This window comes from Chlorocebus sabaeus, chromosome 13 (assembly GCF_047675955.1).
Source record: "Chlorocebus sabaeus isolate Y175 chromosome 13, mChlSab1.0.hap1, whole genome shotgun sequence".
NCBI classification, from domain to species: domain Eukaryota; kingdom Metazoa; phylum Chordata; class Mammalia; order Primates; family Cercopithecidae; genus Chlorocebus; species Chlorocebus sabaeus.
The window spans coordinates 93,782,129-93,854,217 of record NC_132916.1 but is presented as its reverse complement, the minus strand read 5'-3'; positions in this window follow the sequence as shown (position 1 = coordinate 93,854,217).

Genomic DNA, 72,089 nt, shown 5'->3' with positions numbered 1-72,089 from the left:
TGCACCCTCCACACCTGCTGGCCTGGGTGCTAAGCTCCTCACTGCTCCGGGCCGGCAGAGTCAGCCGGCCGCTCAAAGTGCAGGGCCCACTAAGCCCATGCCGCCGGAACTTGCGTTGGCTCATGAGTGCCACACACAGTCCCAGTTGCCGCCTGCGCCTCTCCCTCCACACCTCCCCGCAAGCAGAGGGAGCCGGCTCTGGCCTCGCCCAGCGCAGAGAGGTGTTCCCACAGTGCCGTGCAGGCTGAAGGACTCCTCAAGCGCTGCCAGAGTGGACACCAAGGCTAAGCAGGCACCGAGAGAGAGGGCTGCTAGCATGTTGTCACCTCTCAATCCTCCCTCTAAACAGGACACCCCAACTGCAGTTGGAAATTTGGCCGATGACCACTCTAGCTACTTCCTGCTGGTTCGGTGTGATGAAGGGGCCCTGCAGTTGTAGTGTCCTCCAGAGGGGAGCTCTATAAGCCAGTGAAAGTGCTAGCAGGTTGGTCCAGGGGTCCTCGGTAGAAGTTGTTAGTCGAGCTCATTTGGGGTTCCATTTGTAAGACCATCTGTAGCTTGATGGCCTCGATTCTAGAGGAAATAAATTTGATGAGAAGTTTAAAGATACAGGGCCCAAAGGCGAGTAACAGCAAGATGGCTGCTATGGGACCTAGAAAGGGGAGAAGCCATGTTGCCCCACTCCAGAGGATGGTATAAGAGTTTGAAAGACATTGTCTGATTTCAGAAGCCTTTTCCTGTAAACACCAGGTGGCATCTGACTGGTTAGTGTAAAAACAATACTCTTCCTGACTGGTTAGTGTAAAAACAACACTCTTCCCCTAAGAAGGTGCAGCATCCTCCTTTCTCAAGAGTGAGGAGGTCCAGGCCTTGGCGGTTTTGGAGAGTCACTGCTGCTAAAGAGTCTATCTGGGATTGTAGAGTAAGACTAGATTCTTTTGTTTCTTGCAGACCATCTGAGAAATCCTTTGAGAGTGTGTGGCAGTAGGATAATGAAGTAGGTACACTGGCTATTCTGGTTCCTGTGGCAGTAGCAATTCCTAACCCAATAAGTAGGGGTATTAGTTGTATGGCTCTGCACTGATGGACTTGAGCTTTGAGGAGTACTGATAAGGTCTGATTTCCTGGGGCAATGTTAATGTTGGGACTTAGAAAGACTAAGGTGCAGGTGCCTGTCCAGTTATTGGGGAGGCAGATATATGTCAACATTCCACATAAGAAGAATATATTTTGGCTAGGTAGACAGAAATTTACCCTGGCTTTTAAAGGAATAGGGTACACCGTATTTTCTTTACTACTTCTATCTCTCTCTTTGACTCCTTTGTCTCTTCCTCTCTTTCCTTCTCTTTGACTTTCTGTCTTTGTCTCTCTCTCTCTCTGTTCCTCTCTCTCCTTCTTTCTTTTTCTGTCTCTTCCTCTCTGTCTCCTTTTTGTTTCTTTGTTTCTTCCTTTCTGCTAGTCTTTCCCGGCTACCAATCACTTATGCTGCTGTTCTCCCCTCTCCTTCCCCTTTTTGATGGCTTCAGCAGTGTAAGACTGCCACCTCCTTGGGTTTTTGCACTGTGTGCAATAACTCCATGGTTCCTTGTGATATTTAATGGGAGTTCCCCCAGAGGTTAGGAACTCCCTTTCTTTCCATATTGCAGCATGGGCATGTAGGATTAGATAAGCATAGTTGCTATCTGTATACACATTTATTCTTTTTCCCTTTTCCAGTTCTAAGGCTTAGGTAAGTGTCACTAGTTCTGCTAATGGGCACTGGTCCCTGGGGTAAGAGGCTTATTTTCAAGTTGGTTACATCACTAACTATGGCATAACCTGCCCTTTGTATCCCATTCTCCACAAGTGAACTTCCATTGGTATATAGGTTAAGGTCAGGATTCGCTAAGGGGACTTCTAAGAGATCATCTCAGGCAGCATAAGTCTGGACGATACTTTGTTGGTGGTGATACTAATTGGTTCCCCATCCTCTGGGAGAAAAGTGGCAGGGTTTAGGGCCATGCACATGCATATTTGAAGCACCGGACCCTCAAGGAGTAATGCCTGGTATCTAAGTAGGCAGTTGTATGATAGCCATAAACTTCCTTTAGCACCTAGTATGCCATTTACATCATGAGTAGTCCAGACAGTGAGATCCTTTCCTTGTATTATCTTGATAACCTCTGACACTAAGACGGCCACCACTGCAACTACCTTAAACAGTGAGGCCAGCCTCTTGCTACTACACCAGTTTCCTTATTTAGGTATGCCACTGGCCGTGCTGTTGTCCCACGAGTCTGAGTAAGTACTCCAAGAGCTATCCCTGCTCTCTCTGTGATGTATAAAGAGAAGTTTTGTCCTGTTGGTAGGCTTAAAGCTGGAGCTTGTACTAGGGTCTGCTTTAAGGTTTTGAGGGCTGTTTCTGCCTCTGGTTCCCATTCTACTAGATGAGTATTTGCCCTCTGGGTTTCTTTTATTAGAGTATAGAGGGATCTGGCTATCTCACTGTATCTGGGGATCCATAGTAGGCAAAAGCTGGTAATTCCAAGGAACTCCTGTAACTGTTTTAATGTCTTAGGGTGAAGATAAGCCAGTACAGGCTGTATCTGTTCCATGCTGAGGGCCCTGGTCCCTCTGGCTAAGATTAGCCCTAGATATTTGTCCTGCTGTAGGCAAAGCTGGGCCTTCGACCTAGACACCTTGTACCCTTGATTAGCCAGAAAGTTCAAGAGATCTAGAGTAGCCTTCTGGCACAAGGCTTCTGAACTGGTAGCCAAAAGTAAATCATCCACATACTGAAGGACCAGAGTGCCTGGACTTGAGAAGTGGCCTAGATCTTGGGCCAGTGCCTGACCAAACAGGTGAGGACTATCCCTAAACCCTTGGGGCAAGACCGTCCATGTAAGTTGGGACGTGTGGTCTGTGGGATCCTCAAAGGGAGAGAAACTGGGAATCAGAGTGCAGGGGAATACAGAAGAAGGCATCCTTGAGGTGCAGAACTGTGAACCATTCTGCTTTCTCTGGTATTTGAGAGAGCAGAGTATAGGGATTGGGTACAACTGGATATAGACGAATTACGGCCTCATTGATGAGTCTAAGATCTTGCAATAGTTTCCACTGACCATTCGGTTTTTGTACTCCTAGAATTGGGGTGTTGCAGGGACTGCTGCATTTCCTTACTAAGCCTTGAGCTTTTAAATGTTTAACAATATCCTGTAATCCTTTATGAGCTTCAGGCCTTAAGGGATATTCCCTTTGATAAGGAAGAGTGGTGGGATCTTTTAGCCTGATTTGGGCTAGGTGGGCCCTTCCAAATTGCCCTTCCAATGCCCAGACTTCAGGGTTGATTCCCTCCTCAAGTAGGGAACAACAAATGGGTAACTTGTTCCCCATATTCAGGTAGATAATAGTTCCCACTTTGGCTAATATATCCCTGTCTAATAAGGGTGTGGGACTTTCAGGCATAACAAGAAAGTCATGTGAAAAGAACAAAGTCTCCCAATTACAACTGAGGAGGTGTGAGAAATACCTGGTTTCAGGCTGTCCCAGGATTCCTCGGATGGTAACGGACCTTGAGGACAGTTGTCCAGGACAGGAGATTAACACTGAGAAGGCCACACCAGTGTCCAGGAGGAAGTCAATTTCCTGACCCTCAACGGTTAAACATACCCGGGGCTCAGTGAGGGTGCTGACATGAGCTGGCTCTTGTCCTGGGCACCCTCAGTCCTGTTGTTGGATCATCTGGTTGGGGGCTTCTGACGCAGAGAACCTTCATCCTCTGGGGCAGTGCACCTTCCACTGATTGCCTCAGCATGGTGGATGTGGACAAGGGGGTAGCTTGTTTCTCATCGGACAATCTTTTTTAATGTGCCCTTGCAAACCACACTGGTAACAAGCCCTACAAGATGATTGGTCTGCTCCATTTTCTGTCCTCTCTGAACCACCAAGGTTTGTTTGTCTGAGGGCTATGACTAAGGCTGCGACCTTTTTCTGATCTTGCTTTTCCTTTTGGGCCTCTTCCTCTTGGTCCCTATTATAGAACACCGAGGTTGCCAGGTTTAATAATGCCTCCAAATTTTGTTCAGGGTCCCGGGCTTGCTTTTGGAGCTTTCTTCTGATACCTGCAGTTGATTGGGTAATAAATTTATCTTTTAGAATCAATTGACCCTCAAGTGATTCAGGTGACAGGGGAGTATATTCTTTTTAAGGCCTCCCATAGCCACTCAAGGAAGGCAGAAGAATTTTCTTCCTTTCTCTGAGTTATGGTGGACATCATTGAATAATTCATTTGCTTTTTTCTCATTCTTCTTAGTCCTTCTAGAACACAGGTCAACAGATGTTTACAACTCCAGTCCCCATGATCGGAGTCAAGGTCCCAGTGGCGATCCATACTGGGGATGGCTTGCTGACTGGTAGAGACTTTATCCTTTTCTTCAGCTGTCATTCTATCATTTACTTGACTAAGATACCAAGTGTCTTCAAACTCTCAGGCTGCAGCTAAAGCCACATTCTTTTCATTAAAGGCCAGGGTTTGATCTAACAATAGCATGACATCTCTCCAGCAAGGTTGAAGGTTTGCCCTAGACCCTGTAGGACATCTGTGTATCTATCAGGATCATCTGAAAACTTCCCAAGGTCTGCCTCGATCTGCTTTAAATCAGAGAGGGAGAAGGGGACATGTACCTGGGTTGGGCCAAATTCCCCTCCCCCTACAGCTTGAAGGGTACATAACAGATAGCCTTGGAGGTTTTGTGGTCCTTTGGAGATTTCCTTGCTTATTTCCTTCTAGGCAGGGGAGATTAGAGGAGGATTAACATTGATAGGAAGGGGAGCTACAGGGAGGCTAGGATATGGGGGTAAGCCCAGAGGTCCTCCTGTGGGATGTAAATTGCAAGCTTTGCATAGTTGTGTATTCTCCCTCAATGAAAAGAAAGCTTGGACATAAGGTATTTCACTCTATTTGCCTTCCCTACAGAAAAGGTCAAGCTGCAGGATAGTATTGTAATTTGTACTTCCTTCAGGTGGACATTTTTCCCCATCAGAGAGAGAATATTTGGGCCAAGCCATAGTGCAGAAAAAAATGAGCCACCTCTTTTTCAGGGTTTGTGGGTCAAATTGTTCCCAATGGCTTAGGATGCATTTCAAGGGTGAGCCTGTTGATGCCTAAGTGTTTCCCATCTGAAAGACAAAATCGCCCATGGTTTTGATTTGTTTTGTTTCTCCCCCTGCCCAAGAACCCACAATGGTCCCTGGACCCTGCTGATCGAAGTAGTTGAGCTCACCAATGCAGCAGCAGAAACACTAGTTTTCCTCTCAGTCCACAAGGAGGACTGAGGAAGGTGGGATTTAGTGGCCCTTACCGATGGATTCTCGAAAACCTGTTAGAGTCCTAGGCATCCTCCTGTTAGTACTGGGATTTTATCCATGTCTTACAAAGATATTATTCCCCAAAAATGAAGTGGAGGGCTATACCCTGAGGGAGGGAAGGGATCTCCAGAGTTGGAAGAGTGACACCTTTTGTCATCACTTATATGAATAGGAAGGATACAATTTCTGAGGCTCCCCATATCCTAGCTTCAGGAATAGCTTTTGTTAGGTCTACTAGTCTGAAGAGGGATCCTAAAATTCCAGATAGTACCCTCTATTTTGGGGCTTTGGGCAAAAATTATGTCTTTCCGATTGGTGAGCCTGGGTGCCTAAAGAAGATAACAGAGTCCTGGAGTTTATACTAGAAATCATTCTTATAGGAGAAACTAGAAAAGCACCAGAGACAAGGAGTGATGTTTAGAAGCGGGACTAGCCTCAGAGAAGAGAGATGAGAGAAAGTTTGTCTGGCAGGCATTAGGACCCAGGGGGCAAGGGTCAGGATAAATAGGATAGATGGGCAAGTCTTGCTTGGGTGACATGCCTTTAAGAGTTATGCTCATGGCCACATGGTCAACCAACGTGTTGTCAGGACCCCGGAGCTGAATGGCTTTCCCTCTGTTGACCCTCTGCTCAGTCCAGAAGTACAGGAAAAGCAGAAACTGGTTCCAGGCAAACCAATGCTCCCAACTCCGAAGAGCTGGGGGTTGTTAGAGAGCCCTTTCCCAGAAAGCCTGACATCCATGTCTTTATTCTGGTGGCCGTGCTAGTCACTTTTAACTGGCTGACAGGTGCCCAGTATTTAGCCCCCAAATTCTAAGGAAAAATAGGACAGAATAGCAAGTGAAAGGGGTCCGATGGTAATCACCACTTGATGATAGGCGATAGTCTCACTGCTTGGCGACAGGCGATAATCCCTTCGTGGTCACCAACATGTGTTCGGAACTGGTGGGTTCTTGGTTTCACTGATTTCAAGAATGAAGCCACAGACCCTCATGGTGAGTGTTACAGTTCTTAAAGATGGTGTGTCTGGAGTTTGTTCCTTCTGATGTTAGAACGTGTTAGGAGTTTCTTCCTTCTGGTGGGTTTGTGGTCTTGCTGGCTTCAGGAGTGAAGCTGCAGACCTTCACGGTGAGTGATACAGTTCTTAAAAGCAGTGCATCTAGAGTTGTTTGTTCCTCCTGGTGGGTTCGTGGTCTCACTGGATTCAGGAGTGAAGCTGCAGACCTTCGCGATGAGTGTTACAGCTCATAAAGGTAGTGCGGACCCAAAGAGTGAGCAGCAATAAGATTTATTGCAAAGAGTGAAAGAACAAAGCTTCCACAGCATGGAAGGGGACCCGAGCAGGTTGTCACTGCTGGCTCGGGCAGCCTGCTTTTATTCCCTTATCTGACCCCACCGACATCCTGCTGATTGGTCCATTTTACAGAGAGCTGATTAGTCCATTTTACAGACAGCTGATCTGTCCATTTTACAGAGAGTTGATTGGTCTGTTTTGACAGGGTGCTGATTGGTGTGTTTACAATCCTCTAGCTAGACATAAAAATTCTCCAAGTCCCCACTAGATTAGCTAGACACAGAGCACTGATTAGTGCATTTACAAACCTTGAGCTAGACACAGGGTGCTGATTGGTGTGTTTACAAACCCTGAGTTGGACACAGACTGCTGATTGGTGTATTTATAATCCTTTAGCTAGACATAAAGGTTCTCTACGTCTCCACCAGATTAGCTAGATAGAGTGCTGACTGGTGCATCCACGAACCCCAAGCTAGACACAGAGTGCTGATTGGTGCATATACAATCCTCTGGCTAGACATAAAAGTTCTCCAAGTCCCCACCCGACTCAGGAGCCCAGCTGGCTTCGCCTAGTCAATCTCACACTAGGATCGTGGGTGGAGCTGCCCATCAGTCCCATGCCATACACCTGCACTCCTCAGCCCTTGGGCAGTTGATGGGACTGGGCACCCTGTAGCAGTGGGCGGTGCCCGTCCAGGAGGCTTGGGCCACGTGGGAGCCCACCGCTGGAGGGCTCAGGCATGGTGGGCTGCAGGTCCCAGGCCCTGCCCCTTGGGGAGGCGACTGAGGCCCAGCGAGAATTCGAGCATGGCACAGGTGGGCTGGCAATGTTGGGGCACCAGGCGCGGACCCTCCACAGCTGCTGGCCTGGGTGCTAAGCCCTTCACTGCCCTGGGCCACCTGCACCAGCCAGCTGCTCTGAGTGTGGGGCCCGCTGAGCCCATGCCCACTGGAACTGGTGCTGGCCCGTAAGCCCCGCACGCAGCCCCGGTTCCCACTGCGCCTCTCCCTCCATACCTCCCCGCCAGCAGAGGGAGACAGCTCCAGTCTTGACCAGCCCAGAGAAGGGCTCCCACAGGGCAATGTTGGGCTGAAGAGCTCCTCAAGTGCCGCCAGAGTGGATGCTGAGGTGGAGGAGATGCCAAGAGTAAGGGCTGCTAGCACATTGTCACCTCTCACAATGAATGGCACAGTCTCGGCTCACTGCAACCTCCACCTCCTGGTGTGTCCAGAATTGGTGGGTTCTTGGTCTCACTGACTTCAAGAATGAAGCCGCGAACCCTCGCAGTGTTACAGTTCTTAAAGATGGTGGGTCCGGAGTTTGTTCCTTCAGACGTTCAGCTGTGTCTGGAGCTTCTTCCTTCTGGTGGGGTTCGTGGTCTGCAGACCTTCATGGTGTTATGGCTCTTAAAGGCAGTGCATCTGGAGTTGTTCTTCCCGGTGGGTTCGTAGTCCTGTTGGCTTCAGGAGTGAAGCTGCAGACCTTTGCAGTGAGTGTTACAGTTCATAAAGGCAGCGTGGACCCAAAAAGTGAGCAGTAGCAAGATTTACTGCAAAGAGCAAAAGAACAAAGCTTCCACGGCGTGGAAAGGGACCTGAGTGGGTTGCCACTGCTGGTTGGGGCAGCCTGCTTTTATTCCCTTATCTGACCCCACCCACATCCTGCTGATTGGTCTATTTTACAGAGAGCTGATTGGTCCATTTTGACAGAGTGCTGATTGGTGTGTTTACAATCCTTAAGCTAGATAGAGTCACAGAGTGCTAGTTAGCTAAATACAGAGTTAACTAGATACAGAGTACCAATTGGTGTATTTACAAACCCTGAGCTAGACACAGAGTGCTGACTGGTGCATTTACACAGTGTATTTACAAATCCTTGAGCTAGACACAGAGTCACAGTGCTAGTCCTCCAAGTCTCCACTAGGTTAGCTAGATACAGAGTACCAATTGGTGTATTCACAAACCCTGAGCTAGACACAGAGTGCTGATTGGTGTATTTACAAACCCTGAGCTAGACACAGAGTGCTGATTGGTGTATTTACAATCCTTGAGCTAGACACAGAGTGCTAGAGGGAAAAGTTCTCCAAGTCCCCACTAGGTTAGCTAGATATAGAGTGCTGATTGGTGCACATACAATCCTTCCTCTAGATATAGAAGTTCTCCAAGTCCCCATCTGGTTCAGGAGCCCAGCTGGCTTCACCCAGTGGATCCTGCACCTGGGCTGCAGGCAGAGCTGCCCGCCAGTCCCAATCAGCGCCTGCACTCCTCACCCCTTGGGCTGTCCATGGGACCAGGTGCCAGGGAACAGGGGGAGGCGCCCGTTGGGGAGGCTCAGGCCACACGGGAGCCCTCTGCAGGGTGGGGAGCTCAGACATGGCGGGCTGCAGGTACCAAGCCCTGCCCGGTAGGGAAGCAGCTAAGGCCCAGTGAAAATTTGAGTGTGGCGCCGGCGGGCTGTCACTGCTGGGGCACCGGGAGCAACCTCCGCAGCTGCTGGCCCGGGTGTTAAGCCCCTGACTGCCCTGGGCCGGTGGCGTCAGCTGGCCGCTCCCTGTGCTGGACCTGCCAAGCCCACGCCCACCAGAACTCGCGCTGGCCCGCGAGCCCCCGCGCAGCTTGCCTTACCACCTGCACCTCTCCGCAAGCAGAGGGAGGCAGCTCCGGTCTCAGCCAGCCCAGAGAGGGGGTCCTATGGTGCCCTGGTGGGCTGAAGAGCTCCTCAAGGCCGCCAGAGTGGAAGCCCAGGCGAAGAGGCGCTGAGAGTGAGGGCTGCTAGCACATTGTCACCTCCCACTGGGTTCAAGCGATTCTCCTGCCTCAGCCTCCTGAGTAGCTGGGATTACAGGCATGCACCACCATACCCCGCTAATTTTTGTATTTTTAGTAGAGGGGTTTCTCCATATTGGCCAAGCTGGTCTCGAACTCTCGACCTCAAGTGATCTGCCCGCCTCAGCCTCCCAAAGTGTTGGGATTACAGTCATGAGCCACTGCGCTTGGCCGGTTTGACTTTTTATTAAGTAATCTTCTTTTGTTTATTTGGATCCTATTTTACACTGATTTTTTTCTCTTATTTTCTTCACCACCAAGTCCTTTCAATTCTCCACAAATGGAACTCTTCCAAGATTTCCATCTTAGATCCTCTGCATTTTGAGCCACTTCCTTTTGAATTCCTCTAGTCAGCATTCTGACATACAAGTTGATTTTTTTTAATTCATTGTTTTATCACCACTAAACACCCCGTCTTCCTTTTACCATGAAGTCTCCACTTGATTTCCATTTCAGTGTGTGCTCCAGAGTTGTCTTTGCTGGTTAATTTCCCCTCTTGTATGTAAATGAAATTTTTGGTATCTTTTATCCCTAGTTATGTGATGGGCATGGGTTGGTAGAGTTTTACTTGCTCTCCTCATCTGTATAGTTTTGGGAAGATGTTTAGTTTTTGGATTTAGGTAGCTGTCATTTTTCTTCAGTTGTAATGTTTCACAGGGGTCTTTTCTAGAACTCCCTTTTCACATTTCACAAACTCTGAGTGACCTCAACCACTTCTATTCCTTAAATTAAAGCTTATAGACTGATGACTAACAAAGTTTATTTTGTTGCTGGGCTCCACAGCTTTTGCTAATAACAAACAAGATATCTCGATAGGACATAGAACATTTGCCCCCACTTCACATAAACAAAACTAAATTATGTTTTACTCTTCACTCTATCTCATACCTGCTCCTCCTCCTGTGTTCCTCATCTTAGTAAATGGTGTTATCACCCTCCCCAACATGGTTTGTTATGGTTGCCTAAGACAGAAAGCTTTCTATCACTCTGGCCCCAGTCACTTTCTAAGTACTACGTATTCTAACACCAAAGTATCTCAAAACTGTCTTCCACCCTTCTCCAAATTCAACAGTTTATGGCAGCATCACCTCTTAACTGGATTACTACAACAGCCTCCAAATGAAATTCTTGCTTTCAGTTTTGCCTCTTTCACTCCACAATCCACATAATTTTGGTAAACGTTTCATTTAATTATGTCATTCCCCTTCCAAATGTTACAGTGCCTTCTTGATACAGTCTTAACTCTGTTAGAATGATCTAAATGACCATACATAACCTAACGACTGCTTACCTCTTTAGACTTCTCTTTCACCAATCTCTGCCCTCACCTCTTCCCTTCCACTGTGAAACACACAGAAACAGAGAGTAGTCTCCAAAAATGGCCACAACAATATTTTTAGTTCCATATTCTGTTCCAAAAGCATGCCATTCCCCCTCAAGAGGTGAAATCTAGTTTCCTTCCCCTTGAACATGATCCAGCCTTAGTGATTCACTTCTAATGAATGAAATGTCATGATAGTGATGCTGTATAGCTTCCAAATAAAATCAGTACACCTTCGACCTGGTGCACCTCCTCTCTTTCTCTCTCTCTGCATGTATATGTTATGCCTGGTGCATGATAGGTATTCCATAAATTATAGTTACTGTCATTCTCATATTTCAAATTAAGAAACTGAAACAAATTAGAAAGTTCAATAACTTTCCCAAGGTCACACGGCTAGCAAGAGGCAACGCTGAAATTTCATCTCAAGTCTGTTGGTCTGCTGAACCCATGTGCCAGTATGGCCTGATTCTCCACTTATCCTTGTCTTATTTTATTCTTTGGCATTTATCCATTATATTCCCTGCTCTAGCAATTCATACTTTCAGATACTTTCAGAAAGCTTAATTGAAATTTAAGGATATAACTGAGTAAAAGAAAATCACTTAATAAGAGATTATAAATGAAATATTATGTTCTTATAACGTACCTTTTGGGAAAGCAGTAAACAATATTTTCATGTTATAATATTTAAACACTGATGTGATATAACCAAAATTCTATTATGTTAAACGGGGAGCTAGGGCTAAGGTGAGTGAGAGGTGTTTCAGAAGGATAAGGCTTCATTTACTATGGAGGGAAGTCAACAGATAATGTCTAAAACTGATAAGCCAAAACAACTACATAGCCATATTATATAGGGAAAAAAACTAAGCATAGTTGAAATGCCTGTGGACAACATGACTTGGAGGCTAGAAAAGAGGTGGAGTAAAAGACTAATATTTCCATTACAAACTTTTAAGAAATATTTGAGTTCATAAAAATGAATGTGTATTTGATTAAAAATAATTAAAATAGATTATTTACCCATCTGGAATTTATATTGTGAGTGGGGTGAGATAGAGATCTAAACATCATGGTTTTCCAACTCCCTGTCCAGTTATTATCTAGGCCAATTTTAATTACAGTACTTTCTTTCTTCTCACATATTTGTAATTTGAAGGAACATCAATAAATTTGAAAATGTGGTGTCATACACACACTGAGTTCTTTCTCTTTTTTAAGGTCAATGTCATGCTCTTATATAATTTATGACTGAATTTCTTAAAGTCACACATGAAATGATCAGAGACGTCACAAACATCAGGTGAAATATGAGAACTGGATCTTTAGAGGATTTAGGTGATAAACATGCTGAGAACATTTGCTTCACATGAATGTTGCCTGTGCCCCCAGCTGCCCTCTACTTAATGTGAATTAAAAGTCTGACACACAAATGGCCAATGAGTACATGCAAAAGTATTTTATTAGGTTGGTGCAAAAGTAATTTTGTTGGTAATGGAACAAATAATAGAAACAAAAACATAATTCTATTTCTATTAGTTTGATGCAAAAGTACTTTCAATGGCAAAAACCTCAGTCACTTTTGCACCAACCTAATACATCATTAGTCATTGGAGGAAAATGCAAATTAAACCCACAATGAGCTACTAGTATACATCCACCAAAATGAATAAAATTTTAAAATACCTATAGAGCTAAATGTTGCTGAGGATTTGGAGAAACTGCAATTCTCATAAGCCAATAGTGAGAAATTTTCCGCCACACTGGAAAATGTGGGAGAAGTTTCTAATGAAGTTAAATGAACATCTGCTCCTGTAACCAGTAATTCCACTTCTATGTATTTAGCAAAAATAAATGAAAATATACATTGGCAAAAAGATTTGTAGCCTATTGTTTAAGTCATTTCATTCACAATAACCAAAAAGTGGAAATAGCCCAGGTGTCTGTTAAAACAACAAGTAAACTGTGATACATTCGTACAATAAAATACTACCCTGCAATAAAAAGAACAAACTACTCATAAAATCGACACAGATAAGTCTCGAAAACAGTTTGATAATTGAAATAGCTGTTATGTGCTAAACTGTGTTGCCAAAAATTCACATGTTGAAGTCCTAACCCCCAACACTTCAGAATATGTCCATATTTGGTGGGAGGGCCTTTAGAGAGGTTATTAGGAAAAATAAGTTCTCATGCATAGGCCCTAATCCAATATGCTGGTGTCGTTAGAAGAAGAGATTAGGACATGGACAAAATATAAACAGAGGGGTGACCATATGAGGTCACAGTGAGAAGGCAGCCATCTGCAAACCAAGAAGAGAGGCCTCAGGAGACACTAAACCTGCTGACACTTTGATCTCAAACTTCCAGCCTTCAGAAAAGTCAGAAAATAAATTTCTGTTGTTTAAATCACTCAACCTATGGTATTTTGTTATGGCAGCACTAGAAAACTAATACAGAAGCCTTACACAAAAGAATACATACTGAATTATTCCAATTATACGAAGTTCTATAACAGGCAAACTATTCTATGGTGAAAAAATCACAAAAGTGGTTACCTCTGAGGGGTGGGTAGGGGATAAATTGGGAAGGGGCATTCCAGAACATTTTGGGGTGGTAGTAAAAAAAATTTGGGTTTCACAAATATATACATTGATCAAAACTAATGAATGTCTACTTAAGATTTGTGTTTCACATTGTACATAAATGCCATATCAAAAGAGAAAAACTAAAAAAATTAATGGGCCCCACTTCTGACATTAGATGCTGTATGGTTCCCATTTCTTGTCTTTTCACTACAATTGTAAACTCAAGCACCAGCTGTGCTATTGATATTTTGCATTTTTCATTTGGATGTCTGCTAATACTCAGCAAGGTGAAATTCGCTGGCTGAAATGCCTGGGTTGTGCTCATTAACCAAGAGAGGTGAGTTGAAGAATGAAGCTGAATTGAGAGGAGACATTAACTTTTTATTCTCAGAAGGAAAAAACAAAGTCCAATTGTAACACCACCCAAAAGCATTTGATCTTCAGTTGAAATAAATTTAGTAGACTGAAAATCTCAGCAGATAAATCTATAATATTCAGGGCCCTGAGTTGAACAATTATTAAACTGAGAGGGGCTAATATTCATAATTATGTGAGGAACAAGGAACTAGAAATTTCCAAGAGACCAGATGATAGCAGCAGGACCTGTTCATGTAAGTAGTCTGGCTTCCTACAGTTACAACATGAGAAAGCCTCTGACTCTGGTTCAATGTTCAGGCACATTTTGGGAAAAGGGGAAGAAAAACTCAAAAGTTCTGTCTATGTCCTCCTTCCTGTAAGTTATCTAGCTTGTATTCTAGATGCTAATATTCTAGTTTTTCAGAAATTCTACCCTTTGTGCCTTTCAAGGGATTCAGCATTCATTTCTCAAATTGCCTTAGGACATCTGCTACATAATCTCCTTGGCATTTAGACTCTTTTTGGCCCATGTATCAAGTTTCATTTGTTTCTGAGTGAGTTCAGTCTTTTTTACATCACTAAGATTTCTTATTTCACCTGAAGGAAATGGGTGGGAAGCTATGGCTCAGGATGACCCACGGAGCTATGGCTCCACAAGTCTGATCATAGAAGAGGAAAACAAACAGCAGTTCTGAATCTATGAGATTTGGGATGAGGCACAATATAGTATCTTTAGGTTTATTACTAGAGTCCTTCTCACAATACTCAACTTTTTGAATAAGCCTAAAAAAATTTACCAAGCTTTCAAAATATTTGAAGAAAAAATTGTCTAGCTTTCAACTTGACAGCACTTCTGAAGAAATCTCTTACTGCATGAACTCCTCACTTTTCTCCTCTTTATTCTTTTGTGAATAAAAAGATGTTGCTTCGAATGAGCTAGAAGCTCAGCATGGTCCTTAGAATGAAGGGTGCTAGAAACCTTTGAGCTCAATCTCCCAATCTCCATCTGGAAGAGTCCAACACTGACTGTGAAAACCAACACTTAGTTATAATTCAAAGACTTCATGAGGTCTCCTAAAAATGCAAATCCTTATTCTTCTAGGTCCTATATTTCTATATAGGATATTACAGAGAGGTGTATTCTGAATCTCTTTTACATCCTTCTAAGACTAATATTACATTTTTTTAAATCCTTAAATAAATGAATAAAATTCTTATAAACCTTAGAAAACTGACCAATGTAGATCTAAGTCAGGAAGCCGATGTGCATTATATTATTATTGCTCCCTGAAATTTTTGATCACTATAATATCCTGTCCATTTTTACTTTGCTCACACGCTGGAGTGGAAATTTGTCTCCATTTATGAACTTCAATGTGACAACATTTTAAGGACAGCATGTTCCTCCATATATTTTTTTTAGTCAAGATTGATTCTAGCTGGTCTTTACATTTCTGGTTGGTCATTCTTCACAGATACTTTTTTTTCCTTCAACTTTTAAGTTTGGGGTACATGTACAGGATGTGCAAGTTTGATACATAGGTAAAAGTGTGCTATAGTGGTTTGCTGCACAGATCATCCCATCACCTAGGTATTAAGCCCAGTGTCCATTAGCTATTCTTCCTAATGCTCTCCCTCCCGCAACCCTACCTCTGACAGGCCCCAGTGTGTGTTGTCTCCACTTCCATATGTTCATGTGTTCTCATCATTCAGCTCCCACTTATAAGTGAGAACATACAGTATTTGGTTTTGTGTTCCTGTGTTAGCTTACTGAAGATCATGGCTTCTAAGTCCATCCATGTCCCTGTAAAGGGCATGATCTTGTTCCTTTGTATGGCTGCATAGTATTCCATGGCATATATGCACTATGTTTTCTTTACCCAGTCTATCATTGACGGTTATTTAGGTTGATTCCATATCTTTGCTATTGTGAATAATGCTGCAATGAACATACATGTGCATATATCTTTAAAATAGAATGACTTATATTCTTTTGGGGATATACCCAGTAAAGAGACTTTCATCAAACACCAAGACTTTCATCTCCCCAAGGATAGATCATAGTCAACGCCTCAGCTAACTTCTTTGTAAATCCTCCTATTCCTTAGATTCCACTTAGTTCCCTCAATAAATATGAACTCTAAAGCCCCTTAACTCCCTTATAAAACAACTGTACTATTATGTGTTATGTCAACCCATGCCAACTGAGCCTGGCAACTGCATCAGGAATAATGACACAATCAATAACCCAACAACTGTGGAACTTTATAATCCAAATCCCCCACAAACTAAATGGATATTATTTGACCCAAATTGTGTTTTAATCAAATCTTTCTGTGACTAAATATTGTTTCTCAGAATACAGCAATATGGAAAGTGATGTGGTTTGGCTGTGCCTCCACCCAGATCTCATCTTGAATTCCCATGTGTTGTGGGAGAGACCTGATGGAGGGTAGTTGAATCATGGGGGCAGGTCTTTCTTGTGCTGTTCTTGTGGTGGTGAATGAGTCTCATGGGATTTGATGATTGTATAAGGGGGAGTTCGCCTGCACAAGATATCTTATCTTGTCTGCCACCATGTGAGACATGCCTTTCACCTTCCACCATGATTGTGAAACCTCCCCAGCCACATGGAACTATAAGTCCATTAAATGTCTTTCTTTTGTAAATTGCCCAGTCTCAGGTATGCCTTTATCAGCAGCATGAAAATGAACTAATACAAAAAGTAAATGAAAATATTGAAATCTCTGAAGTATTCATGAAAACAATGTTGCCATGTCCAAAACTCTCAGGTCCCTTTAAAATCCAAGCTAACAGAAAAAATAATAATAATTTAATTATACACCAAAGTTCAGCCAACATCGCAAAGGGAGTCTTCAAACTATTAAATTGATATAAGAAGATCATATTTCTTTAGTACCTTTCCAGTTTCCAGAAGACAGTAATATGATGAGTCTTAATTTCTATATATTGATGGACAAGATACACTTTTGTGTGTGAAATCAATGTAATAAATAACCAAACATCATATCCTCCAAATATTCATTAAGCAATAGCACAATGCTGGTAGGTAATTTTATCTTGGACTGTTCATCCAAGTTTAAATCTAAATTTATTAGATTATTCTGCACATACTCTTTCCAGCTCTTTCTCTGCAAAGTGGATAAAAAAATGGAGCATTGTTTCTTAAGCTAATTCATCTTCATAACTTCACCATATTAAGTGCAATCTCTGTGATAAATTGAAATGTAATTTCACATACATTTTTAAGGGGTTTGTATTATTAAATATGTAAACTCAGTTCATTGCAATATCTTCACCTGGAAATGCTAAAATGTGAAATTATTTCCTAAAACTTAATATGAACTTCATTGACACTGCTGGAAATGTGTTGTCACATACTTATTAGAGCAAGCAATATTATAGACGTAAACCTACTAGGATGGAATGACAATTTCTACTACTATAACTTAAGATTAATAATGATGAAAAGAATTGACAGTTTTTTATTCAAAATCATCTGTGGGAAAAACAAATTCTTTTAAATATATATATAAGATAGAAGATAGGCTGAAACCAATCTTGACCATATCTGTTCTGGGAGAATAAAGTTGGCTATCGTATGTATTGATTTGACAATACCTGTAGAAAAAAACACAGTCTCCTTTTTTCCCTTGAGCAAACTCCCTCAAAGCTATCAAATTCATTTTAACTTAAATCACACAATGACTCATAAAGTTCTTATCTGTTTCAAAAAGATAACTCTGAAAAGAAGGCTCAATAACAAGTGACAACAATCAGTAAAAATATTTTGGTGAGACAGAGTCTTGCTCTGTCGCCCAGGCTGGAGTGCAGTGGTGAAATCTCGGCTCACTGCAAGCTCTGCCTCCTGGGTTCACACCATTCTCCTGCCTCAGCCTCCTGAGTAGCTGGGACTACAGGTGCCCGCCACCATGCCCAGCTAATTTTTTTTTTTCGTGTTTTTAGTAGAGACAGTGTTTCACTGTGTTAGCCAGGATGGTCTCGATCTCCTGACCTCGTGATCCACCCGCCTCAGCCTCCTAAAGTGCTGGAATTACAGGTGTGAGCCACTGCGCCTGGCCTGGTAAGATTTTCTTTAAAAGACGTGATAAAAGCATAAATATCCATTGAAAACTAGACAACATTTGGGATATCTCACCTGAGTGTCAGTGTAACAAACATGCCAAGCACCAAGAAAGTCCAAAGAGAAAAGTTTCCACATACTCAGTTGTTATTTGCTGGATTATAAACCTATATGGTTTATGTATAAATAAATATATAACAATAGAAATCCCCCATTATTTCAAGTACTCCAAAGAGTACTATGAGAATTATGATAATCTGGTGATCTTGAGCACTAAAAAAAAATATGTTGGGTAATTCAAGTAAACAAAAGTATTAAGGAGATCACTAGCATTTTGATTGCTTCACAGTATAGAGTGAGTCCTTCATATTTGTAGATTCCAATAAACCTCAGAGTTGAGAGAGAAAAATCTACAACTATAATATGTGATCAATTTTATAAAAATAAGAATATCCCCAAGAAAAGATCTTTTGTTATAGATTTATTTAGTATCTGACCAATATGTGTAACTATTCCAACCCAGTTTAAACAACTAATCCTAAAAGAAATTGTTAAGTATATCTTCCCGTCTGACAAAAAAAAGCAAACTCCTTTATCTTCTCAAATTTAAGAATAGTCAATCTGTGAACTTTACTTTGGAATCCAATACTATAACTTTATTTTCATCACCTAATATACATTAAAACATATAAAGTAGAAAACATACATAACATAAAATCTAAGATTGATAGTTAACCTGTTGCCTTCATACATGAGAAATTTTTACTAAGTACAAAGACAATGGAGCTCATTTCAGAAATAAGCGTTCATCTACCCACGTTTTACTTCATTAAACAGAAGGAACTTGCCAACCAGGAAGGAGGGGAAAAAAAGGACACCAAAACACACCATTACCTATTCCCCAACTCAGAAGAGCATATTCTCCATCAACCTGAGCAATGAGGAGGACTTGCTTATCAATATTCTGCCAAATTTCTGAATCAACCAAACTAAAATTCCCATCCATCTTCATTCAATCTCTACAAAACTACTGAAAAATCATGATGTGCACCAGAGAACTATACTGCAAAACAGAAGTTTCCATCTCATGCCTGCAGAGCCTCATTCAATAACCGAATCTGGCTTAGGCATTTTGCATAGCATGTTGTCCTATAGCTAGAGATCTGAAAATCTACAGCTCCCAAGTGGACAGTAAGTAGCGCACACAGTCTATTTTGTCCAGAGAGAGAGAGATTGAGAGAGAGAAGATCTCGAAGCTCAAATAGAGGCAATGTCATCCTCCCAATTCCTAAAATAATAAATAACCTTTGGAAACTGGTATGATAAAATCGAGAACAAAATTTTAGAAAATGTCTTGGATTCCTCAATAAAATAAAAGAAGACATGGTCTATATGATAAAGTAACAAAGTAATAAGGAGTGAACAAACTGATATTTAAATGTAACAGAGTGAGATTTAAAAAATAACAGGTTTGAGCATGAAAACGAAGATGCAGTAAATAAAAAGTAGAGGTAGAAAAAAAACAGTATTTACAGTTTAAATCCAGTATTGATAAGGAAAACAGTTGAGAAGCTATTTCAGAGTGCAGAGGATAAGAGTAGATATTAACAGATTGAATCACTATAAAAGGAAAAAAATATGTCCATCATAAGAAATCTAGACATTCACAAGAAATATACAAGAATAAGAAGAAAAAAGAAGTTTAAAACAAAGCAGTAACCAAAAGTACAATGAAAAAGAGTCTTCCCAAACTAAGACAAAATATTGTGTGAATATGCATTCATTTATTACATACATGTACAAATAACTACTTGGGTTCTATTATACAAAATACACTGAGGATAAATTTTTTAAAGGGGTATCTTTACCCTGTGAGTAATTAGGAAACATAGACAGATAATCACATGACTAAACATAAAATTACAACCAGGACAAGAGAGTCGGTGGTGATATGAGAGAATGTGATGGGGATGTGAGCTAATCAGGAGGTCAGAAAAGTTTTCCCTGAGGAAATTATGTTTCATATAAGGTTTGAGAGACAGTGGAAATTAACCAGGTAGAGAGAATAGCATATGCAAAGACCTTTAGTCAAAGTGAGCATAGCATGGTTGAGGAATGGTAGGCTGAGGAATATGGCTGAGGAACAGAAGACTCGTGAAACTGGTGAAACAAGGTTAGAATCAAGAGGAACATGGATGAGATGACAACTGGGGAAACAGGCAAGGGCTAGATTATCCAGGGCACTGTAGGTCAGAGACTTCAATCATTTTTTTTTAACGCCATGACCTAAAGTAAGAAATACTTTCTATATCATAGCCCAGTACACAAACCCATATGTACATATACAGAAATCAATTTGCTAGATCATGAGAGCATTTTAAAAAAAATGAAAGAACAGAATAAAATAGTACATACCAGAGTGTTTTTCTTATCGTAAAAGTAGGTCGCAGTTCATGAAATCTTTTGTTTAGGTTTATTTATATTTTATATGTATATTCCATCTGTATAATGATTTATTTAATGCTGTCATGATCTCACAAATTGATTTTATGACACATCAATAGATCCCCACTTGCAGTTTTAAAAATTCTATAGTAAATCTGTGTTAGAAATTTCACTCTTCATCTAAAACCCATCAAAGTTACTTAAGCAGATATGTGATGTGAACAGAATTGAATTTGGAGACAAAACAATCTTTCTGACTACAATGCACAGATTTGTAAAGAAGCAAGTCTAAGGTTTTTATAGTGAGACTCCCGGTAAGAGATACCAGTGGTTTGATCTTGGATGGGAACAGGAGGTTAAGAAAGTGAACATCAATTCCAGAGTTAATGGAGGTAAAGAATCAACAGGATACTCTGATAAGATAAATATGGACACAATTTTCAAAGATAACTCTTATATTGAAAGGGGCATAGTATAAATTATTAAAAAGAAACCTAAGAGTGACGAAATACTGGACTTACAAAAATAAACAAACCATCTAACAAGCAATCCTCCAGAAAACACATGTTACTAACAGAGAAATCAAAACTGGGCTGGCTTCAGACTCTTCTTTTGCAATGTGAAATGCCAAGAGGTAACGAAAAAAGCAACCACAGAATTTTGAAGGAAAAAAGATGGTGAACTAAAATGTTATGCTAAACCAACTTGTCATTCACGCACGAAGGAAATAGAAAGTTATTATGAAGTGTAGGCATATTGAGAAAAACATATCCACAATCTTGAAAAAAATTACTTGACACTGTTCTACCAAGGGATAAATCCAAATTTAAAATCTAAGAATGAGGAGGTCATGATTTAAAAAAAGATTAACAATTGATAATGAAACTGAAACCAATTAATAATAGAATTGAGTTTAAGTGATTATTAATAAGATAAAATTTAATACAAAGTAGGAAAAAAACTGGCCGGGCGCGGTGGCTCATGCCTGTAATCCCAGCACTTTGGGAGGTCGAGACGGGCAGATTACGAGGTCAGGAGATCGAGACCATCCTGGCTAACACAGTGAAACCCCATCTCTAACAAAAATACAAAAAAATTAGCCAGTCGTGGTGGCAGGCGCCTGTAGTCCCAGCTACTTGGGAGGCTGAGGCAGAAGAATGGCGTGAACCTAGGAGGTGGAGCTTGCAGTGAGCCGAGATCGCGCCACTGCACCTTCAGCCTGGGCGACACAGTGAGACTCCGTCTCAAAAAAAAAAAAAAAAAAAAAGATAGATGATTAAAAGCATGCTAAATATCTCACATAAAACAGGGAAATAAACATTCAAAAGATCCAGCTGCACTAGATTTTGGATTTTGGTTATTAAAAAAATACCTTTGAAGAATATTTTTGAATAAATATAAATGTAGCCACAAGCTGAATGTGAAACACAATGTAAATCTTCAAAATCACTGTACTTTAAAATTTACAATATAAAAATAGTTTAGAAACAGTTTTTTTAGAGACCCCCAAAAAAAGGAGTGTGTAAAAAAGCAAATAAGGGAACAAGAAAACAAAACAGCCAAAACAAAACTCTTACAAGACACATTGAACATATCACTTATAAAGTTTAAGACCTCATTTTGAAGACAAGAAACACTTAGACAATGAAAAACTTCTTACAAAGCTAATATAGAATGAAAAGTATTAAAAATTACTTTTTAAAAATGATTTAGGGCCAGTTTAACAGTAACCTCTTCCTTGTATCAAATGATAAAGATCAAGTAATTCTCATTTCATACTATTACTCTACTGTAATAAATAATGAAAAGCCATTCACTAAATATTCTGAAACCAACACAATTCTTCTGACACAGTTTAATGTAAACACTTTTTAAAGTTTTAAGATTTGTCACTTGAGAAATACTTATGTAAAAGATAATGAGAATAAAAACAAAAATATAAACTTCAGATATGTGGCCAAATTTACTCACAAAAAAAAGTCTTCAAGGTTTTATTTGAACTCAAAATGTCAGAAAATCAAGACAAAACCTAAGGAAAATTGGAAGAAAAAAAATAGAGAAGTTATTAAATATAATCAAGTATTCAATTACTAAAATAATTGAATAAATTTGAACATAATAGAAATGGATTGTAAAATTTTCATAGGTTTTTTTTTTTTTTTTTTTTTTTCCTGAGTCGGAGTCTGGCTCTGTCGCCCAGGCTGGAGTGCAGTAGCTGGATCTCAGCTCACTGCAAGCTCCGCCTCCCGGGTTCCCACCATTCTCCTGCCTCAGCCTCGTGAGTAGCTGGGACTACAGGAGCCACCACCACGCCCAGCTAGTTTTTTGTATATTTTTTTGTGGAGACGGGGTTTCACCGTGTTAGCCAGGATGGTCTCGATCTCCTGACCTCGTGATCCGCCCGTCTCGGCCTCCCGAAGTGCTGGGATTACAGGCTTGAGCCACCGCGCCCGGCCTTCATAGTTATTTTTTAAAAGATTTACACTTTGATAAACTTAGCAGAAGAGAAAAAACACAAACATTAATAATGAGAAAGCATATGTAATCAAGAAACATGGGATTATTTAAAAGTATGAAAGACTATCATATGCAAATATTCCATACAAAATGTTATAGATTTTTAAAATATAAAATTATAAATATTGTGTGTAATGGACAGTTTGTGAGAAAATATAAATAATCAAGATGGACTCAAAAGAAGTGAAATAATAGGCCCATAGCTATGGACATTATTTTTTTAATTTGAAGAATTGCCTTCAAGGAAGGCTATACAATCCGGCAGTTTTATAAACTCAGCTGTCAAGGAACAGATATTTCTCATGATCTATAAACCATTTTAAAATACTAAAACATTTGGAGTGCTATTTTTAATATATTTAGTGAAGCAAAGCCATTCCCAATATCAAAAGTTGACAAATTAAAATGACAAAGTTATAAAGGGAAAGCTATACACAAGTTTGGTTAGAAACACTAGGATTGGGCAGGAGTCCTAAGAAACAGAGTATAACAGAACATTAGCAAATACCATTTCAGATCAGAGGGAAAGGGCGATTTGTTAAAAATGGTGTTGAGATTCAGGTTCATTTGGAAATAAAATGATTTAGATGTATTCAATATACCAAGTTAAATAATCCAAATGAATAAAACTTAAGTGTAAGATGTGAAAGTATAAAAGAATTAGAAGAAAATTTAGAAACACATTCATACCATTTTGGAGTGGGAAAGACATTTCAAAGTATAGCAAAGCAGAAAACATAAAGGGAAAAGTCTTCCTGGTAAGACTTGGGACTTTATCCTTTCAGTCATATTTTTTTCTCTTCACTACTTAAAATTACATTCTTCTGACTGGCACTATTGTATTTTTCTTATTAAAAATCATAACTTGCCTAAGTCTAGGTTTTAGTAGGCATAATTATTGTCTAGCTAAATTTCAGCTTTTCAAAGCTGAAAAAATGAACCAGAGGAGGAAGATTTTATGGAAAAAAAGCAGAAACAAAATTACAATGGAAAAGATTGACTAAATAAAAATGAAAGTTTGTAATACCAAAAGATTAAAAGGCAAATCATAAACTATGAAAGTATTTGCAACAAATATCACAGCGATAATATCCTTAATAAAATAAAATATCAATTTCCCAACTGAGAGTTGAATGAATTAGAAATTATTTGCATAAAGAATTATTAACCATTAAAATAGTTTTCATGAGGAAATGGTCATGATTTTTTATTAAATGGAAGACTAATACAAAATCATATATCCACATAGATATATAGACATATCTCAATTCCAAATGTTTATATACACTAAATGTTCTCTTTCATATATACATCTGTATACCATATATAAATTTATATTCATATGTTTAGACATGCATTTATTCATTGTGGCAACAAAGCAAATATTAATAGTAATGTTGAAATTATAAATGTATTTGTTTTTATCTTTATAGATTTATCTACTTGAATTACTTTCATAATATAAAAGTATATAAAGAGTTTTTTTAAAAAAGCAGTTCACTATCTGGCAACTACCCTCTCCCATGCCCCAGTGGAAGTATCTTCCCTGGGGTTCAATTTAATGTTACACCTTCAACCTTTATAGAGGGCAACATAAAAGGTACTTTGCTGAACATTTTACCTGGATATTGCGTGATTTTGTTCTTAAAACACTGACTGCTGTGTTCCTCCAAATCACCTATATAAGAAACTGCATGACAGATTCCTCCTAGAGTTTGGTTCCTGGGAAAGGTTTGACTCCAGAGAAATGTGATTATTTTAACCAACAATAAAATTATATCCAAACTACTTCAGCTTTGCCTGAGCTACTGGGAATCACAGAGAGGAGGCAAATTCAATAAATGTCCTGTTATAAAAAAGGTTTTATTTTGATAGTCTAAAAACATGTCCTCTCTCTGTCCCTTACAGATGATTGCTGCTCTACTCTTCTTTCTAATCCTAATTGTAACTTTTACATTAATATAGTTTTGTATGGCACATCAAACTCCTTTAGGAAAAGGTGAATGTAAATTGTAAATAAATAAAACATGACTTGGTCATTCTAAGAGGAGTAACAGAAAATGTCTCATCTGCATTAAGTCATGTTGATGCATTACAGCATCATCTTAACTCTACGCACCTGAAAAATTTCCACATCTAAGCTCTAAAAACCTTTAAAAATGTGGTAAATTGGAGAATAGCATAAAGCCATGAAATTCTTATAGTCTTTGTTTTTGTAGCGAGCTTATTAGTGATGGCCTTTTGGTTTAAACACTGCCTTTAAAGCCTTCGATCCTGGATGCCACCAGGTAATTCATGCTTAAGGAGTCCGAAAAGAAGTATGTACAGTAAAATCATCATGTCCACAATTAACACTTCCACATTACATCCAATAAATATTGTAAAGCACTTGCCATGTGCTGAGACTTTGCTGGGCAGTGGGAATAAATGGAGACTACCAAAAGCACTGGACCTGCCATGAAAGAGCACAGTCTAGTCCTCCTCTTCTCTCTGGTCTGGCACAGGGCATGATCTTTGTTGATTTTGTTCTTCCACGTCTTACTCTCTGAACCATGATGATGACTAAATTCTGAATCTAATAGGAATCAGATTTCAGATAATTCCCTAAAGCAGTCTGCCAACATTGCACTAAGAGCAATTAAAGGAATCAGGAAAGTAGAATGCTGCTTTCATTTCATTAGCAGGGTAATACTAATCTAATCTTTGGACAAGTGCAAAACAACATTGGATAATTATTTTTCAGTTGAAAGATTTCACACTAACATTTTTTAAACTCCCCCCAGTTGAATAGTTTATATCCAATACTTTCATTCCTCCCTATGCTCCCATCTCTTGAAGTAATCTGGTTTGGCTCCTCCTCCTTCACTGAACCTTCCCAAGAACCACAAATCAACCTTCCCAAGAACCACAAATCAGCATTGTTGCTATCCTCGAAGGCCCTTTTTCTGTTTCTGTTTCGCCCTCTTTCTCCTTGTATTCCTTGTAGCTTTTTACGTGTTTCATCTTGAAGTAATGCTATCAGCCTCTGGGATGAGGCAGCATTTCCTGATGCTCTTCCTTCTCCTTGTTGGTCTCTTGGATGGCTGCTTTTGTCAATTTTTCCCCACCTCCCCAAACACAGGCTTTTCACAAGATTGGAACCTTTGCCCCCTCTCTCAAATACTCATACTACTTCTTCTGGAAAACTCACTGACTATTAACACTTCAATTATCATTTCTGTATGGATGCCACCCAAACCTTTTGCCATGAAAGATGCAGGCTCACATCTCCAAAGACAAAGTGGATGGTTCACATAGACGCCCCACCACTGCTTTTAACTCAATATATTTAAAATAAAATTTCTCATCTCACCTAAACACACACTCATTCAATGACTGTTTTGGTTCATAGGCCTCTCAAGCACCCGGACCTCATACCTCTGAGTCATCTCTGAAAACTGTTACTCAAACCATCAGGTTTAACTCAAATACTCATTTGAATTAGTTAACTTGTTTTTTTGTTTTTTTGTTTTTTTTTTTTGAGTGCTGAATCTTGATTTTCTCACCTGTAAAATGGTGTTAAAGTAGAGGTCAGATGAGAAGGTGAGATCATAGGTGTGACTGTAATCAATAACTTCGACTGCCACAGGCATACTGGATGCTATGTGCATATTAAATTGTTTCTCTCACTCAGGCCAGTACATGACATATAATACACACTTAAGAAATATTTGCTTATCAAAAGAATGAATGAACAACGGATTGAATTAAGGTGACCTTTCCTTCTTTTGAATTCCTATTGTATTCACTGCCTGTTGTATCATCCATTTGGCTCAGATTATATACTACTCAAAAAATTTTTGTTAGCATTTTAACTATATGACCTGACTTCTTGGACAGGCATTCAGATTCTTCAGATTAAACACCTAACTTACCCTTCCTTGTGTTTCTCACAGAGCCCAGCAAAGTCCTTAGACATAGCACTACTATTTGACTTTATATCTCGTTTATAAGTCTTAAATGTATATCAGCTAATTTTTTCCATTAAAGGAAATTGGTACACATTATTTTGCAAGCACATATTCTTGAGGCTTTTTACATTTGTGACTCATATCTTGGTTCAGAAGCTAACACCAAACAGTGATTTTAGTGGCATGATGAAAGAGGGTTTAGTCAGACCTCCTCACTTTCCAGATTTGCTTCAGTTCAGCCATAAAATTCCTTCCCAGCTGTATACCAATAGCCAGGGACATTTTCACCCTGATATAAAATGTAATCAAGCTGCTTCTAGCTATGTTTAAGTAACCTATACTGTGGAATTACAACTACACATCACACCAGAAATAAGAGAATTTTTAAAAATGTCTTACTTCACGATGGCATTTCTACACGCAAGCAAACAACTTTCCTTTCTTCTTCCTTTCTTAAAAAAAAAAAAAAAAAAACTTGCTCCTCAAATGGGAAAAAAAATACAGTACCCACGCACTGGCCAGCAGAGTAATTATGATGAAAGGGGAAATATGTACGTGTCAAACAGCACACCACAGCTTGGGTTATCTGGTCTCTATGAAGAGAACTTTTCAGTTAGATGTGAGTGGGTGAAATTGCTGTGTCACCCACAAAAGTATTTTCATTACCAATTTCCCGGCAGACTTTTACTCATAGCTCTATCTTTATTACTCTGAATATTGGCATATTAAATATCCTAAGATCTAATAAAATAGAAATGAATGAATGGTGGGCACTTCCCAGTCATATAGGAGCCCAATGGGGTTTTGCATCTCAAAAGTTACAAGTAACTCCCATGGGCCAGACACATCAGAGACAGATTACTGTAATGGGTCAAAAGCCTCAGTACATTTACCAGCCTGAGTGACCCTTTAATTTCTGTTTCTGAAATAAACTTCTCCTAGGTGTGGTTTTGATAGTTTGCGCTTCCTCAAACTCTCCTAATACAGAACTTTTAATACAGAGTGCTAAGGTGGGGCAACCAAGAAAAGTATGGATTCCTATATAATAGCCCTTTATTAGTTTTCTAGGTCAGTTTTAACAAAGCACCACAAACCGCGTGGCTCAAACAACAGAAATTTTTTGTTTCAGAGTTCTGAAAACCTGAAACTTGAGATTAGTGTGTCAGCAGGATGTTCACTCCAAAGGCATCTACCCTAGAAGGATGGTTCCAGGTCTGTCTCGTAGCTTCTGGGAATTCCTTGGATTTGGGGAGCATAACTCCAATTTACACATGACATTCTTTCTGTGTGCATGTATCTCCATGTCCAAACTTCTCTTTGTAAAAAAGATGGAATCTTCATCATAACTGATCATCTACAAATACCCTGCATCCAAATAAGGTCAAATTTACAGGTACTGGGAGTTAGGACTTTAATAGTTTTAGAGGGGACAGAATTCAAACTGTAAGAATCCCCATTCAGTCAGTGTGGTTAATCCCAACACATGAGGGACAGCAACAAAAGTCAACCTTAGCAACACAGATAAACAAGCAACATTGGTATTTGAAGCCACAGAAATGATAATGCCTTCCACCCTTCTGAATCATAATTCACATTTAAGTTAGATCAAATTTTGGGTTTTTACCTAAAAAGTAAGCAAAACTGTCTAAAATGAAGAAATGATGACTCCTAAATAATCATACAAACTAACTTTTCCCGTATGAATCACCATGAGAATAAAAACTGGAGCATTATCAGCGATACATGAAGGTAACTGGACATCTTATAGCAATAGTAACAATGAAGGCTGGGCATGGTGGCTCACACCTGTAATCCCAGCACTTTGAGAGGTCGAGGTGAGTGGATTCCCTGAGGTCAGGAGTTCGAGACTAGCCTGGCTAACATAGTGAAACTCTGTTTCTACTAAAAACACAAAAAATTAGCCAGGTGTGGAAGCATGCACCTGTAATCTCAGCTACTCAGGAAGGCTGAGGCAGGAGAATCGCTTGAAGGAGGGGAAGGTTGCAGTGAGCCAAGACTGTGCCATTGCACTCCAATTTGGGCAACAAGAGCGAAACTCTGTCTCAAAAAATTATAATAATTAATTAAATAAAATAACAACAGTGAAAACAGGGAGGGATGTCAGCAAGATGATGGATTAGGAGATTCTAGATGTCACGCCCTGCCAAAACACCAATTGTGGTAGCCACCCATGGATGAGTATATCTTTGTGGAAATCACAGAGTCTAACTGATATTTCAGCGCTCCAGTGGAACACAAAACCCAAGAGTGGATGCACTGAAAAGACTAGAACATATATCCTGCTAATCAGCTTTCACATTCCACAAAGAGGTTTGCCCACAGAATGACTCACTTGAGGACCATCATAATCAGCTGACACATGCCTCCAGGACCCCACATGCCCTCCCCATGGACAGTACTCTGTGCATAGCCCACATAAAATGCCATTGATAGCACACATATCTCAACAGAAGGTATGGATCTTAGCAGAGAGCTCAACCCTGCTGATTTGGGAGAAAGCACATAACTTTAAACATTTCCCTAGGAAAAATAAACGGGAGCATCATAGCACCAGACCTGGTGTTGCAGAATCCAGAGATAGCACACAATCCCTAAAATTTCTCCTCTTATAGAGAAAAAGAAGAGTAAACTTGATGCATCCAGGAAAAGTCTGAGAGACTCCCAGAATCTCTATCTGGGCTTGCCAGTGAAGGTCTTTCTGTCTTGAAGCCAGTCAGTAAAGAGTAGAGAAGACGATTACTTCTTCAAATGCAACGAGAGTAAAGTCTACAAGGAGCACAAAGATTCAAGGAAATATAGCAGCACCAAAGTAACAAAATAAAGCTCTAGTGGACGAACCCCAAAGAAAGAGAGATTTATAAATTCCATAATAAGTAAATCAAAATAGCCATCCTAAAGCTCAGTGAACTACTAGAGAATGCAGAACACTAGACAAAATCAGGAAAACAATACATCAAAAGAAAATCAGAAGTTCAATAGAGAGATAGAAACCACAAAAAAAAGAGCCAAACAGAAATTCTGGAGCCAAAGAATACAATGTCTCAAGTGAAAAAAAGAATAGAGAGCTTAATAGAAGAATCAGTCAAGTAGAAGAAAGAATCAGCAAACACTAAGACAGATCATTTGAAATTACCCAGTCAGAGGAACAAAAATAATAACAATAATAATTAAAAGAGTGAAGAAAGCATATAGGACTTATGGGACACGGTCAAGCAGACCAATAAGCATATCATAGAAATCTCAGAAGGACTAGAGAAAAAGAAAAAGGCTAGAAGGTTGTTTAAAGAAATGATGATGACTGGTGGTGCACACCTGTAATCCCAGCACTTTGAAAGACCAAGCAGGGTGGATCACCTGAGGTCAGGAGTTCAAGACCAGCCTGACCAACATGGTGAAACCCTGTCTCTATTAAATACAAAAACTTAGCCAGGCATGGTGGTGCATGTCTGTAATCCCAGCTACTTGGGAGGCTGAGGCAGGAGAATCACTTGAACCTGGGAGGCAGAGGTTGCAATGAGCCGAGATCACACCATTGCACTCTAGGCTGGGCAACAACAATGAAACTTCGTCTCAAAGGAAAAAAAAAAAAAAAAGAAAGAAAGAAAGAAATGACACAAAACTTCCCAGATCTGGAGCAGGAAATGGACATATGGATACATGAAACCCAAAGAACTCCAAATAGGTTGAGCATAAAGACATCTTCATTGAGTCACATCTTAATCAAATTGTCAAAAATCAAAGTAAGAGAATTTTGAAATCAGCAACAGAAAAGCAGCTCATCACTTACAAAGGAAGCCACACAATACTATCAGTAAATTTCTCAGGAGAAACCTTGCAGGCAGGAGAGAATAGAATGATATATTCAAAGTGTTAAAGGAAAACAATAGCCAACCAAGAATATTGCATCCAGCAAGCTGTTATTCACTGGTCAAAGTAAATATAGAGTAAATTCATAGTACTACAATACTGTAATGAATAAAAATAAATCATTTTTAGTCTAGTATTAAGGTTAAAAAGACAGAAATTTTAAAAGTTATAGCTTTAATAACTTGTTAATGATCACATATTATAAAAAAGATGTCAGTTGTGAAATCAGTAACATAAAATGGGGTGAATAAAAGTTTAGAGTTTTCATATGTAATTAAAATTAAGTTGTTATAAGTTTAAAATACTGTTATAACTATAAGATGTTTTATGCAAGCCTCATGATCATCACAAAGAAAAAACCTGTAGTAGATGCACAAAAGATAAAGGAATAAAAGCATACCACTACAAAAAAATCTAGCTAGAACCTCCTGATTCAAATAACAAAGAAAGACAGCAAGAGAGAAAGGAAAAAAGGAGCTACAACACGGTAAGAAAACTATTAGCTGCCAGAAAAGTGGCTCTTAATAAAAGAAAACAATTAGCAAAATGACAATAGTTAAGTCCTTACCTATCAATGACCACTTTAAATCAGTTTAAATTTATTACATTTTCCAACCAAAAAACAAAGACTAGCTGAATGGATTTAAAATAAAACAAAAACAACATCCATCTAGATGTTGCCTATAAGAGACATACTTTAGTTTTAAGGATATATGTAGGCTTTCAGTGAAAATATGTAAAAAGATATTTCATGTAAATGCTAACCAAAAGAGAGCAAGAGTCGCTATATTTATGCCAGACAAAGATACTTTAAATGAAAAACTGTCACAAGAAACAAAGAATGTCATATAATTATAAAAGGATCAATTAGTCAAGAAGATATAACAATTATAAACACAGTGGATCCTCTGTATGCACAGCTTTCACATCCACCAATTCCACAAATTAAAAATAGTTAGGCTTACAATGGTTACATCTGTACCAAACATGTAAGAACTTTTTTCTTGTAATTATACCCTAAACAATACAGCATAACAACTTTTTAGGTCACATATATATGTATTCGATATTACAAGTAATCTAGAGATGATTTAAAGTATAAAGGAGTATATGTATAGGTTATATGCAAATACTATGCCATTTTATATGAGACTTGAACATCTGTAGATGGGGTGATGGAATCAATTTCCAAGGATACCAAGGAATGACTGTATATATGCATTCAACATTAGAGCACTTAAATATATGAAACAAACACTAACAGAACTAAAGGGAGAAATATATAGCTTTACAATAATAGTAGGGAAATTCAATACCTCACTTTTAACTGTGGATAGATCACCCATGTAGAAAACCGGTACAGAAACAGTGAACTTGAACAACACTATAGAAAAATAGACGTAACAGACATAAACAGATCATTCTATCCAATAGCATTACAATACATATTCTTCTCAAAGTCACAACGAATATTCTCCAGGACAGATCACATGTTAAGCCACAAAGCAAATCTTAACAAATTTCAGTAAATTGAACTTACATCAAGTATATTTTCTAACAACAATAGAATGAAACTAAAAATCAATAACAGGAGGAAAATTGGAAATCTTATAAATATGCAAAATTAACAAATACACTCCTAAAGAATGAATGAGTGTAAGAAGAAATCAAAAGGGAAATCAAAAAATATCTTGAGACAAACAAAATTGGAAATACAATGTACAAAAACTTACAGAGTGCTGAGAAAAAAAAGCTCAAAGAATAAAGTTTATAAAGGTGCTATAAAGGTCTACATCAAGAAAAAATAAAAATTGCAAATAAACAACCTAACTGTACCTCAAATTAACTGGATTTTTTTTTTTTTTTTTTTTTTTTTTGAGACAGAGTCTTGCTCTGTTGCCCAGGCTGGAGTGCAGTGGCACAATCTCGGCTCACTGCAAGCTCTGCCACCTGGGTTTCAGTGATTCTCCTGCCTCAGCCTCCCGAGTAGCTGGGACTTCAGGCACCACCATCACGCTTAGCAGATTTTTTGTATTTTTAGTAGAGACTGGGTTTCATCGTGTTAGCTAGGATGGTCTCGATCTTCAGATCTTGTGATCCACCCACCTCAGCCTCCCAAAGTGCTGGGATTACAGGCATGAGCCATGGTGTCCAGCCAAAAGAACTGGATTTTAAAGAAACAAATGAAGCACAAAATTAGCAGAAGAGAGGAAATAATGTTAGGAGTGAAATAAATGAAATAGAAACTAGACAAACAATTGGAAACTTCAACAAAAATAAGAGTTTTTTTTGTTTTTAAGATAAATGAAATTGACAAAACTTTAGGTAGAATAAGAAAAAAAGAGAGGAAATCCAAGCAGAAATATAAATTAAAGGGAAAGCATTTTAACTTATACCACATAAAAATAAAGAACCATAGAAGTCTACTGTTAAAAAATTATATTCCAACAAACTGGATATAAATACACTGAATCAACAGCACATAAAAATAATTATATGAAATAATCAAGTAGGATTTATCTCTGGGATACAAAGATAGTTCAACAGACACAATAAACCTGAAGACTAACAGAATGAAAGAAAAAATATGTTTATGTCAATAGATTCAGAAAAACAGCATTTTGTAAAATTCGATACCATTTTATGATTTTAAAAAACCTCTCAAGAAATTAGGTAGGAAGGAATGCACCTCAACATCATAATAAAGACCACATACGACAAATCCACAGCTAACATCATACTTAGTGGAAAACTAAAAGCTTTTTCTCTAAGATCAGGAAAAAGAAGTGTATGCCCACTCTTACCACTTCTATTCAACATAATCCTGGAAGTCCCAACCAGAGCAAATAGGAAAGAAAAAGCAATAAAAACCATCCAAATTAGAAAGGAGGAAGTTGAATTGTCTCTGCTCATGACATAATCTTACATATAGAAAATCCTAATGTTGCCATCCCTCCCACACACACACACACAAACTGTTAGAAATGATTAATGAATTCAGTAAAGTTGCAGGATACACAATCAACATATGAAAATCAGTTGTGTTTTTATACACCAATAACAAACTATCTGAAAAAGAAATTATGAAACCAATGCCATTTATAAAAGCATTAAAACAATACAACATGCATACATTTAACAAGATGAGAAATCTATACTCTGAAAACTATAAAATATTTTTTTACACTCTTTAGACACTACAGAGTGAAAACTATAAAACATTGATGTGGCCGGCACAGTGGCTCACACCTGTAATCCCAGCACTAAGGGGGGAAATCACCTGAGATTGGGAGTTCAAGACCAGCCTGACCAACATGGAGAAACACCATCTCTACTAAAAAATACAAAATTAGCCGGGTGTGATGATACATGCCTGTAATCTCAGCTACTCTGGAGGCTGAAGAAGGAGAATCAATTGAACCCAGGAGGCAGAGGTTGCGGTGAGCTGAGAGCCCACCATTGCACTCCAGCCTGGGCAACAAGAGTGAAACTTTGCCTTAAAAAAAAATAGAAAAAAAAATTGATGCAAGCAATTAAAGTAGACACAAATAAACAGAATGATATCCCATGTTCATAAATTGAAAGAATCAATATTGTTAAAATGTTTATACTCCCCATGGAAAACTACAGATTCAATGCAATTACTCTCAAAATTCCAGTGGCACTTTCTTTTTTTTTTTTTTTTTTTTTTTTTTTTTTTGACGGCCTCTCGCTCTGTCGCCCAGGCTAGAGTGCAGTGGCACGATCTCGGCTCACTGCAAGCTCCGCCTCCCGGGTTCACGCCATTCTCCTGCCTCAGCCTCCCAAGTAGCTGGGACTACAGGCACCCACTACAGGCGTCCGCCACCATGCCTGGCTAATTTTTTTGTATTTTTAGTAGAGACGGGGTTTTGCCTTGTTTGCCAGGATACTCTCGATCTCCTGACCTTGTGATCTGCCCGCCTCAGCCTCCCAAAGTGCTGGGATTACAGGCGTGAGCCACCGCGCCCGGCCTCCAGTGACACTTTCACAGAAACAGAAAAAGTAATTCTAATATTTGCATGGACCCACAAAGAGCCCTGAATACCCAAAGCCATCTTGAGAAAGAACAAAACTGAAAGTACTACACGTCCTCATTTCAAATTATTTTACAGAAGAAGGAAAATAGGAATCTTCCAGAATCGTTAAGGACACTCCAGATCCCAGGAAGGAGAATGCGGGCAAACAGCCCCCATGATGGTGTCTGGCTGATAAACATGAGTGAAGCCCAGTTTGCGAAAGAAGCAGAGACATCCTCTGTGACTCAGCTTTACACTGGGGATCTGTGTAACCCAAACCTTGAGCAACCCAAACCTAGAGAGAGCGCTTTGTTTCTCCCAAACCCTGGCGCTAACTTGGGAAAAGGCCTGGAGACACTGGGAAAGACACGGGGAAAAGGTACAGAAATTTCCCCACACCTGGGACCTAGAACTGGACACCATTTTTAATTCAGGTGAATACAAAGTCAGTCATTCTTTGGACATTTGGCAGCATGCTCACACAGGCATTTTAGACTCAGGCCGGAGATTGGAGGACCTGCTCTCCTCCATTCCATTGCAAGACTGGAACAGGAGGAGAGAGGCTATAGCTGTGGCTTCTTCTGAAGAGTGAGACTTGCAGCCAGAGCGATCTTAGCCACCTAGAACTGGTCTGCATGTCCCATTGTTGGGGCCCTAGGCTGTTTTCCTAAGATCATGGTGTGTCACAGTCCTCTCCACTCCACACCCAAGCATATCTCCAGGCATCTGGAGCACCCACTTGTCTGGTTCAGCAGCTTGATTCGCCCTATCCTTCCTGGACATAGATCGTGGTGCAGCGAAGCTTTTTCTGCTCTGTGCCCAGGCAGATCTGCAGGCATTCCAAGTACCTGCTTGCCTGGATCAGCCGCCAGAGTTGCCCTATACAGAGGGGCAGACCTCCTATGCAGAGATTTTGGTGCAGGGGAACCCTCCTTGCTTCATGCCAGGCAGATCTCCAGGCATCTGGAGCATCCATTCTCTTGGATTAGGAGTTTAGATCCCTCCCCCTCCACACACGCGAGCGCGCGCGCGCACACACACACACACACACACACACACACACACACGAGACACATCCCCATGCAGAGAAGCTGGGGCTGAGTAGGCTTCTCAGCTCCGTGCCGAGGCACATTTCTGGGTGCCTGGTGGCTACCCACTGGATTCTCCCACAGTGCAGGTGCTTGTGCCTGCCATCAGGGGACTTGCCCAGTTCAGTCCCACCAATTGTTGCCTCCACTGCCTCAGGGCTGAGCAGAGAACTCACACCACTGTGCGTTCCATGAACCAGCGCATTGCCTCAGGTAACAAAGAGCTTCTGCCAGTAAACAAGGATCAAGTATATACCCAGCCACATTGGCCACAGCCAGCTCTTACCTACAAGTGCCATCTGCTGGCTCATTGGTCAAACTGCACAGCCCAATATAAAATCTGCCAAAAACAGTGCATAAAACTATAGAAGTAAAGCCAAAAGACCCTATCCAGCATCCTCTACAGTTGCATCCCCTGGTGGGGTAGAGGGGGTGAAAGAAACAGAAAGGAAAAACATATATATTACAGGGAAAGAAAGAAAAAGAAAAAATCCCTCCTGCACAAAAATAATTACAAAAATTAGAAGTGCCAGTGTCTCCAGATGAGAAGGAACCAGTGCAAAAATTCTGGCACCATGAAAAATCTGAATGTAGTAACACTACCAAAAAAATCACACTAGCTGTCCAGCAATAGTCACTAACAAAATGGAAGCTCAGAAATGACAAATAAAGCATTTAAAGCATGGATTGCAAAGAAGCTCAACAAGTTCCAAGATAAGGCTTGAAATCAACACAAAGAAACTTCTAAAGCAATCTAAGAAATGAAGGAAGAGATAAACATCATGAAAAGAAATCAGAGTTTCTGGAATTTAAAAACTCACTTAAGGAATTTCAACATACAGTTGAAAGCTTTATCAATAGCCTGATCAAGCAGAAGAAAGAATTTCAGAGCTGAAAACTAGTCTTTCTAGCTAACCCAGACAAAAATCAAGAAAAAATAATTTTTTAAATGAACAAAGTCTTCAAAAAATATGGAATTATGTAAATTGACTAAACCTACCAACTATTGGCATTCCTCAGAGAGAATGAAAAGAGAAGGATAAAAACCTGAAAAACATATTTAAGGGAATAATTCAAAAAAAAATCCCTAATCTCACTAGACAGGTAGACATCTAGATACAAAAAATCCAAAGAACACTTGTGAGATACTATACAAAATAACATCACCAAGGCATATAGTCACCAAACTGTCCAAGGTCAACACTAAAGAAAAACTCTTAAAGGTTGCTAGAGAAAAATGTCAGATGACACACAAAGAGAAGCCCATCAAGCTAACAGCAGAAATGTTACAAGCAAGGAAAGATGGGGGGCCTATTTTCAGCATTCTTAAAGACAAAAAAGTCCAGCCAAGAATTTCATGTCCCACCAAACTAAGTTTCATAAGTAAAGGAGAAATGAAAATTTTTCCAGACAAGCAAGCACTAAGGGAATTCGTTACCACTAGACAAACCATATGATCATCTCAATAGGTGTGGAAAGAGCTTTCAAAAAAATCCAACATCCCTTCATGATAAAAAATTTAAAAACCTGAAGAAACTCTGTTCCTCAAGAAGGAATATCCCTCAAAATAATAAGAACCCTCTCTGACAAACACAGAGCCAAAATCACACTGAATGGGTAAGAACTGGAAGCATTTCCCTTGAGAACTGGAACAAGAAAAGAACGCCTACTTTTATCACTGCTAACATACTACTGGAAGTGCTAGCCAGAGCAATCAGGCAAGAGTAATAAATAAAAGACATCCAAATAGGAAAAGAAGGAGTCAAATTATCTGTCTTTGCAAATACGTTTCTACACCTAAAAACTCCCTAAAAACTCTGCAAAGAGGCTCCTGGAACTGAAAAATTACTTCAGTAAAGTTTCAGAATACAAAATCAATGTACAAAAATCACTAGCATTTCCATGCACCAATACATTCAAGCTGAAAGCCAAATCAAGAATGCAATCTCATTTACAACGGCCATGCAAAAAAAAAAAAAAAAAAAAAAACTTAGGAATATATCTAACAAGAAGATGAAAGAACTCTAAAAGAAGAACTACAGAACACTGCTAAAAGAAATCATAGATGACAGAAACAAATGAAAATATTTGCATACTCATAGTTTGGAAGAATCAATATTGTTAACATAGCCACACTACCCAAAGCAATCTACAGATTCAATGCCATTCGTATAAAACTACCAACATCATTTTTCACAGAACTAGAAAAAAAATTCTAAAATTTATATGGAACCAAAAAAGAGCCCAAAATAGCCAAGGCAATTCTAAACAAAAAGAACAAAGCCAGAGGCATCACACTACCCGACTTCAAACTATACTACAAAGCTACGGTAACCAAGCAGCATGGTACTAGTGCAAAAACAGACACATAGACCTATGGAACAGATAGAGAATCCAGAAATAATGCTGCATACCTACAGCTATCTTACCTTTGACAAAGCTGATAAATAAGCAATGAGGAAAGGACTCCCTATTCAAAAAAATAACTGCCTAGTCATATGCAGAAGAATGAAACTGGACCCCTACCTTCCACCATATACAAAAATTAACTCAAGATAGGTTAAAGATTTAAATGTAAGACCTCAAAGTATAAGAATCCTAGAAAAAACAGAGGAAACACCATTCTGGACATTGCCTAGGGAAAGAATTTGTGACCAAGTCCTCAGAAAAAAACGTATAAATGGGACCTAATTAAACTAAAGAGCTTCTGCACAGTAAAAGAAACTATCAACAGAGTAAATAGACAAGCTAGATAGAAAAGGGGAGAAAATACTTGCAAACTACACATAAGACAAAAGTCTAATATCCAGGATCTATGAGGAACTTAAACAATTGCATAAGCAAAAAACAATCCCATTTAAAAATGGGCAAACGACATGAAGAGGCACATCCTCAAAGAAGAGATACAAGTGGCCAAAAAACATATTTAAAAATGCTCAGCGTCTCTAATCATCAGAGAAATGCAAATCAAACCCACAATGAGATACCATCTCACGCCAGTCAGAATGACTATTATTAAAAAGTCAGTAACAACAGGTGCTGGCCAGACTGTGGAGAAAGAGAACACTTTTACACTGTTGTAAATTAGTTCAGCCACTATGAAAAGCAGTTTGGAGATTTCTGAAAGAACTTAGAATAGAACTACCACTTGACCCAGCAATCCCATTACTGAGTATATATCCAAAAGAAAATAAATCATTCTACCAAAAGACACATGCATTTACATGTTCATTGCAGCACTATTCAAAATAGTAAAGACATAGAATTAACAAAGGTTCCCATTAAAGGCAGACTGAATAAAGAGATTGTCATACATATACACCATGGAATACTATGTAACCACAAAAAAGAATGAGATCATATCCTTTCTCCCATTCTGTAGGTTGCCTGTTCACTCTGATGATAGTTTCTTTTGTTGTGCAGAAACTCTTTAGCTTAATTAGATTTCATTAGTCAATTCTAGCTTTTGTTGCAATTTCTTCTGGTGTTTTAGTCTCGGAGTCTTTGCCCATCACTTGCAACTAATTTTTGACAAGGGCACCAGGAATCCACAAGATGAAAAGATAACCTTTTGAATAAATATTGAATAGAAATCTGTGTATCTACATGCAAAACAATGAAACTGGATTCTTATCTTACACCAAGCACCAACATCAACTCAAAATAAAGACTTAGAGAAGAAGATATAGGGGAGAAGTTCCTCAAAGTTAATTTTAGCAATCATTAAAAGAAAAAGCAGAGACAACAAAAGCAAAAATAAACCAGTAGTATTACATCAAACTAAAAAGCTTCTGGATAGCAAAACAAATGATCAGCAAAATGAAAACGCAACTTATGGAATGGGAAAAAAATATTTGCAAACCGTATATCTGATAAGGGATTAATATCTAAAACAATAAGGAACTCATATAGCTGAAAAGCAAAACATTAATAAATGTGACTACAAAATGGGCCTCAAAAAAAATACATACAAATGGCCAACAAGTGTACATAAATGTGTTCAACATCACTAATCACCAGATAAATGCAAATCAAAATCTCTAGATATCACCTCACACCTATTAGGATGGCTGTTATAAAAATAAAGAATAAATAAAACATAAGTATTGCCAAGGATGTGGAGAAAAGGGAACCCTGTCCTGTTGATGGGAATGTAAATTGTAAAGCCATCATGGAAAACAGTATGGAAGTTTCTTAAAAAATTAAAGATAGAACTAACATATGATCCAGCAATCTCTCTTCTGGGTATATATCCAAAAGAGTTGAAATAGGACCTTGAAGAGACAGACATCTGCATTCCCATGTTCATTGCAGCATTATTCACAATAACCAAGATATTGAAACAACTTAATTGTCCATCAATGGATGAATGAATGAAAAAGTCATGGTAGATACATACAATGGAATATTATTCAGCCTCAAAAATAAGGAAATCCTGCCATTTGCACAACATGGATGAACCTGAAGACATTATGTTAAATGGAATAAGCCAGAGTCAGAAAGATAAACACTGCTTGATTTCACTTACATGTGGAATCTAAAATAGTCAAACTCACAGCAGCAGAGAGTAGAATGGTAGTTGTCGCTGAATAGGGAGAGGAAGAAATGGGAAAAGAACAATTAAAAGCTACAAAGTTTCAGTTGTGTAAGATAAGTTCTGGAGATCTATACATCATTGCACCCATCACTAACAATACTGTATTACATACTCAAAATTCCTAAAAGGGTAGATCATATGTTAAGTGTTCTTATGGAAAGACAATAACAAGAACAAAGAGAGCAGGAGGACACTTTGGAAGATGATGGATATGTTTATGGCTTTGATGGTGGTGCTGGTTTTATGGATGTATACTTACCCCCAAACTCATCAAGATGCATATATTAAATGTATACAGCTGTTTATATATCAGTTACACCTAAATAAGTTGGTCTTTTTAAAAAAGAAATTAAGTAAACAGAAAAGATGCAGCCTCTACTTGATAAAATTGCCACATACTATGTTTTAGGGGAAAGGGGAAAAAAAGCCTAAAGGGCTTAAAAAAACTTAAAGAGTTGATAGAATGTACACCAAGGTAATACAGGAAAACATTTTGGAAAATAGGATTTTGATAATGTTTTACAAAAGGAGAGTTAACACTGAAAATTGTGCAAGCTCTCTTCTTTTGAAATATGAGGTAGAACAATTTTTATTTTCATTTGAATAGTCTCGAGGGCTATTTACCTCTAGGACTATTTAACTCTAACACCATATCATGTTTTCAAACAGCTATTCAGGCAATTGAGGCCTCTACAGAAGTAACTCAGGTTAAATGAGGTCATAAGGGTGGAGCCCTGATCCAATAGGGTTAGTGTCCTTATAAGAGACACCAAGGAGCTCTCTCCCTCTTCACAAGCTCACAAAGAGGTTCTGTGAGTACACAGCCAAAAAGCAGCCAGCAAGAGAAGAGGCCTCAGGATGAAACCTACCTTGCCAATATCTTGATCCTAGGCTCCTGAGACTCTCAAAACGTTCAGAATAAAATCTGTTGTTTAAGCCACCCAGGCTGTGGTATTTTGATATGACAGTTTTAGCAGACTAAAACAGGGCTGTTCGCATCTCCACTCACCCATTCACAGTTCCTCTCCAAGGTTGTATTTCCTAGATCACTAGATAAAGAGGATTCCATTACCACACTGATTCTAATTCTAAATGTTTATCCTACAAACATAATCTTACTTTTATAATCTTATAAAGTTATAGACCCATTATCTGTAAGAAAATTATATGCATGTTGCAGAAAGAGGATCAAATACCAAAGAGTCATTTCAGCAAGTAACTAACCTGCCATTTAATCCAACTTTGCCAGCATTGTGAGAAAGCAGGTTTAATTTGGGAGTAGAGGAATAGAGCCACTAGGAAGGACTGGATCAGGGCCTCTAATGGACACTGTGAAAAATTTTTGTGTGAACTGAAAAAGGCAATCCTTGCTCAAGTTTAAAAAAAAAAAAAAGGATAATTTATTATTATACAACCAGACCCAGGGTAAATGGTCATTCTGGTGTGGGGAAAATAGGAATGTAGGCAGCCACCCCACTTGGCATCATTAGGTAATCCCAGCCAAGAGGGATGATGAGTGGTTATCTCATGTCATTATTTCTCTCGGTTAAAATTAGTCGCATTTTGGGTTCATCATATTAAATGATGATTCTAAAAGGCTCTGTGGAAAGAGAATCTCCTCTACTGCTCATGGAGAATACTATTCATCCTTTCTAGTTACTCCATGCCAAATCAATTCTGGTTCAAGACCAAAGCTAATATTAGAAGAAAAAAAGTTTTCAAGTGTTTGTTTATTTTAAAAGAACAAAATCTACTCTAGGGAATAGTGGAAAGTGTAATCCTTCTTCCCACAGGGGTGTGGTAGGGGGTGTTATGTGAGGCCAAGCCTAAGAGAAAAGACAAGGAAAGGTTGTTTTTTTCCCCCTCATTTTCAGACTAGGCATCTGTGACTTAAAAATAAAAAGAAGGAAAGAAAAAGTCTTGGAGAATCTTGGCTTCCCCTTTGCCAATATCTTTGAGAGTTCACTTTCTGTTCAAAATGTGAAAGGGACATAATTATTTCCACGTCTGACTAATATGCACTTATTTGTGAAGGGCCATAATCCCGTAACCCATCTGGATCAGGGTCTTGGTTGTATTGAAAGTCAAAAAATGAGGACTGTTTTCATCCTGGCTCCTCTGCTGACTGAGTCACCATGTCCTTGGGCAAGTTATTTCCTCTCTGTGTACCCACTTTTAAAAACAGAGAGATAATAGTGTTCCTGACCTCCTTACCTCACTGGGATGTTGTCAGCATTAACAAGCAATAGACTCATATTTTTAGAGTAGACAGAAGGAAGATTGCTTAAATTTTAAAATATTATTTTTTTCTTCCCATAGATCTATTTTGTTCATCTTAAAGTTCCTAAATGGATCGCAGGGGACAAATCTTTGGAGTCTTTCCAGTTTTCTTAAGAAAAATATGAAGACCAATGACATTAATTTATTTTGGGGGAGTTTTTACAGACAGTAAGTTACCAAACAAATAAAAATCATGGGATGAACTATTAGGAAAAAATCATCACAATATCGCACTGAAAAATAGCACTGAACTGAGAGTCGAGAAAAAAAATCTCAGTTCTAGATTTTGATTACTATCTTAAGTCAAGTTATGCTTTTCTAAGCCTCAGTTTACTGATTCAAAAAATGAGAGCCTATGATAATAATAGTTATTGGGTCTAGGGTACAGAATTTAACAAGATTAAAATAAAATAATATATGTAAATATTCCTTAAAATTATAAAACACTGTGCAAATACTAGATTTTGTTGCTACTGCTAAGCATACCAGCCCATCTCTCTGGTCACCACAGCATCACCTCATTTGCTTCAAGGACAGTGGTTACACCAATTTCCTTGGACATGAAAAGAGTGTCCAGCATGTTCCACATAATTAGAGCTCCTACCCAGCCATTTTTCACTTTGACAGGGAAAGAAAGGAAGGGAAGGGCTGTGTTCCATCTTTAGGCCATCCTTTGATTCAGATATAAAATGAGAGCTTTGAGGCTGAGGTGATGGGTCTGTGCTGACTCAGGAAATTAACTGTCTTCTTCCGAGGAGCCTTAAGTTCTGCCCATTTCAGGGTGTGTTAGCAGAGACACAGAAAGTCAATATTCCATACAGTAAAGTTTGAAGCACTGCTGATCTACTCAAGGGCTGAAGGAAAGGAGTGCGGAAGAAGGCTTCCAATATTTTCCAACATTGGATGGCAAGAAAGCAGTTTTGCTAGATGACAGCTACAGTCTCCTCCAACCCTGCAGCTCAATCAGACTATGAATCAGCAAACCATAAAAATAATTAAGGAAGTACACATAGTCTCCTTGACTCCTTTGTTCTTTTTTTGTGACAGCCATTCTGAGTCAGTTCAGAAAGTAACCTGGGTTTTCAGTTTACCAGAGTTTGTTAACCTTTCTCGGTCACTCCAAGCCATCCTTATAATTCTTAGTTCTTTATAGACCACCCCTCTCAATTCTGCCCTGAATGATCTTCTTTCTTATATCATTGTCTATTATTCTCTAAGGATCTGCCTTAACAACCAGATTGTAAAGTCTTTGGGTTCACAAAGGCATCACACTTCTGGCTTTTCATGGCACTTTGTAATTTTAATTCTCTGAGGTTCATACTTGTTGATGAAATAAATCATTCCAGGGTCACTCTTTGTGTGTTTTTGCCTTTGTTTCACTGGTCCTTGAACATCATGCCCCACGTCACAGCATTTCCTTCTGATGCTTTGCTCTGAATTTCCCTTCCTCCTTACACTGACACTCCAGAAAACTTAAGTACCATCCAAAGATCATGTTCACAAATGCCTAATGGGAAGTGAGCCATGAGATGCTAGCCATAGTGGGTCTACATGCTACAGAAAAACTAAAAAAGTACTCAGTGTAGGAAAAATTTCACAACAACTATTCCATGGTGAAAAATAAATATTGGCAATAGGCATGAGAGGGAAAGAAGAAAAAGAGACTCATTTCTCAAAACTGGATGGCAAGTGACAACGGTGCATTGCTTTGACTATGCAGTGATTCCAAGAGCAAATGTGCAAGAAAGAACTTTTATAAGTTTACATTCTACTCTCATATTTTTGCCCTACCTCTTTCTGCACTTGATTTACACTCTTCAGAATAGAGAAGATCACTGAGTTCAAAGAACATTCAAGTAGGAGGCAGGAGAGTGGGTGAAAAAGAAGAGTGGAAAAGAAGGAAAGAGCAGAAACTCTGACCTATTCAGAATACTATGTTCATCTTCCTTAGCACCTACACTGGGAAAATGGTTGTTGAAACACTGAAAGAAGGCAACAGTTTCAGCACATTGAATGGAATATAGTGGATTAATAGCTCAGTTTTATGTTCCAGTAACTAAGTCAAGAATATTGATGCCCAGAGCTAATGATTAATTTAGGGTGAGTACATGGTAAACTGATGGCCCCATGTGTTCACAGCTCTCTGTATCCGTACCCTTTGCAATATGCCTTTGCATATCTGTCCTTTGCTAATTGAGGTCTATTTTCATGCCTCTTAAGCCTGGGCTGCCTTCGTGACTTGCTTTGGCCAACAGAATGCAATACGATGGGGTACCAATCAAGAAACCTTGCATGCTTTACCTCTCTCTTGTCTCAGAACCCAATTTCTAGCATGAGAATAAGCCTAGGCTAGCCTGCTGGATGAGAAGAAACACACAGTCCCATCCTCCACATCACCCAAACTGATAGCCAACCATGTTAGTGACACTATTCTATATCAGCCTGTTTCTAACTGACCCAACAGCAGACATAAGATGCATCAGTAAGCTTAGTAGAACTAAGTAAAGATCAGATAAACAGGACCCCACAGTCTCATCAGGAATAATAAATGCAGCAAAAGATCATCGATACAGAGTCATTCAATCAATAATTTGGCCAGACACCTTGCCTACTAAGAGAGGCATGTACATAAATCTGGAGGTAGCCAGGAGCCTAAGCCAGTAGTTTTCAGAGTTTATACTCTTATCACGGCTGTTTGGAATCCAGAATAAGTAGTTCCAAAAATAAATTTAAAGCTCCAGAGAACATTTTTAATAATAATGATCTTAGAAGCTAACATATGTGAAATGGTTAGTACAAAGCCACAATCTCCTCTAATTTCATCAAAATAAGCTATTATTATCCTGGTTTATGGGTGAGAAACTGAAAGTAAGAGAAGCTAGCTTGGTAACTAGAGCTGAGATGGAAACCTTGATTGAGTCTGATGCCGAATCCCAGGTTATAAACACTGCACAATGGTGTCTCTCTGGAGATGTGGCAGTATTGTCACAGCTGGCAACCAAGGACCAACCTTGGAGGCAACTCTCCTATCCACAGTAGAAATGGTATTTGGGGTAACTATCTAGGCTTATTCAAAGGAACAGGAGGAAAGGGGGCTGGAGAGAAGGTAGTTGCTTAACACCTGACAGATGTTATTGCAGCAATAAACAAGCCCAGCAAATCCTGCTTCTCTCTTTAGAACATTTGTCTCCATGGTGAAATAATGCAAAACTGGGCAAGAATCAGTCATAACCTGGGAGACGGGAGGGCTCAGGGTCACAGAGGCTCAGCAGAGTCCTCTCTGCCGACTCTGACTCATCAATCCCCAAGGAGTTAAGCACTTGCTTAACAGCTCTCCCAGTCATTTCAACAGGCAATGGGAGAAGGGGACAGAGAAAGCAGGAATCACATGCCATTTTAAACTTTTTAGATTTGATTTGGGATTTCTCAATCTCCCCCATGAGAACTGCAAAATATTTCTACCCATTCTGGGTATGATTAATCTATCCAATCCACATGAAAATTACCATACTGAGTGCTCCAAAAAAAATCCTGTTTTGAAGAATCAGTTTATAAGTTAATTCCATTGTATAGAATTCATAATAATTAATTCTACTCTCAAAAGCAACCCTATGATGTAGGTATTAGTATTTTCATTTTAACAGATGAAGAATTTAAAGTTTGGAGAGGGGATAAGCAACTTGCCAAAAAAATCACAAAGCTAGGCCCCCAGTCAAATCTAGTTTGGCGACCGCCAGAACCCATGCTTTCAACCATTCGCTACTGTCTCTCATGACTATCATGCTAATAGAAATTTTATTTTTAGCATACTAGTAATTTTCTGGATGTCAGGGTCAAGAATAAGGTTCAGTTTGAACTCTTGCCTTTTTTCTCTTTAGCAACTTGGAAATGGCACTGAAGATAGAATTCCAAAGTTGTCAGCACCTTGACAGGTAATTCCTGAGCATCTTGAGACTTCATTACCTTCCAAATTATCACATTTCCAGATTCCTTATGGCTAATTTCAACTCTGCTGAAACTGAACAGCAAAACCATCAGACTTATCTTTAGGTGTTTATAGTTTTTTGTTTTTGTTTCTTAGTGAGCACTCAAGACATAGCTCCTAGTTCCTGAATCAACCATGTCAGTGTTTCTCTGAGCCAAGCTAAAGGTCTGAGATATGTTCTCACCCAACTAATCTGTTCTCATTTGGGACACAGGAAAAAAAAAGCACATTCCAGGAATAAGGTTGGGTGCATTCAAGTGAACGATACAAGTTGGGGGCATCCAAGAGACTGAGCAAGTTCTGTGGTTATTTTCTTAAACTTAGTTGTGTTATGGTGAGTTTTTGTGTGTCGAATGCCTGAGTTACAGGTGGGCAATATGAATGCCAGATCTCTAGAAAATTCATCATTTTCTTATTATTTCCTTCTTCTTATCCCTTTACACTTGCAGACAGTGCATGTTTAAAGTTCAAGTTTCCAGCCATCACAAGTCTCATTGCATACAACTATAGCAAAGTGGAGAAGGAATTCATCAAAGTCCTCCAATCCAGCCCTCCCCTCATGCATGGAGTCTAATGCACTCTTTTAAGGAGAAATCTAACTTATGTTCAAATAGTTCTAACACAGACAACTCATGAGCTTGCAGGATGAATGATTAACTAATTATTTGAATGGTTCAATTTACTAGTAATTACAACAGACAGATATCAAAAACTTTCTCTATCTGTCAAGCATTGCCCAGTGACGGAGTTAGAGAGATGATAAAACATCCTAATCTCAAGAAACTGACAGTCCAACATAAGAAACACAATCAGCCTCCCTTTAGCATGTCACCCTTCTTTCATGGCTCTCTTTCAATGTGTCACAGAGTAAGTTCAGTCCTTTCTCTACTTAACACCCTCAACTATCACACCCCCTTTAGGTATCATCTCATGTTTACAGTCCTGGATCCTTCAAACTATAACATGGCTTAAGGTTTTGTCCTTAAATGGCTACTAGGATTACCCTAGTAGTTCTTCTCTAGCTGTACCCTAGGTCAATTGCCCTTATAAAATCAGGAGCCAACTATTGAATTAAACATTTAAGGATGCTGGAAGACCATGGTCTTTTCATATCAATGGATCCAAATCAGATTTAAAGCCAAAATTTCAGTTTTAAATATTTATCTCTGGAAATAAATGATTCCTATGAAATGCCCCTAAAGAAACACAATGTGAAGTTCCTATCAGTCAAAGATAGGACTATCTTTGACAATGAGCTGTAAGTTCTCTACTTTGACAGAAAAGAACAGGAGAATAGTTTCTGAATAGTTTCTGACTGAAGAAAAATAGGAAAGAAAGTCCACTAGTGCTGGAAAATATTTATCTGGGTATTGACTTCATTGATGTAGCATCAATGTTGACTGTGCTAAAGAATGTGAAAAGAATGCAGGATTTGTTATTACTATATTCCTAGAAGTTAATGACTAATATTTAGTATTTCATGACTTCTATCAACTACTTTCTACTTCTTCATTTTTTTGTTTTTGTTTTTGTTTTTGTTTTTTGGCACCTATGATTGCCCCTTCTCTACCAGCTTCATTGGCTTTTTATTTTGTTCAGATATTTTCAATGCTAGCATTCTCCACTATCTGAATTTCATTTGCATGCTAAGTTTCAAGCCTCTTTATGAGCTTCCCATGGGTTCCATCAGTCTAAAAGCTGGCAACTCTACTCCTCAATCTGTATCTCCAGCCTGGACCTCTCTCCTGGGTTCCACAAGTATATTGCCAATTTCCTAACCCACTGTATTGCCTTTGAGCACATCAAATCAATTATTCTCTTTTCCAAATATGTCTCTCCTTCCATATTCATAATCTCTGTTCATTTTGTCACCATCCGTCTTATTAAGAAGCTAACAAATCCTGTCTATTCTGCCTCAGGACTATTCCCTGATTGCAGTGTTTCCTTTATAGCTGTAGGTATTACAATTAGAAAATAGCTTATTTTTCTGTTCTTGTTTCTCCGCTGTTGATTCCATCTTCCACATTGCTCCCATAATTATGCTCCTAAAATAAATGAATGAATTGGTATAATCTGATCATGCCAATCTCCTTCCTGTAACTGTTCTTGGTGCCTGTCACCTTTAGAGAAAATAGTCTAAAATTATTATATAACAAAAACCTCCTTCACTATCTGTCTCCAACTGTACCTCTTCTACATAAACCCACCCCCAGACCATTCCCTGCACTTCAATATACCCATTCTATACACATACAAACTCCGCTCCAGCCACCATGAACTTCTTACTTGATCTTTTTCTCAAACAACCTATAATGATTTTGCCTCTGACTGTGCTGGTCTGTTTTCCTGAATGCCTATCTTTTTTTCAAGCTGACAAGCTCATATTTGTCCTTCAAAATCCAACCCAAATCTTTTCTCTTCTGGGAGACAATTTCTGATTCATCCAGACAGTTATAAATTTCTTCCTATGCATTGGTGAATTGTCAAAAATATTATTGTGCATCAGACACCAGATATGCTGGACACTATGCTGGATAATGGATATACCATGGTTAGTCAGGAAGATAGAAAAGTCCCTACTTTATGGGATGTAAAATCTGGTGGGCAAGATGGGGCAATATAAGTAATTCAAGTACATTGACCAGTATGAAAGAAACTCTGTTTTACAGAGATCTGTAGTCTAGTCAATGCTGTTCAATAGAATTTTCTATATCTGTAAAATGCTCTATATTTGTGCAGCCCAACATGATAGCCACTAGCCACATGTGGCTATTGAATATTTGGAATATGGCTAATGCAACTGAATAATTAAATTTTTCATTTTATTTAATTAATTTAAAAGCCCTGATGTGACCACTATGCAATCTATGCATATAACACATTTGCATATGTACCTTACACATTTGTGGCAATTTTAAAAATAAATAAAAATAAAATGGGCAAAAAAAAAAAAGATTTCAACAGCCAGCTAGTGTCATTTTCACAGGATAGTGAAGTTCTAGATGTTATGGAATTATCTGAAAGAATGAGATCGCTTGGATTTGAAGGATGAACAGATCTGACGGGCAAGTGAGGAGAGGAAAAGAATATTAGAAGGGAGTACTCTGAAGGTCCAGATTTACAAGTTCACCCTTCTCTGCTAATCCTACACCTCCTTCTGCTCTTGTGAACTTCAACGATACCTGAGACATAGTAAGCATTCAACATATAGTCATTATTATTATGTAATTAAGTTTTTCTGTTTTATAGACTTCTCCATAAGCTTTATTAAATCATTTGCATATGTGTGTGCCTTCAGCCCCCATTAAGTTCATAAAAATGGAAACTATCAAAGTATTTTCTATTCTGACACAGTTTCCCAAAGACTGCTATGCAGGAAGATTCACTCTTTACCTGAAACATTCTGCATTTTAAGAAATACAAATTAGTGAGGACATAAGCAGTCAAGTGATGATTATCCCAGCATACTGTGAGTCTGAACCTTGCATTTCCAATGTCAGAGCATAGATTCAATCATACATATTTTGAGGATTCTGGGTTAGTGTTTAAGGCATATGCTGCCCATCCTCCTCAGTCCTGGAGTTATCTACACTAACTTTTCAGTGAGAATTTTGTCTCTTACCTGAAGTATAATCCCACCTCAAACCCAGCTTCACATTGCTCTCAATGGAAAGGCATTGCCATCCCATTTTAGAGTATTGTTTTATCTTATTGCAATACGGTTTTATATGCAACATGTAAAAGGTATGAGCAAAAGAAATTCTATTTCGGAATGCATGCTTATCAACACATAACAAGTGTGCAATAAAAATTGCAAAGAGCTGTTTTTAACATAATATGGCAAATCCCTGAGAGTATCTGGAAGAGCCGATAGTGCAGGTGGTTTGGCAATCTGAGCAGCTGACTCTGCAACCTCACCTCCAAACCTAAAGAGGGCTTCGGGTTATTTTTAAACATAAACTGTTATCTGTATTCAGTCAGATATCTGTATAATATAAGAGGAACAATAGAGAAATTGGATGCATAAAACTGAGAAAGGGGACTGTCAATGAACTGAAAGTTCACCAAAAAGATGGAATCAGCAAATGACCAACAAGGCCAAAGTAAGTTCCTTCTTGCTGCCAAGTCTGATGCTACCCATTTTTGATTGAGAGACTTTTCCCAAATTTTGACCCAATGTTCAAGGCCCAATTCAAATTCCGCTTGCTCTACAGATCTATGATGACCTGTTACTGCTGAAATCCTAGAGTATTTGTCTTTACTTCTCAGTTTGGAACATCATTATATATTCTTTTATGTTATTTGCTAAGATTTCATGTGCTTGGGTCTTATCTCCTCAGCCAGAATGTAAGTTTCACAGGGTGAAACAGCTGTCACATAACCATCCTGAATTCCAAAGTCCCAGCATAGAGCAGGGCACTTCATGGAACCCCTGATAAGTATCTTCTGATCTGTTAAATAACATGCTACAGGACAGACCAAAGGAGAGTGGGGTGCAGGGACTGTGCCCTCATGAAAGCAGCTAAGATTTCCTGAGGTGACTCACAGAACAGGAATGCCAGCACGGATGAGTAGAAGTGGCTACATGTCTTAGATACTTGAACTCTGATATCCTCTTAGTATTAGCTAACTCCTGGATTACTTCCTCTAACAGTGTATAAGGGGCAAATTTTTTGTTAAGAAACTTCTATCCTAGGTGTTAAGAAAAAGTCCACATGAAGGGATTTCCCCCTCCAGAGCCCTGTAAGAATTGCTAATCAGATGAATCACCTGACCTGTGGTCCTGGAATGTTAAAACTGGAAGGAGTGTCACATATCATCTGATCTCTGTTCCAGAAACTGAGGTCCAAAGACATGAAATGACTTGTTCAAAACAATGTAACTGGTTAGTAGCAAAGCTGTGTTCAGAACACAGGCTTCCTGGTTTAAAGCCCATGATCTTTCCATATCCATTTCATGAGAAGTAGCAGAATCCCACTGGCTTAGTTGGTAAAACTGCCAATGACTAGTCTCTATTCCTCCTTACTTGATTTCCTCTTCTCACCAGACTGGACCTTCATCACTTAAACCATTCTCCCATCAAGACTGGATTTCAGTTTCCTTGTCTATGTGTCCTATAGCCCCCTACACTAGAAGCCTTAAACACAGAGTGAATCCAATAATCTACTTCCTCCATTCCTCCGCAGTATGCTAAACACAAATGGAAAAAAACATGCAATCACAACAAAAATGTATGATTCTCATTTCCTGTGCCCTTGACAATGAACAGCATTCCTTTGACTTCTTCTTGATCGGCACCCTCTCCAGCCCCCTTGGTGACTATTTCAAACTCCAGCCCCCTCTTCAGCTCCACATGACTCATTCTCATTAACGGCCACACCTGCTACTTCACAGAGGGAATAAGTGCTTTCAGTGTAAACTTTGTCAGCCTTACACCCAATCTACCAAGCTACATTCACCCCACTGAACTTTACTTACTTCTTCAGGACCTTGTTCTATCGACTCTGTCTTTCTGTTGTATAACCAACCTCCCCCTTTTTGCTGGCTTCTCTTCAGCACATAAATGTGCCCAAATATATCTTCAAGAAACTATTTCTTAACTCTGCATTATCCCTATAGCTTTTGCTCTATCCTTCTCTTCACAACTGTTCCTGATGACTCTACCTCCTTTCACTGTAAATTTGTGATTCTAGCCCTTACATTCTGAAACGGACTAGGAAAGGTCAACTATAACATCTTAAGGCACAGAAAATCAAAACCACAATGAGATACCATCTCACACCAGTTAGAATGGCGATTATTAAAAAGTCAGGAAATAACAGGTGATGGAGAGGATGTGGAGAAATAGGAACACTTTTACACTGTTGGTGGAACTGTCAACTAGTTCAACCATCATGGAAAACAGTGTGGCAATTTCTTAAGGATTTAGAACTAGAAATACCATTTGACCCAGCCATCCCATTACTGGGTATATACCCAAAGTATTATAAATCATGCTGCTATAAAGACACATGCACACATATGTTTATTGTGGCACTATTCACAGTAGCAAAGACTTGGAACCAACCCAAATGTCCATCAATGATAGATTGGATTAAGAAAATGTAGCACAGATACACCATAGAATACTATGCAGTCATAAAAAAGGATGAGTTCATGTCCTTTGTAGGGACATGGATGAAGCTAGAAACCATCATTCGCAGAAAACTATTGCAAGGACAGAAAAACAAACACCACATGTTCTCACTCATAGGTGGAAATTGAACAATGAGAACACTTGGACATAGGAAGGGGAACATCACACACTGGGGCCTGTCATGGGGTGGGGGGAGTGGGGAGGGATAGCATTAGGAGATACACCTAATGTAAATGACGAGTTAATGGGTGCAGCACACCAACATGGCACATGTATACATACGTAACAAATGTGCACATTGTGCACATGTACCCTAGAACTTAAAGTATAATTAAAAAAAAAAAAAAGATACCATCTCATGCCAATCAGAATGGTGATTATTAAAGAGTCAAGAAACAACAGATGCTGATGAGGCTGTGAAAAAAATAGAAACACTTTTACACTGTTGGTGGGAATGCAAATTAGTTCAACCATTGTGAAAGACAGTGTGGCAATTCCTCAAAGACCTAGAACCGGAAATACCATTTGACTCAGCAGTCCCATTACTGGGTATATACCCAAAGGAATATAAATCATTCTATTATAAAGATACATGCACATGTATGTTCATTGCAGCACTATTCACAACAGCAAAGACATGGAATCAACCGAAATGCCCATCAATGATAGATTGGATAAAGAAAATGTGGTACTATATATACCATGGAATACTATGCAGCCATAAAAAGGAATGAGATCATGTCCTTTCAGGGACATGGATGGAGCTGGAAGTCATTATCTTCAGCAAACTAATGCAGCAACAGAAAATTCAACACTGCATGTTTTCACTTATAAGTGGGAGCTGAACAATGAGAACACATGGACAGAGGGAGGGGAACAACTTACCCTGGGGCCTGTGCAGGGAGGGCGGGGGAGGCAAGAGCATTAGGGAGAAGACCTATTGCATGTCGCGCTTAATACCTAGGTGATGAGTTGATAGATGCAGCAAACCACCATGGCACACATTTACCTATATAAAAAACCTTCACATTCTGTACATGTATCCTGGAACTTATTAAATTTAAAAATTTATTTACTTCTCAATCAAAATTAAAAAAATATATCTTAAGGCACATAGCCATTTTTTTGTATTTTTAATATTGTTACTGTGGTAAAATATATATATACATAAAATTTACCATTTTGAACATTTTAAGTGTATAGGTCTATGGCATTAAGTACTTTTTACAGTGTTATACAACCATCACCACTCTCCATTCGCATGAACTTTTTCATCATCACAAACAGAAACTCTGTACCCATTATATAGTAACTTCCCAGTCCCCTTTCCTCTCAGCTTCTGGTAACCTCTATCCCCTTTCTATCTCTATAAATTCAGCTACTCTATGTACCTCACACAAGTGGACTCACAATACTTGTCCTTCTTTTGTCTGGTTTATTTCACTTAGGATAATGTCTCCAAGATTCATCCATGTTAAGGGATGTGTCAACATTTCCCTCATTTAAGGCTGAGTACTATGCCATTGTATGTGTATACCACCTTTTGTTTATATATTTATCTGTTGACAGACATTTGTGTTGTTTCCATCTTTCTGCTATTGTTATTGATGCTGCTATGAATATTGGTGCACAAGTATCAGACTGAGTTCTTTGCTTTCAATTCTTTGGGGTATATGCCTAGATGTAAAATTGCTGGATCTTATGTTAATTCTATGTTTAACTTTTTAGGCACCACCTAATTGTTTTCCACAGTGACTGTACCATTTCACATTCTGACCAGCAGTACAAACTAGTTCTAATTTCTGCACATCCTCATCAAGATTATTTTCTATTTTTTGGATAATTACTATGCTAATAGGTGGAAAGTGGCATGGGGTTTTGATCTGCATCTCCCTAATGACTAGTGATGTTAAGTATCTTTTCATGTGCTTATGGGCCATTTAGATACTGTCTTTGAAAAAAACATCTATTCAAATCCTTTGCCTATTTTTGAATTGGGTTGTCTGTGGCTTTTTCCTTGCTGAAAAATTGCTGGTTTTAGTTCTTACCTTATTTGATTACCTGTAGCATTTGCCCCATTCTAACCAGATAATCTCATCTTCTGAATCCATGACTCCACTCTCTTCCACTTCTCTTCCTACTCTGATCTTTCCTGAGTAATATTCTAATTCCTGAAACATTTAATCCTTTTCCACTCTAACATTTATTGAATACTTTGTAAGTGCCAGACACTAAGCTAAGTGTTTTATGCACGTTCTCTTCCTTTATGTTTAAAACCACACATTAGACAGATAGAGTTATTTAAAAAGTCATTCAATAGATATGAAAACTGATGCTCAAAGAAATATTCTGTTTAAGTTTATTAGAGTAATTAGTGATAGAGTTAGCACTTAAACACAGTAAACTGATTCCAGAGTTTATGCTCTTAAGAGTATCCTGTCTAGTTTGATGACAATAACAACTAACTTAAGCTTATACAGCATTGCATCAATAAGTTATATAATTGAATTATATAGTTGCAAGCAATGAAAACTGGCTCTGACAACTTAAGCTGAAAAGGAATTTGTGGTAAGGATATGAGGTAACTCACATAATTGAAGGGGAAGCTAAAGACTTGGGTTTAAAAATAGACCTAGATGGAGTGCAGCACCAAGCTTGTAGGAACTGAAAGAAGTCTCACCAGGACCCGGCAACTTCAATAAATTGGCTGAAAATTATTTCAATTCCTTGGTCAAACTGAAATTCCAGAAAATGAATATCATATTGGTTTAGCTGGGACATACCACAATCCCATGGGTAAGGGAGACAGGAAGAGCATATGTTGATTGCTAATCCAAATCTGGCTGTATCAAAGAGGAAAAGGCTTGTGCCTCAAAGGCAAAGGAAGAAACAATGAATAAGAGGGTACAAAATGAAAAGTCTACTATGGTCCCATCTTTAACTTTAGGCTAAACCTCTCCTCAGCTCCAATGACTGACCATTTCTACTTAAAGTTCTTAGCACTTTGATAACTACCTGCTCCTCTTTAATTGGGTAGAAGTCTATCTTACAGATATCTTTCCTGCTGCATTTCTTACTCTGAACTAAAAATATGTGTCAGTCTCTCTCTCTCCTTCATGAGATTGTGAGCTCCTCCACTGTATCCCTTAGCATTAAGCATGGCGCCATATATGCAGCAGGGGCTCAGTAAATGTTTGCTGCCTGCTGAATGACCCAAAACTGCAGACTTAAGGAGAACTTTCAAGTTACAAATTATTTTACCGTAAAGTAACAAACAGTCACATAGCAAGAGACTTGAACAAAAAGGACATTAAGGTTTTAGTTGAAGCAGGTACAATATAAGCCAAGATACATTTTATGAGGTGGTCAAAATGTGAATATTATCTTGGTTCTATTGATAAAATATGGTATACACAAAAGAAAAGAGTAGGTCTATAGTACCTAACACTAAACAGACTACATCTTTAGTATTATCATTATTTCTGATCAACACATTATAAGGAGATTGAAAAGTTTGACATGTTTGAAAACTACATTAAATGAAAAATGTTAACTGAACAGGGAAAGTTCACAATAGGAAAGAAAATAATTAAGAGGTTTGATCACCACAATTATTCAGGAGAACCACGCAAAACAGAAAGTAAGAGTTATTCTGTATGACTACAGATAAAAATCAAGATGAATGGCTAGAAGATAGATTCATCTTCTACTCTGGAAATGACAAATCATTTGTCACACAACATGTCCAGATTCAGGGCTCAGAAGCTGTAGTCAATGTGGTGTTTGGAAGGTGAGAGTAAGTGAAGTTTAACAGGACTAGAGATGTCAGAAGGGTTTGTATATGTGTTTGTGTGTGAAAGAGAATAGAACCTTAGTGCGAGTGCTACAAATTAATATTCTAGAATAGGAAATATACTTCTTGGACTAAAACTATTAGGAAACAGCTATAAATTGGCACAAATGCAAGTGGGAGGGAAATCTCTGGTACAATTTAGCAAGTCAAGAAATAATAACTATGATGACTATAGTTAATAACAATGCATTACATTCTCTAAAATTGGCAAAAGAGTAAATTTTAAATGATTCTCCTTTAAGTGTAAATTTAGCTAATTAACATATGTATTGCCTCACCACAAAAAAATGAGGTAATGCATATGTTAATTAGCTAAGTTATTCATTCCACAATATATACATATTTAAAACGTGATGTTGTACACGATGAATCTACACAATTTTTATTTGACAATTTAAATAAATACATATTCTAAAACAAATAATAAACAAGTAACCTTGTGAATTCGCAGTAAATTGTCACTTTTCTTTATGAAAAAGAAAAGTGAGGCCGTGAGTCTATAGAAATGAAATTTTGAAACTGCTGGTTTGGGTTTTTGAATAGAACAGTAAGTTTGAACAAAACAGAAGCACAATGATATGAATTCATAATGGGAGAAGTCAGCTGATATTCTACATTGTATGTTTACCAAAGTGGGATGGAGCTTCTCTGATTGAAGTTTTCAATCAACAGACAAAAAGGAAGCAATGGAGCCCAAAGCTGTGGGGAGGGCCACAGGGACAGAGCTAGTGCTGATCCAGATAGAGCAGAGTATACATTAGAAAGAACCTAAGACCCAAACTTTGGGAGGTGAATGATATTTGGGAATTCTATGATCTCTAAAAACTAACTTTAGAGAAGAGGGTTCAGTTAGGTGGAGGCTGTTGAGATGGACAGTGCAGCAGAAGGCATTTTCATTCACTTTAAGCTCCCCTAAGGCTGGAGAAGTACTTGCAATGACTTCAGCAATTCTCCTCTTTGTAGTTCAGTGAGCTTTTGTGTCTATTTAGTGCTGATTAAAGATGGGAGCCTGACAAACACTCATTTTTAGTGAATTATTGGTCAAGAACTATATACCTAGGGTTTACACTGCATCTCCAGCTGTTATATTTGACCAGTCTAGTAATGATAAAATTAAGCATTGATAGCTGAACATTCTTGAATCAAAACAACTGGGGATTTTGTTCTTGTTGTTTTTGTTTGGTTTTTTTTTTGGTTGCTGTCAATCTCCTTCTCCTCCCTCAGCAGTTACAACTTGTATTTACCTGGGTCCCCATTATGAGTTATATTCCACTAAGACTGTAAACAGAACCTCTGCTCCACTGTCCATCTTAGTGCTCATCTGGCTAAGTCATCTCTAACATTCATTTCTAGAGATCACAGGACTAAGGTAAGAAAACTTAAAATGAATGAAAATGCTCCAATTGACAATAAATGAAGAAGACGTGGGCTCAGAGTCAGAGAATTTCCTTGAATTGATCTAAATTTATACAGTTGGAAGGCTTTTAAAAGTGCCATCCTACTCAACCTTCTAAAAGTATAATTTTTCTTTTTAATAGAAAATTCACATTTGATTGAAGAGATGGAACATAGCAATTTCAGTTTAATGTTTCCCAGAGAAGCTTGTCATTCACTGGATTATATGCTTAATATTAAATTCAAAACACAGATTTTAGATAATTTATTTTCAGCAAAGAAGATGAATTTATATTCAACTCAAAGAACAAACTAATAATGACAATTTTCTTTTGAAGCACACTTTAAGGTATTATTCAATAAACATTTATTGAACACTTTTGGTGTGCAAAAGACTACCTTGAGAACTTAAAGAATATACAAATATATTTATGATATGGTTTCTTTCTTCAACATGCTTACAGCCTAAGAGAGATAAACACATAAATATTGTGGTTTTTATTGTGGCAAATGTCAAAGGAAACATGAAAAAAATACCATTCGAAATTTGGAGAAGGATGCGATTTTTCTGAATGATAATTTGAGGAGCATATTGGAGGAACTGGCAATTGGCTAATTTTTTTAAATAAAATGACTACAGGTAGGGGTGAAGGGGTGGGGTTGGAGTCATAGGAAAAGGAGGCATTGGAAAAGCAAGGAAAAACAAGGAAAATCCCATAGCTCGTGTTCATGAACTAGCAAGAAAGACAGTTTGAAAACGTAATACCCAAATGGGGAAAGTATACAAATGAGGCTTAAAACATCAGATCATGGAGAATTTTGAATGCTAGGAGTTATTGAAGGTGTTTTAGAAAGACAATGGCATTATTAGAGCTATGCTTCCTCAGGATAAGTCTGGAGTTAGAATGTATAATCAAACACAGAGGCAAATAAAATAGACTACTGAGATGGTTCAGGAGAACAAGGGTCTTAATTATCAAGATCTTCAGGTCCTACATGCATAACATCTCCTAATGCTGTATATTGACTGGGCATCTGCCCTGTCTCTGAATACCATGCTCTGCCTGCCTGGCTGGATTTTTTCCCATGATTTACTGCTGGATCTGTTCCTCTGAGCCTAGTGTTCAGTGAAAAGTCAAAGTCCCAACTCTGCTAGATCTTCGTCTTTCTGCAGCAGTTAACAGAGCCATTGCTGGCAATATCTCAGACGATTAGAGACAGAAGTGTAGGCAATGCCTATATAAAAGCGGAAAAACTAGTGGAGAGGTCCAACAGCCAGTGAAGGAGGCAGAGAAAGAGTGCTCCCAAATGTAAGAACAAACCTAGATAGTACAATGCAATGGAATGTATAAGTCATTGTTGCAAGAACCACATATGCTGAAACCATTTGTTTCTGCAAAAATGAATAAAAAAGACTATGGTGGCCGGGCGCGGTGGCTCAAGCCTGTAATCCCAGCACTTTGAGAGGCCGAGACGGGCGGATCACGAGGTCAGAAGATCGAGACCATCCTGGCTAACACGGTGAAACCCCGTCTCTACTAAAACTACAAAAAAACTAGCCGGGCGAGGTGGCAGGCGCCTGTAGTCCCAGCTACTCGGGAGGCTGAGGCAGGAGAATGGCGTGAACCCGGGAGGCGGAGCTTGCAGTGAGCTGAGATCCGGCCACTGCACTCCAGCCCCGGCAACAGAGCGAGACTCTGTCTCAAAAAAAAAAAAAAAAAAAAAAAAAGACTATGGTATTTGGGAATCACCATGTCTTGTAATGCCACATTTGTACTAATAGTTATACTGCAGGGCAAATATTCCCCAAAAGCATGGATTGGGGTCTTACTCCCAACCTATCATAGTACCTGTCATAGGACAGTAGCCAAATAATTGTTTCGTAGATAAGTTAATGAATTTAAAAATGGCTAGTCACTCAACATCATCTTTAAAAGAAAATATTTTTAGTTTTGACGTGAGGGAGGAGGGTAAAGAGTGAGTGGTAAGGAATTAGAAGTAATCAATGTATGCTGAAATGTTCTGAAAGGAAATAGTGAGATAAACTAACAGCACAAGAAGTTAGCAGATGTTTTTGGTTTTGTTAATGGCAGTTGATGTTGCTGTTGTTTCCCTTAGCCTTTGATTGATTGATTGATTGATTGATTGAGACAGTCTCACTCTGTCGCCAGGCTTATGGAGTGCAGTGGTGCAATTTTGGCTCAATGCAATTTCCACCTCCTGGGTTCAAGCGATTCCCCTGCCTCAGCCTCCCAAGTAGCTTGTACCACCATGCTTAGCTAATTTTTTGTATTTTAGTAGAGGGTTTCACCATGTTGGACAGGATGGTCTTGATCTCCTGACCTTGTGATCCACCTGCCTCAGCCTCCCAAATTTCTGAGATTACAGGTGTGAGCCATCACACCCAGCCCTAGTCTTTTAAGTGTGAAGGAGATTTGGGCCCTTTTAGTTTGTGAATAAAGAACAATGATGAGAGAGAGAAGGAGAGAGAAGGGAAAAAAAAAAAACCAAAAAACAAAAAACAAACAAAAAAAAAACACTGTTTATGGAAAAAAGCAGCCAGAAAAGATCACAGGACATGGGATAAAAAGAACAAGTCCTCAAAAGTGATACTTCTTATTCAAAGAGAGGAAAAAGGAGAAATGCTGTTATGTGAGAATCAATAGATCATTTTGGAACATAAATCTTGAACTAGATCAGAGAAATTCTGAGCTGAAGAATTTTCTTGGCCTTAACCTCTCATGAAAGGAGAGAGAGATTGTGCAAATTGAAGTTTTCTGATTAAGAAGAGTAGAAAGGTTAGGAATAGCAGTCTTGAAAATACATTTAAGAGACATAATACAAAGTTATTAGTTCCGATGGCCCCAGGTGAGGGCAGATGGCTGTGTGAATTGTAGGAGACTCAATCCGTTTGGTTTATGGCTCCCGCTAGCCAGAAGCTCAGGGATTTGTAGGACAGGTACAAGCAAAGGTCACAGAATGAAGGACTTCAGACTACCAGTGAAAGAAACCTTGTTGCCAATAAGCAAGAGACAGCATTTCTCATAAATTATTTTTCATAATTAGTTGTTTAATGGCTATCTCTCCCACTTGAGTGTAAGCCCTGTCAGGGCAGGGTACGGTGCCCAACCCAATCACATAGTTGGCCCTCAATAAGTAGCAGTCGACATATCAAAGAAAGAAAGGGAATGAGAGAGGAAAGAAGGCAGAAAGAGATTAAATGAGGGTAGTAGGACTTTACAGCTTTTGTTAAGAACCAGTGATTATGTTGTCATTAAGAGTATGTGAAACAATATTCACCTTTATCAAAGCAAACACCCACTACACATTTACAGTGCCAAATAATGTGCTGTGAACTGTTTTCCAATCTCTCACTTACTTATAAGAGAATGTTAAAAACATGTTGGTTGTATATTAACTAGAGCAAAGTCATAAAAGGCAGTGAATACAGTGTTCTTGTAGTTTTTATTCTTAAGAAAAAGTGAGTTAATTTCTGACAGCAATATCAGATTAATCAAGAAGTCTGTTAGTGAAATTGATAAGAAAAATGGCACAATTTGCTATCATTATCAAGGATATGTTCAAAAATAAACCTATCTCACCAGCTCTTTGAGAAATGTGTGATAGCAACTACAGCAACCTCAAGCATTAGATAAAATGTATTTCTGCCTATCAAATATGTTCTCAAATAATTATTCAGAGGAAACGGGTGTTAGTTATTTAAATTATGGACCATCCTACATAAAGAGTCAGTTTAATGAGTACATAGTCTGATTTTTTATTAAAAAAAAATCCCCTTTAGCCAAATTTGTGAAATAAAAGTGAAACTTAAAAATAATCAGAAGTTATATCAATGTTCAAAGCTTAGCAGGCCAGAAGGGGTTCTGGTTAATAGCAAAGTGGTGTAGAAATAATTATGACCATAGTATCAGGAACATTACAGGAGGAATTCAGAGTTTCACTGAGTGCCTGAATTTTCCAAGATTAACATCTTCCAGAATTTTCTGATGGCCAAATGTTGTTTCTTCTGCTTTATCCCCTAGTCATAGGCTCTCCCTGGAACGATTTATGGAATGCACAACTCTAATCAGTAGCTTTCAGCCATCTGCTCCACAATTTGATATTAAATAGATGCAAGAGAAATAGTGCAAATAATTAGTGGTGACTTAGAAAAAACACCAACAGGCTCAATCTTACCCAATTCCTAGATTAAAGAGTATGGAAACAATCTTGGCCTCCCTCATCTTCTCAGCCCTCCTGCCCACCACGCCTTATTCCATTCTCACCAGAATTAAAATGTGGCTGCTCTGCCCAACACTCTAATCGCGGTCTAACTTGGGAGAGGGTTAACAAAAGGCTGACCCGTGAGTGCCTGTCATGCTGTTTAAGTCACATTTCTGCATGCCTAACAGATAACTCATTCTGATAACACTTTTCTGCTCCTGAGCTCCCCAACCCAAGGTCTCTCTTTGTGACTTCGTTAATAACATTTATTCTAATAAATTCCTGGGATCCTAGCTTCCCTGGAAAGCCCATTGTCCTGCCTTTATATTTCCAAGATAGCTTTAAAGAGTGTGATGATCTGACCCAAACCCAGCCCAGTGCTTTATGTATTGTCTACCAAAACTGCCAACACTTCAAACAACTGGCACATAGCAGCTACCTAATAAATATTCGTTGAATTGAATTGAAACATGACCTGCCCTGGTTCTCCAGCACCAATGCCAACCATGTGCCTGAAGAGTGTCTGAGAACTGCCACCTCCAACCCACACACTCTGCTGTTCCTTGTTTGTGTTACTGCAGCTTGGCTGCCAATCAGGCTGTCATCCAGTGAGGATGACCTAGTGTCAGGTCTTCACGCATCCACTGCCATGTCCTACTTTAGGCAATAGGCAGGTCTGGTCAACAAGGACAATCTACTCTGGGTCCAATGCCTTTTACATTTGTCTTACTATTGACAAGGAGCCTATTTTGAACTTGATTTCCTAAAACAACTCAAATTTTATCTGACACTCCTTTAACAGCTAAGTACTGAGTGTTTTCGCATATTACATACGGAACTTATTTTCTCTAGTGTGATACAGTCTCATAAAAATGTATACTACAATGCACATGACTTATATATTGGTATTGGCTTATATTCTGTCATCTTCTAGAATTATCTAGTCAAAATGTGATAGGATATACCAGGACATTCTGAAATTTTATCAAGTCGACAAAGGATAATTATAGCCAACACTGAGAAAAAGGATGCTTAAAGAAATATGCAGTGACTGACCCTCGTGTCAAGTAAAACTTTAAGCAAGAAAACATATGTGATAATGGTAGCTACCCATCTAGAGAATTGAGTAAGTGTCAGAAATGCTTTTATTATTTTACAATGTAAAAACTTTTAAGACATAATTATTATCACATGTTTCTATATGCATAAGACTTAGTTTCAACTCATGCTTTCATCTTCTTTGTCAAGAAGCACAATCTTAGGCTTGGAAAGGTCAGAAGAAATAATGATAAGATAGACCCAAAACCCAAGAACAATATAGAGATTCTAAGAGTGGCTCTAAAATAACTTAAGTCTCATGATCTGAACAAAATCACAGAATAATTTGGGGTGGGGGAAGAGTTCTCAGAAACAAATGTTTGAGAGGCCAGAAAAAACAGAGAATGGGCCATTGTGGTGTACATTTCCAAAGAGGAGAGACAAATTCCTCAAATCATAAACCAGAAGATTTGATGTTCATTTTGGGCAAGATTCTTGACTGGATTATTAAAATCTTGCCTTTTAATACATGAAAAGAAAGTAGGAATAATAAGAAATAAATCAACTGAGATGAAACTAATTGTTGGTAGAGTTACTAAGTTGGCAAGAAAAAAATGATCTAAATATGGCATATCATGATTGCAGCAAGATGTTGGACAGAGTCTCTTAAAATATTTCACTTTATATTCAGGGAAGAGAATTATAAATTGGATAAGGGGAGTTAGTTGACTTTAAAATGGGTTGAATAACTTTATGAAGAAGTCAGTGTCAACCTAAAGGGATTTCCAAGAGCATCTTTCCTATCCTATGCAATGTTTCTACTTGTGGTTTGAGAAAAGTTTCTCAATTCTGAAAGTGCCGAAGCTGAGACAGATAGCAAATACCCATGTGATGGAGACAGGCCATAAAGGACCTCAAATGGCTTAAATAATGAGCCAAGTCAAACAAAAATTAAACATAAAAAAATAGGGCCTTTCCCATGGGTTGAAAGAACCAGAGCATTATTACAAAAGAGAAGGAAAGAAATATTAGAGAATGGGGAACAAAAAAACAGGATTTTAGAGAAAGGATAGTGTATAATTTTTCTAGGGATGTCATAACAAAGTACCAAAAATTAGGTAGCTTAAAACAATGGAAATTTTATGTTTCATAGTTCTAAGGGCCAGAGGTTCAAAATCAAGTTACTAGCAATGCTGTGCTCTCTCTGGCAGCTGTCCCTTCCTTGCCTGTTGTAGCTTGTTTGCCAGCAATACCTGGCGTTCCTTAGAGTGTAGATGCACCACTGTAGTCACAGGGTTATCGTCTCCCTGTGGGTTTACACCGCCTTCCCTCTGTGCATGTCTGTCACTATGTTCTAATTTCCCCTTTTCATAAGAACCTCAGTCATATTGGATTAGGGCCCACCCTAATGACCTCATTTTATTTGAACACCTCTGTAAAGGTGACCTGTTTCCAAGGTCACATTCTGAGGTACTAGCGGTTAGAACTTCAACAAATCTCTTTGGAAGGACACAATTCAGCCCGCAACAAACAGCTTGGTGTGGATTAACAGTAATCTGCCAATCATGAAAGGCACAATTGCATAGATCAGGAGGAAAGGGACAGCTCAGCCTCACTGGACACAAAACACCTGGGGAACAGCAGTCAGTTCTGGGCCTTTGACAGACACATACAAGGGAAAGCAATCAGCAGGAGGAGGGAACTTAAAACCAAATGATTGGAGCATGGTTTGGAGGAAATGGGAATGTTTAGCCTGAGGAAGAACAGTCATGGGGGAAATGAAAGCTGCCTTCAAATACACAATCAGCTGGCTGAAAGTAGAACAAGAGTTGTTTTTTATGGCTCTGAGGTCAGAATTATATTACTAAAAGAGATGGATTCAACTGGATGAAAAGAAGATTCTAAAAGGTAGTGTGTCCAGAGGCAGTTGGGATTTCATGGGAAATACTGAATTCTCTATCTTTGGATGTCTTCAAACAAAGGCTTAACACAGAGAGAGGAATCAAAGCACTGGAAATTAGCTTGGATCATGAATCTTCTGACCTTGATATTCAAGAATTCTATAAAGAAGATTTTCATTTAAGTAAAGAATGTTAATGTCCAGACAAAATAACACATGATATCTTATAAGGAAATGGAATGTACTAACCAAAATTTGGAATTCTTTTTTATTAAAGACAATGTGGAGGAAAGAAAAATGAGAGGAATCGCATATTTTAACTCCACAAATAAAAAATAGATGGTCTAAGTAAACATAAAATATACTCAGTAAGAATATAGAAAAACCACAGAATCAAATAAAGGAAAGTGAAAGCCTTAACCAAGTCACAGGAATTTTAAAACAAAAGTAGTGTTTCAACTTTTATGGAAGAAATATGAGACATGAAATCTAGAACAAGAAATAGAAAATTCAATAAGTACCAACATTTTTCCCCCAATACCCAGGAGCATAGAGGAAACGGAAAGCACAGATACTAATCTGGTAAAGTGAACTGATTGCTCTGAAGGAGGTTTGGAGAGAAGAAGAGATCCAATGAAGATGTCCAATAGAAGGAGGTCATATGGGCAGGGGAAAGGGCATCAGCTTTGAAATAGGTCAGGAGACCAGCTGGGCTTGGCTCGGCCACCAAACAGCTGTACAAAGTTTTACAAAACACTTTTCTACTTCTATCTGATCTGTTTGAAAAAAAAAAATCAGATGATATTTTAACAATTTCATCCAGACGCAAAATTGTGACACTGATGAATATCCCTACGTAGGGAATGAGGAAATATTTTGACAGTGTAAAGGCATAGGAATGTTCAACTTCAAAAGACAACAAGCAAGACAAAGTCAGTGAAGCTGCTTAACAGACTGAAACCAAAAGCAACTGATTCAAATATAATAATAGTTACCGTAAATGAGGAAGTGCAAATATCTCTGCCAAATATCATAAGCCAAATGTACATATACAAAGATTTTTTTACTTTCATGCAAAATAAAAAGGAAGTCAGTAATCAGCCTATTAATTACTACATGTAAAATGTGAGCTTTATATTATGAATGAAATTATGAGTACCATGTAAGCAGTTATTCAAGACTACTTCTATAAGCCCACTCGCACCCAAGACATTGCTTGGTATGATCCAAGATGTAATATATCCCTAAGCTTGAGGCTACTTGCTTGGCTTGCAAGTCCAAATAATGTCACCTTCTAGGGAATGTGATTTAGGATTAAGTTCTCAAGTACTTTTTCTGCAATAGCAATTTCATTAAAGTTCTCTACCATATGCATTTCAATACACATTTAATGACTACTATAAGTGGCCACAAATGATTTTTAAATCTAAAGAAAGATAAATAAACTAGAATGTATTAATATTACAGAATAATATATACAATAAGCCATGAAGATTTAACATACAGAAAAAAAATCAAAGAGGCAGTAGTGACTGAGTGAAATTTTAAAGGGTAAGTAGGGGTTCATTCAACACACACACACAAAATGGACAAACATTCCAAGGAGAATCTTCACTGGCAGGGAAGCAAGAAATAAAATTGAAGATTTGATAAACTACAATGATTAAATAGTTCTGAAACAAAGTACCAGGAGGAGAGAATAGCAAGAGGTGAAGCAAGAAAAAGACAGTTAGCTCTCCAAGGGCTTTCTGGGCCATCTGGGGAGCAAAGGCTTTTTCTTATTGGTAATAAAAATGCACAGAGAGATTTTGAGCATTTAAGTAATAGTCTCAGCTGGCATTTCAGGAAGATGATTCCAGCTGTCAAGTGGAGGGAGGATGTGAGCTAGAGAAGAAGTGAGGAATAGTGAGGGGAAGGAAGTGGGAAGGACCTGAATTAAAGCCATGACCAAGCAGGGCAATCACCTTGAAAGTGGAACCGGTGGGATTTTGGTAACCAATGAGATGTTTCAGACCTGTGGTAGATCCAGTCTCAGAGAGGGACCACGGAAGGGAAAACAGGTTTAGGGGCCTAGATTGGACCGTTATTGTATTTGGAATGCCCAGAAAACCTGTACACCCACCTCTATATCATCTTCTTCCTTTCTAACTCCTGCACATTTGAAAAGCCTATTTTTAGAGAATAAGAAGTCTAATATCGGGGTTTTTTAATTGAAGGTTTAAGAAAATAAAATGAAATTGTGTTTTCCCCATTGTAAAAATCAAGCACCACAAAATGCTCCTTAAAAAACTACAGTTTCTTCAAATAATACCTACTCTAAATGCTATAAAAGATATTATCCAATCAGAGAGACCAGTTAATCAAATTTTTATCAATAGAAAGTAACTGTATATATCATACTTGGATATCAAAGTTCAAAGAATGGGAATGCAAAAGATACACTTCACACAAAACCTATTACAACTCTATCTTCCAGGATTCAAAGACTCTTACCATGGATGTGCTCTTATGCACCTCACTCAAAACTGCACGTACGTGTGGAACTGCACTTGCCTTTGCTGGATGCTAAGTAGACCATCCTGCTTTGTGTAATGGTCTGCACTTAGTTTGAACAGAGGAATCTCAGGGGGTGACAGCATATTTAAAAGGGCAGGGAACAGTGAGCCAAGTTTGCATTCCCCCTTGGCAACATAGGGCCAGACTCATAGGAATTTGGTCAAGACAGAAAGTGAAGTTTAACTGATATTTGACATGGTATAGTTGAGGAGGCCAGGGTTGCTACAGTGTATGTCAACAAGCCCAATGAGAAAAACAGACGGTGCAAGGAGTATTTCCAAGACTCATACATTGGCAGGCTGACAGACGCTAACACATTTGGGTAGTAATAGCCCATCCAAGGTTTTCTTGCATAATTAATATATTTGGTAGTCTTGAGAAAAAACTTTTTCCATAAAGAACTTGCTTTGAAGGCAGACCTTCCCTGCCAGCTCTCCTGAGAGACTCGTTTTTTCTAGCTCTCACTATCTCTGACTCATCTCTCAAGTTTAAGGGAAAACATTCTTGGATGAGGAGGGGGAAGTGGGGGTTGCAACAAAATATTTGAGTGTCTCCAAATGTCTCCTATAATTAGAGCATCACATGACTTTGCTAAAGCTCAGATTTGAAAACTCTAGCTCTGGGCTTCATCCCGGAGAGTAAGAGAATAGGTGAGTTGTAGGGGCAGCCTGCAGCTGAGAGAAAGTACTTCAAATGACCTATCAATGGTCCCTGAGGTCAGAAAGCATTGCTATCCTTGAGACAAAGTAGTAATTTACCCTTCAGAGGAGCAGAGAAAAAGTTGTGGGCAATGTAGGGTGAAGAGTCAGGAATGAGATGAGAAGGGAAAGATGATCTCAACACTTTAGGAAATGACTAGAAAATACCAAACAAGCTTGGGTGGCCTTCCTAAGCCCCTGCAAAAATAACTCCCACTAAATTGGCTGACAATGGAAACAAATAATGTCCAAAAGAACAAGCTTTTATTGGTTTGGACTCTCGGGTGAAAAGCATTTGGTGGAAACAAATCGACTCTGATTCTGCAGCGATAAAATATCATAATCTTTGACTTTTTGCAATTCATCATTTTTTCTTTTAATTTTTAGATTTATTTAATTATTTAGAGACAGAGTCTTGCTCTGTCACCTAGGCTGGAACTCAGTAGCACAATCATACCTCACTGCTTACTTACCACCATGCCTGGCTGCTTTGTTGTTGTTAAGACAGGGTCTTGCTACATTGCCCATGCTGGTCTCAAACTCCTGGCCTCAAGCAATCTTCCTACCTTCTCCCAAAATGCTGTGATTACATACGTGAGCCACTGTACCTGGCCAATTATTTTAATCTTTCAAATTCTTTCCAACTCCTTAACACCTCAATATTAAGTTGATCAAAGCTTAAGATGGGTGGGATGGTAATTATTTTCTCTAGTTTATTAAATATGACCCATACATCTCACCTACAATCCTAACAGAGGATTCTACTTCATACCACTGAGCAGTAAGATGTTCCTGGGATGCTGGTTCAATTTGTCAGTATCCTCAGCTGAGAATGAGTCTCTTCACCAAAGGTCAGAGAGAATTCAAGCAGTCTCTGCCAGGTGAAATGACAGAAGACTGGCTAAGAACAATGCAATATGCTTTGGTGCTGACAAAGAAGCCTGCCTCTGCCTCTGCAGACCCCACCACCAGGGTTGATGCAGCTTCAACATTGGATAAATTATATGGAAGAAGAATAAATAGCTTCTCCTTTGGGTCTGAGATTTTTCAGATTTTTCCTGTAAAAACATTTTACTGTTCTATAAACAGTCTCCTATGGCCCTGGTTTTATTTTAATTACATATATCCATCTTTATTTTTTTCTTCTACCAAACCTGGGCAGTACACTATTGCACATTTAAAAGAAACCACATTTTTGGAATGAAACACCCTGAAATAGCATCTCCATGTTTCTTTGGACTGATATTCACAGCTTCCACATACATGAGTTTAGAATTACTCTTGGCCATTGGGCAGCTTTGAGGAGGTTGGGAGCAGAGCCCATCTTTCTTCTGCAGGTCTCATAGGTTTTTGACCTACTTATTGCCCTTGCGTGAGACCAGGTGCCAGGAAAATTTTCTTGGAGTTCTGATCTACTTCCCATCAAAACACAAAAGATTCTTACATTACATTTGTAAGTCATAAGAAGATTCACATTGGAGGCCAAGATTCCAATTATGAAATGAAAAGCTCTCTCAAATTTGATTTTACATTTGAAAACTTTATACATACACATATATATATGCACACACATACATATAAGGATGTAATGATTTTAACTCCTCAAAGGCAACTATAAGAAATGTTTGATGAATGGATTATCATTATGTAATCCGAAGATTCTCTCAGAGTAACAGCTACTGAATGGAGCAGTAATTGTACAGAAAAGGCTTTCAGTGATAGACCCTTAGTGGGGCAAACTCCTGGAGAACACATCACAGAGGGTTGCGGTAGTCAACTATGAGGACCCCTATGAAACACAGCACCAGTGGTATAGGTTAGAGTAAGCTTTTACATTCCCACATGACTTTGGAAGAATGTACAACTTTGAGCTGTGATATTGTTGTACTTCTGGAAAGATGCCACTTCTAAGTGATAGCCATGGCCCTCCCACAGGAGACAGCCTGTGTCTCCCAGACCACCACAATTATGCCTCGCCTCTCCTGGACTCTGCCCATAGCATAGGTCAAGATGCCACTACCCGCTTACAGCACTCTCTCCTTTAGCGTCCCAAGGGAATGTTCAATACCACATATGTGACTTTTGGTGAAATGCACTAGAAAAAAAAAAAGCAGCATGATTCAGAAATAGTAAAGCAATAAAGCCCAATGCATAGTCAGTATTTTACAGGGGTTCCATACATATGAATATTTCAGAGAATAATTAATTTATTTAAGTATCAAAATGCTTTTAAATGTGATGAATTTGATGAAATAGAATCTAAAGTACTATTACACTCTTTATTGCTTTCCCAATTCCTAAGTTTAACTTCACCATTATTAATAAATTGGCATTATTATTTTCGACTGTTAAGAACACAATGTAGAGCTGTGTTCATTTCCTACTAATCTCTTTGCCCTATCCTTACTCCAGTTCAGCCAAAATTAACCATTCCACAGTCCCCTTTACATTCCTCACTCTTGGCACTAGCAGCCCTTATTCAGGCATATTTGTTGATTGAATCTCTCTGGTTCTCATTTCTACAAACCAAACTCTTCCCGTCTTTCCTGGACCAGCTGCATTAGGAGGACTCCTATGAATCCCTTCTCTATTCAGCCTCTGAAAATAATATTTCCCTAAACAGATGCTAATTTTTAAAATTTTTCATATTGACATTTATCACTCTTATTGATTGTTACTTATTAATGTGAGTATAAGTTATTTAGTGCTGTAGCTATATTTTATATACTCTAACTTACTCAATGGTCCCTTAAAACAGTGTCTGGCAAAAACGGATAATTTTATAAAAATACATTTAACATATTTATAGAATGAATTGATAATTAGGGTCCTGGCTAGCCAAAACTAAAATTTGAGACAGCTGACAGGTAAACCTAAGTGAACCTCACCCTACTCCTAGCCCAAACTCCTTCATTTCTATGCTGCAATCATTGACCTAACTAAGGGTAAAAGTCTCCTTGAAAAAAATGCTCCAACTATGTCCACAATTGGAATTTATGCCTTACTTCTGGTACATGAAATGAATAGTAGATGAATAAACTAAGTTGGGTGACAAATCAGGCCTAATCTGCCTTAATTCTGGTGCATTTTCATAGAGCACATCACTTTATCTTAGAGTGTCCTTTACTCCTCAGCCTCAGGAGTAAGGACATAGGTGATTGGAAAGATCAGCAGGGAGCTGAATTCTGGAGCCTCAGAGAGACGATGGCCACTGTGTCCACTCAGCTGTCAGCTGCAACAACATCCTTACTCCTCAGGCTTCAGCTCAGGGGAAGATAAAAAAAAAAAAAAAAAAAAAAAACTTGTGGAAAAGGATTTTCAGCATGGTAAAAGCAAGGACAGGAATGCTGCAGCATCTCAGGCTCACTGCATTCCTAGACCGGCACCGGGAACTAGAAATGATCCACACAGATCATGAACTCACAGAGGACACCTCGCAGTGAGTCCTGGAAACATATGAATGGAATTCTCAAGGGAATGGAGTTCCTACATGAAAAAAAAAGTGGCTGCCATTAGCTCATAAATTTGGTTTTTTTGTTCAATCTGTCATCATTTTGTCCAAGAGTCGATGTGGAACCATTTGGGAAATGAATGAATGAATAATCATACTTAGTAAAACTGAATTCTTAGAAAATAGTTTGGTTTTTTTTTTTTTTCCCGTG